This window comes from Macaca mulatta, chromosome 2 (genome assembly GCF_049350105.2).
Source record: "Macaca mulatta isolate MMU2019108-1 chromosome 2, T2T-MMU8v2.0, whole genome shotgun sequence".
Taxonomy (NCBI): domain Eukaryota; kingdom Metazoa; phylum Chordata; class Mammalia; order Primates; family Cercopithecidae; genus Macaca; species Macaca mulatta.
In genome coordinates this window covers 27,281,645-27,353,733 of record NC_133407.1, presented here as the reverse complement: position 1 = coordinate 27,353,733, position 72,089 = coordinate 27,281,645, and the positions used below count along the sequence as shown (strand labels likewise).

The following is a 72,089-nucleotide window of genomic DNA, read 5'->3' as shown; positions in this document are numbered from 1 at the left end:
TGTTGAATTTGCCTCTATAGAAAAGGATTTTTGCCTGAAACTGTGTGTGTGTGTGTGTGTGTGTGTGTGTGTGTAGTATAATCTTTGTATGATTTTTAAGCTGTAAATAGTGTCAGTGGTATCCAGGATTTTCTTTGCGGTTTAGGAGGTGTTTATTAGTGGAGGCTTTGGTGAAGTTTTGCTGAGGACTAGGAAGCCAGGTGGGCCAGTCTCCAGGCCCCAGTGGCGGTGGCAGTAGGCTAAGTATGTCTGTCTTTGAGCCCCAGTGTGGCATACACTGGCACCATAATTAACAAGTCCATGGTGGCTGTTTTTGGGTTTCCAGGTGGCTTGTTCAGACGCTGGCAGTGGCAATGGTAGGCCAGGATTATGGGCAGGCTCTTGTGTTCCTGGACAGCAGGCATGATGTGGATGATGGCAGAAGCAATAGTCGGGTGTACCCCCTGGTCTTTGCTGGTGGTGGTGTTGGCTATGACGGGTTGAGTAGACCAGTCCCCTAGCCCTCTAGGAGTGCATGAAGATGGGTGCTAACTATGTTAATATCAGCAGGTAGTGTTGTCCTGACCACAGACTCTGGGAGAAGTGTTCAGGTGCCAACAGTGGTCGACTGGTAGGAGCAATCGCCAGATCCCTGGATCATATGCTTGAATAAAGGGGGGTTGGGGCATGTAGGACTGGGCCAGTGGACTTGTTTCAGTCCCCATGGTCATGTGTTCAGGCACTTGCTGTGATAGGCAATGACAGCATTATCCTCAATTTTCCAGCATAATGCTCATGTATGTTCACTGGCGGTTGCACTGTGAACCAACCAATGCGAAGGGCAGGGACCCTCTCAGCAGGAGCAGGATAATCAGGTAGCTGTGGGATGTGAAGTTTCCCCATACCTTGATCTCACAGTGGCCTGCAATAGCAACAATGGGATTTGTCTCTGGGATGTATGAAAGTGCCCAGTCTCGCCTCTCTGTCCTTGGGCCTGTGGTGGTAGTGGCAGTGGCAGTTCTGGTTGGTCCCAGGGCAAAATAGATCTTCAGAGGCTGGGGTCTCAGAATGGCACAAGTTGTGGTCCTCTCAATGGGGAGGGTGGAGCCACTCTCAGTGGAAGCAGCATAGTTGGGAGTATAGTTTGCTTGAATCTTGGTCCCTCAGCAGCCCTCAGCTGCAGAGGGGTGATTGTCCTTGGGGTGCATGAAAGTGCCTGGCTTCCCTCCTCATCATTAGCACCAGTGGTAGCAGCAGTGGTGGCATCAGTTTCAGGGTAGGATGCAGTCCTTTGGGGGCTTGGCTCTCAGAATGGTGCCATGCTGAAGCTGCTCATGGCTCAAATACCTGTGGGACTCAGCATGAGTTCCTTCCCTGAAGCAATGCCTCTGTGCATCTCTAGGCAGCTCTCTATGTTATCCTTGAGGCCCCTGTAGGTTGAGGGACTCTCCTGTAGCTAGAATTGTAAAAGTCCATGACAGGAATGTGGGGCCCTGGGGGCTGCTCACTTACCCTTTACTCATGTCTGGGAGTTTCTCCTGACTCCCAACTATTCTCGGCCAAGCAGGATGCCTGCCATGTGATATTGTTTGCTGTGTCCCCACCCAAATCTCATCTTGAATTGTAACTCCTACAGTTCCCATATGTCATGGGGAGAACCCGGTGGCAGATAATTGAATCATAAGGGTGGGTCTTTCCCATGCTGTTCTCATGATAGTGAATAAGTTTTATGAGATGTGATGGTTTTAAAAATGGGAGTTTCCTTGCACAAGCTATCTCTCTCTTTGCCTGCTGCCATCCATGTAAGACTCCTCCTTGCCTTCTGCCATTTTGAGCCTGTGAAGCCTCTGCAGACACATGGAACTGTAAGTCCACTAAACCTCTTTCTTTTGTAAATTGCCCAGTCTCAGCAGCGTGAAAACTGACTAATACAGTAAATTGGTACCAGTAGAGTGGGCTGCTGCTAAAAAGATACCTGAAAATGTGGAAGCAAATTTGGAACTGGGTAACAGGCAGAAGTTGGAACAGTCTGGAGGGCTCAGAAGAAGATAGGAAAATGTGGGAAAGTTTGGAACTTCCTAGAGACTTGTGAATGACTTTGACTAAAATGCTGATAATGATATGGACAATGAAATCCAGGCTGAGGTGGTCTCAGATGGAGATGAGGAGCTTGTTGGGAACTGAAGCAAAGGTGACTCATGTTATGTTTTTGGACAGAGACTAGTGGCATTTTGCCCCTGCCCTAGAGATTTGAGGAACCTTGAACTTGAGAGATGATTTAGGGTATCTGGTGGAAGAAATTTCTAAGCAGCAAAGCATTCAAGGGGTGACTTTGTTGCCATTAAAGGCATTCAGTTTTAAAAGGGAAATAGAGCATATAAGTTTGGAAATTTTGCGGCCTGACAATGCAATAGAAAAGAAAATCCCATTTACTGAGGGGAAATTCAAGCTGGCCACAGAAATTTGCATAAGTAACAAGGAGATGAATGTTAATCACCAAGACAATGGGGGAAATGTCTCCAGGGCATCTTAGAGACCTTTGCAGCAGCCCTGCCCATCCCAGGCCCTGCAGTTTAGGAGAAAAAAGTGGTTTTGTGGGCTGGACCCAGGGTCTTTCTGCTGTGTGCAGTCTAGGGACTTGGTACCCTGTGTCACAGCCCCTCCAGCCATTAGTAAAAGGGGCCAAGGTACAGTTCAGGCTGTTGCTTCAGAGGATCAAAGCCTCAAGTCTTGGAAGCTTCCACATGGTGTTGAGCCTGTGAGTGCACAGAAGTCAAGAATTGAGTTTTCAGAATCTCTCCCTAGATTTCAGAGGATGTATGGAAACGCCTGGATGCCCAGGTGGAAGTTTGCTGTGGGTTTGGGGCCCTCATGGTGAACCTCTGCTAGGGTAGTGTGGAAGGGAAATGTGGGGTTGGAGCCCCTGCACAGAGTTCCTACTGGTGTACTACCTAGTGGAGCTGTGAGAAGAGGACCACCATCCTCCAGACCCCAGAATGGTAGATCCATTGACAGCTTGTGCCATGTGCCTGGAAAAGCTGCAGACACTTAATGCCAGCCCATGAAAGCAGCCAGGAGGCGGGGGCTGTACCCTGCAGAGCCACAGGGCTGGAGATGCCCAAGGCTGTGGGAGCCCACCTCTTGCATCAGTGTGACCTGGATGTGAGACATGGAGTCAAAAGAGATCATTTTGGAGCTTTAAGACTTGACTGCCCTGCTGGATTTTGAACTTGCATGGCGCCTGTAGCCCCTTCGTTTTGGCCAATTTCTCCCATTAGGAATGGCTGTATTTACCCAATTCCTGTAACCCCATCATATCTAGGAAGTAATTAACTTGCTTATGATTTTACAGGCTCATAGGCAGAAGGGACTTGCCTTGTCTCCGATGAGATTTTAAACTGTGGACTTTTGAGTTAATGCTGAAATGAGTTAAGACTTTGTGGGACTGTTGGGAAGCCATGATTGGTTTTGAGATTTGGGAGGGGCCACGGGTGGAATGATATGGTGTGACTGCATCCCCACCCAAATCTCATCTTGAATTGTAACTCCCACAATTCCCATGCGTCATAGGAGGAACCCAGTGGTAGGTAATTGAATCATAGGGGTGGGTCTTTCCTGTTCTGTTCTCATGATAGTGAACAAGTCTCATAAGATATGATGGTTTTAAAAATGGAAGTTTCCCTGCATAAGCTCTCTCTCTCTCTTTGCCTGCTGCCATCCACGTAAGATGTGACTTGCTCCTCTTTGCCTTCCTCCATGTTAAACCTGTGAAGCTTCCCCAGTACATTAAACCTCTTTCTTTTGTAAATTGCCCAGTAAAATTGGGTATGTCTTTATTAGCAGCATGAAAACAGAATAATACACCATCCTTCCCTCTCCTTAGCTGCCAGAGCTTCCCATCACTTCTCTGTTGAATTCCATTGTTCTCTCTTCAATAATCTATTCAAAATGTCATGAGTGTGGTCCTTGACTGGACTTCTTTTCTGTCTTCAGCCAATTTCATTGTAATAAAATAACAAAATAGCTCCTTTTAATAAGTTTTCCTCAAATTTTATACAGAAACAAAACATGGGTCTTGGAGTACATGACTTGGATTTCCACATTTAGTTTAAGGCTAGATATATGTTTAGACTACCTTAAGATAAAGTGTATTTATAGACTAGGACCAAGGCAAACTCATGTTATCTTTACTATTGACATGGATAACAATATTAACAAGTTTCACATTTCAATGGATTTCAAATTTTATTATGTAAAATATGGGCATTGTAATATCAGCTTCATAAATGTTTTGTGATTAATTATGAAGTATGAGGTATTTTACATGGCAATTTTGATTTTTTTGGTGAATATATATACATTTTATACTATCAATCCTGATTCAGTATATTTTAAAACGCACAAACTTACCTCTGAATTCCTTTTGTAAGCAAGTCAGATTTTCTTTATCATTTTTCAATAGAATGCATCTGCCTTCATAAATCATATATAAAGTTGATAAAAGCAAAGAGCACAGCCTTAAGAAAATCTAACAGGTCAGTAGCTATTTATAATTTGACAATTTATGAGAACAAATGTCTCCATTACATAAATAATTCCCTTGCATTTCATTTGCTTACACACCATTATTTCTAAAAGTTTGTCACAAAAAGAATGGTGATCAATTTATCTTCTTAGCTGGCACAGTGGGAAAATGTGAGCACCACTGCATTCCTTCAGTCAGCTTGCTAGGAAGATAATATTAATCTTTTATTTTATAAAGATATACCTGAATTTTAGCCACAGGCCAATGATCCACAGAGACATAAAAAGCCCTATGAGTAATTCAGCCCTGAGCTTTTTCTGTGTACTCCAGTGATCATTTGGCTGGTTCCACCTGAGTCACTGAATGGAAATGGGAACTGTCCTTAAATATTATTCAGCCCTTTATTGTCTCTCATCAGCATAAGAGTACGAGCAATAAAATTGCTTCGGGGCATGTTTGCCAGCTTGTGTAGAAGTGAAAAGAGCCTTCCATGTACTAAGGATTAGACAACTTGTGTTCGAATCAAGACCTCCCATTGGGTATTCTTGTGCCAATCAATCATAAAGCATTCTGAAAATCACTTATAAAATAAGAAATACAGATTAGATATGCCCAATGATTTATAAAGGACATTAAAAGCCATTTCATTTATAAATAATAAAATCATTTATTATATAAGAAGGCTGGACCACATGCTTGAATGTGTTTTGTCAATTTGGGTAAGAATGGAAACTATATTTCTCAAACTCCCCTTCCCTGTGTGGGTCCAGAATAGTTTGGGTCAAGAAAGAAACTTGTGTAAGATTTGGATGGCAGAAATAAATGTGGAATCATTACTCTTGGAAGAAACTTTATAGTCAGACACTAGGATAGCAGACCAGAAGGGCCCAATAGTCCACTGAACTCCAGTTTATCTTAACTCTCCTCCCTTTCTGAGATCATAGTTGCTGGTATGTCAACCAGCAGTAACCCTGCGCCTACAACTATGCACCTGACTACAAGTGCCTTAGAAGTACTAGTCATACATAGGCACCAGCTTCTTCAGAAGGGGCAGTAACTATGGGCCTCCCCATGAGTACTCTCTTCAGGGGCCTACTTAGAGATCCAGAGGCTCTTGTCTAGAATTTCCTGTAAACTAACTTGTACACACATACCAGTGCTTCATGTCAACGTGGTTACAGCAGTTATTTCTCTGATCTCCTCACTTTCTCTTTTGTTAAATCCTCACATATTCACAATTTGCTGTGACCAAGTATCTCAGTCCAGAATATAAGTTCTCAGGGAATATAGCAACTACAGATGCACAGATGTGACTCAGAGCATCTGGGAACACCTGGAAAGTATGCGTTTGTATTGAGCATTTTTCTAGGTAGAAGGGGTACATAATTTTTAACATATTTATAAAGAATTCAGTAAGTCCAGGCTGAGTGCAGTGGCTCATGCCTATATTCCCAGCACTTTGGGAGGCCGAGGTGGGAGGATCACTTGATGCCAGGAGTTTGAGACCAGACTGGCCAACATAGCAAAACCCCGACTCTACTAAAAGTACAAAAATTAGCCAGGTGTGGTGGTGCACAGCTGTAATCCCAGCAACTTAGAAGTCTGAGACACGAGAATCACTTGAACTTGGGAGAAGAAGTTTGCAGTGAGTCGAGATCGTGCCGCTGCACTCCAGTCTAGGGGACAGAGCGAGATCAGTCTCAAAACAACAACAACAAAAGAATTCAATAAAATTCAGTGAGTCCAAACAGATTAAAATCAACGCTTAAGGCTGTACTGCTTAATATGGTCATCACTGGCCACATGTGACTACTTACATTTAATTAATTTAAAACTAATAAAATAAAAATTTCAGTTTCTTTGTCACATTAGTCACATTTCAAGTGCTTGGTAGCCACACATGGTTAGTTAGCTATCATATGGGACAGTGTAGACAATGTTTTCATCATTGCAGAAATTTCTGTTGGTTAGTGTGCTTCCAGGATAAATAACATTGTATGGAAATGCAGAAGTTCCATTGCTTTCTATATACGATACTAAGTGAGCTAAGCACCTTTCTTATTATTTCCCTACTTCCTCCAATTTCTCCACCAAACACAAAACCCTATTCAAGTAGAACATCAAATTCATTGAACAGCTTAGTACAACATCTATTTTTCTTTTATAAAGGTCAGTGCTTTTGGTACAGCATGATTGCATGCAGAGTTGAAAAACAGATCCAATTCACCTACAGAGCCACATAAATATTTTAAGACTGTGTTTTATAAACTGTAAACTTTATTATAGGCTTTGGTTCCAGAGCAGGTGAAGTCTATATATCATCAAGTCCCACCACTCGTGGCTATTGTTTTAGTAGCCTGCTTCTTCACTTCTGCCATACACTACCCAGCAGACTGGATTAACAGCTCTCCCAGGTCCCCTTCCACCTTCCAGGAGAAATACTGATTGAACCAGAAGCAAATTCTTCCTATTCTGACATATATGTATACAAGAAAAGCCTAGGATTTACCAACAGCACAATCGGCTACAAACACGAAACCAATCACGTTCCTCAGGGAAAGCACTAAGTAGTTTATCATCCTTTCAGGCCAGAAAGGTTTTGAAGGGTGAACACAGACCTCTACAGCTGCAACTGACTTCTTTGCATTTTAAGGAGCAACATAATAGCATCCCCGATTAGGAACTAATTAGAGAAATAAGCAGCAGTTCTAGAATTTTGGCAGCTATCCCACACAACCTGAAAGCAACAACAACAAAAACTCTTCAAATTCACCTGCATAAGGAAAGACTGGAGTGGGAGTCAATATCGGCTTTGTCATAAAGGGAATATAGTTATTTACCTTAAAATTATCTAGAATTTATCCTATGCAGGCCATTTAGAAGTAGGTTCTCTGCTTCTACAGTAACTCAAAAAATAATATAGGGGACTGACAGTAAATTGCTCCTTAAATTGAAATATATGTAGTACCAAAGTCTGGAATGTTTTTAGTCTTCCACCATTGAATATGATGTTAAGTGTGGGCTTTTCATATATGGCCTTTATTATGTTGAGTTAATTTCCTGTTTTTACTTACTTTCTTGACAGCTTTAACCATGAAAAAATACTGAATTGTTTTAAACACTTTTTATGCATCAATTAAGATTATGTGATTTTTTTTTGTCCTTCATTGTATTAACATGATACATTACATTGATTTTTGTATGTTGAAACTTCCTTGCATCTGAGGGATAAATCCCACTTGGTCAGAGTGTATGATCCTTTTAACGTGATGTTGAATTTTTTTGCTAGCATTTTGTTGAGGATTTTTGCATTAATATTCATTGGGGATATTATTCTGTAGTTTGTTTTTTTTTTTTTTTTTTTTTTTTTTGTAGTATCTTTAGCTTTGGTATCAGGATAATGCTTCCCTCATACATTGAGTTTGGAGGTGTTTCCTATTCCTCAAGCTTTGGAAGAGTTTGAGGAGGATTAGCATTAATTCTTCTTTAAATGTTTGGTAGAATAGCACCAGTGAAGCCATTTGGTCCTGGGCTTTTATTTGTTGGGATGATTTTGATTACTGTTTAATCTCCTCACTAGTTATAGGTTTGTTCAGATTTTTTGTTTCTTCATAATTCTCTTGGTAGGTTGTGTATTTTTAGGAATGTATCAATTTCTTCTAGTTATACAATTTGTTAATGCATAATTGTTCATAGTAATCTCTTACAATCCTTTTGATTTCTGTGGCATCAGATGTAATGTCTCCTTTTTCATTTCTAATTTTAGTTATTTGAGTTGTCCTCTTTGTTTTTTTCTCAGTTAATCTAAGGGTTTGTAAATATCGTTGCTCCTTTTTAAAAAAGAACTCTTGAGATTTTTAAGTTTGTTTCTGTTTTTTATTTTCTATTTCATTTATTTCTGTTCTAACCTTTATTATTTCCTTCCTTTTGCTAATTGTTGGTTTAGTTTTCTCTTGTTGTAGTTCCTTGTGGTATAAAACTGAGTTGCTGATTTGCAACCTTTCTTCTGTTTTAAGGTAAGCATTTGCTACCATAAACTTCCTTTTTTTGGGGGGGTACAGGTTGGGTATCCCTTATCCAAAATGCTTAGGACCAGAAGTGTTTCAAATTTTGGGTTTTTTTCAGATTTTGGAATATCTGTATTATGCTTACCAGTTGAGCATCTCTAATCTGACATTCTGAAATATGAAATATTCCAAAGAGCATTTCTTGTGAGTGTCATGCCAGCATTCAAAACGTTCTGATTTTAGCACATTTTAAATTTTGGATTTGCAGATTAGGGATGCTCAACTTGTCCTACTTTTGCTGCATTCCATATATTTTGTTATGTTGTGTTTTTTTCATTTTTCTCAAGATAGTTTCTAATTTCTCTTGTGATTTTTCTTTGACCAATTGTTTGGATAAGAGCATGTTGTTTAATTTCCACATCTATGTGGATTTTTTGTTCGTTTGTTTTACTCCTGTTATAACTTTTTAGTTTCATTCCATTGTGGTCAGAGTAGCTACCTTGTATGATTTTAATCTTCTAAAATTTCAGATTTGTTTTGTGACCTAATATAATCTATCCTGAAGAAAGTTTAATCTGTGCTTCAGAAGAATGTGTTTACTCCTTTTGTTGGTTGCAGTATTCTGTGTGTGTGTGTCTGCGTATGCGTGTGTATGTATGTTCCAATTTGTATATAGTGTTATCTAAGTCTTCTGTTTCCTCATAGATTTTCTATCTAGTTGTTCTATCTATTATTAAAAGTCAGATATTGAAGTCTCCTACTGTTATTGTGTTGCTGTCTATTTCTCCCTTCAGTTTTGTCAATGTTTGCTTCATATATTTGGGAGCTCTTATGTTAGGTACATCATATGCATTTGTAATTACGTCTTCTTAATGAATTGACCACTTTATGATTATATAATGTCTTTATTTGTCTCTTGTGACAATTTTTGACTTCAAGTATATTTTTTCTAATATAGGTATAACTGCCCCTGATTTCTTTTGTTACATAAAATATAGTTTTATTCTATATCTTTCAGTCCACGTATGCTCTTATATCTAAAGTGAGTCTCTTGTAGACAGAATATAGTTACAACTGGTTTCCTTATCCATTCAGTCAATCTATGTCTTTTGATTGGGGAGTTTAATCCATTTACATTTAGAACTTACTATTGTCATATATTTTGTATGTCTCATAGATATTTTGTTTCTCTTTTTTTCTGTTATTGCTTTCCTCTGTGTTTCATTTTTTTTTGGGGGGGGGGGCAACATGTTTGATTCCTTTCACTTTTTTGTGTATATCTTCCATATATATTTTGCCTTTGGTCACCATGAGGATTACATAAAACATCTTAAAGTTACATCAATCTATTTTAAACTGACAACAACTTAAATCCAATCATATGCGAAAACTCTATTTCTTTACATTTCTTCTCCCCCCAACATTATGTTACTGATGTCAAATATTGCACCTTTTTATATTGTGTATCAATGCACATAGATTTAGTTATATTTTGTGCTTTTCTCTTTTTTAAATATTTCCAACTTTTAAGTTCAGGGGTACATGTGCAGGAGGTACAGGTATATTGTATAGGTAAACATGTGCCATGGTGGTTTGCTACACAGATCAGCCCATCAGCCAGGTATTAAGCCCAGCATCCACTGACTATTCTTCCTGATGCTCTCTCCTCTACCCCCTAGTCTCTGACAGGTCACAGTGTGTGCTGCTCCCTCAGCCATGTGTCCGTATATTCTCATCACTTAGCTCCATTTGGTTTTCTGTTCCAGCATTAATTTACTAAGGATAATGGACTCCAGTTCCATCCATGACCCTGCAAAGGACATAATCTTGTTCCTGTTTGTGGCTGCATAATAATCCATGGTGTATATGTATCACTTTTTAAAATCTAGTCTATCATTAATGGGCATTTTAGCTTGATTCCATGTCTTTGCTATTGTGAATAGTCCTGCAGTGAACATACATATGCATGTGTCTTTAGAGTAGAACTATTTATATTCCTTGGCATATATACCCAGTAATGGGATTATTGGGTCAAATGGTATTTCTGCCTCTAGGTCTTTGAGGAATTTCCACACTGTCTTCCACAATGGTTGAACTAATTTACACTCCCACCAACAGTGTAAAAGTTTTCCTTTCTCTCCACAACCTTGCCGTTTTTTATTTGCTTGTTTGTTTGTTTTTACTTTTTATAGTAGCCATTCTGACTGGTGTGAGATGGTATATCATTGTGGTTTTGATTTACATTTCTCTAATTATCATTGATGTTGAGCTTTTTTTTCATATGATTGTTGGCCACATGTATATCTTCTTTTGAGAAGTGTCTGTTCATGAGAACACATGGACACAGGGAGGGAAACATCACACACCAGGGCCTGTTGCAGGGGTGGGGGCTTAGGGGTGGTATAGCATTAGGAGAAATACCTAATGTAGATGATGGGTTGATGGGTGCAGCAAACCACCATGGCACATGTATACCTATGTAACAAACCTGCACATTCTGCACATGTACCCCAGAACTTAAAGTATAATAAAAAAAAGAAGTGGGCCAGGCACTGTGGCTCATGCCTGTAATCCCAGCACTTTGGGAGGCTGAGGTGGGTGGATCACCTGAGGTCAGGAGTGTGAAACCAGCCTGGCCAACATGGTGAAACCCTGTCTCTACTAAAAATACAAAAATTAACCAGGCGTGGTGGCAGGCGCCTGTAATCCCCGCTACTCAGGAGGCTGAGGCAGGAGAATCGCTTGAACCCAGGAGGCAGAGGTTGTAGTGAGCCGAGATCGTGCCATTGCACTCTAGCTTGAGGGACAAAAGTAAGACTTTGTCCCCCCCCAAAAAAAAGAAAGAAAAAAGAAGTGTCTGTGTCTGTTCATATACTTTGCCCACTTTTTTAATGGGTTTATTATTTTTTTTTTTTATTTTATTTTTTTTTTTTAATTTAAGTTCTTTGTAGATGCTGAGTATTAGACTTCTGCCAGCACATAGACTGCAAATTTTTCTGGGGGTTGTCTGTTTTCTCTGTTGATAGTTTTGTTGGTTTGGTTGGTTTTTTTTTTTTTTTTTTTTGGTTTTTTTTTTTTTTGCTGTGCAGAAGCTCTTTAGTTTAATTAGATCCCATTTGTCAATTTTTGCTTTTGTTGCCATTGCTTTTGGCATCTTTTTCATAAAATCTTTGCCCTTGCCTATGCCCTGAATGGTATTGCCTAGGTTTTCTTCTAGGGTTTTTATTGTTTGGCGTTTTACATTTAAGTCTTTAATCCATCTTGGGTTGATTTTTGCACAGTGTAAGGAAGGAGTGCAGTTTTCATTTTCTGTATATGGCTAGCCAGTTCTCCCAGCACCATTTTTATTTTATTTTATTTTATTTTGAGATGGAGTCTTGCTCTGTTGCCCAGACTGGAGTGCAATGGTGCTGTCTAGGCTCACCACAACATCTGCCTCCCAGGTTCAAGAGATTTTCCTTCCTCAACCTCTTGAGTAGCTAGGATTATAAACTACTTGGGATTATAAGTACTGGGATTATAAGCACACGCCATCATGCCCAGCTAATTCTTGTATTTTAATAGAGAGAGGGTTTCACCATGCTGACCAGGCTGGTCTTGAACTCCTGACCTCATGATCCACCCACCTCAGCCTCCCAAAGTGCTGGGATTACAGGCGTGAGCTACTGGCACAAGCCAACCAGCACCATTTGTAAAATAATAAATCCTTTCCGATTGCTTATATGTGTCAAGTTTGTCAAAGAGCAGATGGTTGTAGGTGTGCAGTCTTATTTTTGGGTTCTGTATTCCGTTCCATCAGTCTATGTGTCTGTTCTTATACTAGTACCATGCTGTTTTGGTTACTGTGGCCCTATCATATAGTTTGAAGTCAGATGCCATGATGTCTCCAGCTCTTTTTCCTTTTTCTTAGGATTGCCTTGGCTATTCAGGCTCTCTTTGGTTCTATATGAATTTAAAAATAATTTCTAATTCTGTGAAGAATGTTAATAATTTAATGGGAATAGCACTGAATCTATAAATTGCTTTGGGCAGTATGACCATTTTCATGATATTGATTCTTTCTATCCATGAGCATGGAATATTTTTTCATTTGTTTGTGTCATCTCTGATTTATTTGAGCAGTGGTTTGTAGTTCTTCTTGAAGAGGTCCTTCAATGCTCTTGTTAGCTGTATTCCTAGGTATTTTATTCTCTTTGTAGTAATTGTGAATGGGAGTTCATTCATAATTTGGCTCTCTGCTTGCCTGTTGTTGCTGTATAGGAATGCTAGCGATTTTTGCACATTGATTTTGTATCCTGAGACTTTGCTGAAGTTGCTTAAGGACCTTTTGGGCTGAGAGGATGGGCTTTTCTAGATATAGATTCATGTCATCTGCAAACAAAGATAGTTTGACTTTCTCTCTTCCTACTTAACTACCCTTTATTTCTTTCTCTTGCCTGGCTGTGATGGCCAGAACATCCAACACTATGTTAAAGAGGATAACCTTGTCTTGTGCTGGTTTTCAAGGGGAATGCTTTCAGCTTTTACATTCTATACTATAATTTAAATAATTAAGTCACCACTAAAAGACTATAGGATTCTGTATTTGTCTATATATTTACCTTTACCAGAGAGGTATACATTTTTCTATATTTTTGTGTTGTTGTATAGCATCTTTTCATTTAAACATGAAGGACTCCCTTAAACATTTTTAGGGAAAGTCCAGGGGTGATGAACTCCCTCAGCTTTTCTTTAGGAAAGTTTTATTTTTATTTTTTAATGACAGTTTTAATAAATATAGTATTTTTGATTGGCAGGTTTTACTTTCAGCACTTTCTGATGTAAATATATCATCTAATAAATATGTAAATATATCATCCCACTTTCTTCTAATCTGCAAGGCTCTTGCTGAGAATCCTCTGATAGTCTTATAGGAGCTCCCTTGTATAAGGAGCCTCTTTTCTCTTACTGTTTTAAAGATTCTGTCTTTTTCTATGACTGTCGACAATTTGATTATTATGTGTTTCAGTGTAGGTTTCTTTGTATCTCTTAGTTGGACTTTGTTGAGTTTCTTTAATTTGTATATCCATTTTCTTTCTTACATTTGAGAAGTTTTTGCCTATTGTTTCTTCAAATCAATCTTTGTTCCTTTCTCTCTCCTCCTGGAATTCCCATAATGCATATTTGTTCTGTTTGATGGTGCTCCATAAGTCTATTAGGTTCTTTTTCCTTTATAAAATTATTTTTGACTTTTCGTCCCTCTGACTTGATAATTTCAAATGACCTGTCTTCAAGATGGATGATTATTCTGCTTAATGAAGTCTTCTGTCAAATCCTTTTAGTATATGTTTTAATTAATTTATTATATTCTCCAGCTCCAGAATGTCTATTCACTTACTTTTGTAGTTTCTATTCATTTGTTGATTTCTCATTTTATTTGTGAACAATTTTCCAGATGTATATTGTCCATCTTTATTCTCTTTTAGCTCATTGAGCATCTTTAAAATGGTTATTTTGAATTCTTTGTTAGGAAATTTATAGTCTTTATGTCTTTAGGGTTCTTTTTTGAAGATGTAATTTGCCCCTTTGATTGCACTATGTTTTTCTGTTTCTTTGTATGCCTTCTTATATTTAGTTGAGATTTGGGCATTTGAAAAAATTAGCCACCTCTCTCAGTCATTAAGGAATGGGTTTGTAAGGAGAAGGCATTCACCAACCAGCCTGGCTACAGGTTCTGAAGACTTTTCTAGGGACACATTTTCTCTAGGATTGTGAGTATAGCCTTCCCAGTTAAAAAAGGTTTGTCTCAGTCTCTTCTAAACACCCTGTAATCTCTTGCTCCTCCTGGTGTCTCTCTGCAGTATTGTAGTCTCTCTGGTGCCATTATAAGACACAGTGCTCACCTTTGTGTTCAGCAATCCCCAACTTGGCATCCAAGGTACAGCACTGTTTCGTTCAGTGCTCTAAGTCAAGCAATACAGGAAACAATCTTTCAGGATGCCCCCTGAAAAACCAGAATGTTTAGCACATGTTCCACTCTTCTTTTTCACTTCCAAGAGAGAAGCTAGGACTTAGGAGTTTTGTCTAGATTGTACTATGCTGTAATGGGGGTGGGGCTGTAGATGAAAGAGGGTAGCTTAAGCAAATGCAACAAACTTTCATGCCCATTTCTTTGCAGTTCTTCATGGCTTTGTGCTCTTCTCTGCGGTTGCAACCTCTTAACTGGTTTCTGGAGTTTTCATAAAGGCAATTTGGTCTATATATTAAGTCAGTGTCTCCACAGGGTAACATGGGCTTAGGGCTTCCTTTCAGCCATCTTGCTGTCATCACTTGAAAGCAAGTAATACATTAATGTATTTTCTTCCTTAAAGAAAGGAAGCTGTATAAGGAAAGGCAGCTGTATAAGAAAGTATGTATACTTGCATAGGAATCCCTTAGTTAAAATCAAAACTCCAAACTCAAAAAATGGAAGGAGGGTAAAAGCTTCTAATAAAATGTCAGAATATGTTTTTGTGTGGCTGTCTGCTCAACTAGACTAAATGCTGTGTAGAAACAGAGATAAGCCCTTATTCACCTTTGTGGTTGTGATGACATTCATTGTTTAATGCTTCCAGCAATGACTACTTTCATTGAATGCATGTTAGCCCATATATTTATTGCTAGGTACAAATGGTAAGCAAACACAACCCGGTTCCTGCCTGTATGGAGTTTCTAGTCTAGTAAAGAATACAAGCATATGAACAAACACCTAAAATCTAGTGTGACAACACTCAGAAAGGCTTAATTGCAGAGTACTAGGGGAAAATGAAAGTGGGACTCGTACCATAAATAAGAAAAACATTACATAACAAATGCCTATCTTTGCTAAATTGAATGGAAGAAAGACTATACTTGTACCAATGTTCCAAAGGTGGTCAGCAACCCCATAACATAACCCAGAACAGCTAAAATAGTCTGTGAACTTGTGAAGCCTCAGTGAAAGCAACCAGCAAAAATTGATACTTCTTCCATTGTTCTCATTAGATGGGGCTCCCTACTTAGCTCGCCAACTCCCCAAATCTTTATCATTTTTGAGTCAGCTCTTGATTACTCAACTAGGCATTTTTGACACCAGTCTAGAACTTGAGGAGTTAATCAATAGTGTGGAGGCTGTAGGACGTGTGGAATGGATGGCTTTAGGGTACAAGAGGTGGTCAGCACTCAATTTGTCTTGTGCCTCCAGTTTCATTTCAAAAGCTCTCTATTTTAGCTCTGACATTTTACGTGTGAAGAGCAGAGTCAGCAAGTTCCCTTAGTGAATACTTTAAAATAATGCTGCAAGACACTAGGGAGGGAGATGTGGAAGCAAAAGCCAGACAGTGACAGGAAAATAGACAGAATTCTTAGTCAAGGGAAAAGGAACAGCATCCAGTATTCTGATATGGATGGCCACTGTTCAGGGACAGTGAGGTTTTTTTTAATGCTTCAGGAAGAAATCTATTATTTGTTTTCCACTCTTTTAACAAATACTTTAGAAACAAATGAAGTGATAAAAAAGGATTCTTTTTAAAATATAATGTGAACACTATTTAGATAGCATATAGTATTTTAAAAGGAGATTTGCTCTTTGATTGTAAGAAAATATGTTCATAAAACTCAGAGAGAAGGACAAGAAATTGATCCCAGAGCAAAATGGAGCTGTCTAGTTTCTTTGCAAGAATATGCAAGTATACATATTTTCTTACACAGCTGCCTTTACTGGTCATTAATGTATTTTCTTCTTTAAGTACACCTTTTTAAACTTTCCTCTCAAATTTACAATTCCACTTAGCCATCTTAAGCTGAATATTTTACAACCCTCAATGTATATCCCATAAAGTATTAGAGCCAAATACATTAGGGTATAGATTCTAGATGAAAGACAAATGTGCTCTCTAGGCTTACAGGAATGCTCCTTTAATGATGGCCTTTCTGGCATTGAGGGAAGTGATACACCTATAGCAGAGCTCTTTGAGTGTGAGGATGATTTTCTAAGGTGACTTCATTCCTGGCATTTTGACAACTTCTACTCTTCTATTGCATCACTAAGGTTTCTTCTACAAAAGTGGAGATAATGAGTTGGTGTATTCTAAGTTCTCATTGCACAAACCTTGAAGAGCCCCCAACAAAGTGGTCTTGTATACATGACAAATTCTAAATATTTATTTAATATTGTACAGCCTTGCTCAACCAGTTCCAATTATTTTTGTTCAAATTGATATCCAACACTGTCTACCTTTGTGAGAATATGATTTGGTGCATGTCATCAGGCAAATTTCTCAGCAATCCTCTGATTCCTACCGATTCTCTAGGGAATATTCAAATCTAGACGTATGACTCCTTGAAGCTTTTCCTGACCTATACAAACTTCAAATACCTTCCTCTCCACGTATCTCCTACAAGTCTTTTATTTATATATATTTGACACTCATTATATAATCTCTCAAATTCCAGTTTTTGAAGGATGTATTCTACTGAATCATCTCAAGTTTAAGCTCCTGAGAAGAAGCAGCCATACCTCATATCATGTTTTTCCTGTCTATACATTTGTTAATGTCTCAGTCCAGTGGTTCTCTATTTGGATGGAATATATGCAACCCACCTTAACAAAAATATAACATGTATCTTCTATGTTAAATAATGGAGTTTCAGAGATGTGTAAAATAAGATCCCTGACCTTGACGTTATAAAGATAAGTAGTGGAAAAAGAAACAAGAGCTTGGTTTCCAACAGCCAAGATCATTTCCAACAGCCAAGATCATTTCCAGCAAAGCACATTGGATTGCAGGGCCCTTGAAAACAGAGACCATACTTTGCTGTGTCTTCAGCACGTAGTACAGTTCAGCCCTGACTTGATTCTTGAGCACTAGGCTAATATATCCAACAGCCTGTGTGACATTTCTACTGCTATGGGCATCTCATACTTAGCTTGGCTCACAGACAACTATTGATTTATTTTATCCCATAGGAAGCCTGCTTCTTCTATTAGCAAATGACAACAGCTTCTGCCAAGCTCCTAAAAACCCAGGAATTACCTTTACATTCATATCATCAGCCAATCACATTAGTTTTAAATTTGAAAAATATGTTCAAGGCCAGGAGCTGTGGCTCACGCCTGTAATCCCAGCACTTTGGGAGGCCAAGGTGGGTGGATCATGAGGTCAGAAGATTGAGACCATCCTGGCTAACATGATGAAACCCCGTCTCGACTAAAAACACAAAAAATTAGCCAGGTGTGGTGGCAGGCACCTGTAGTCCCAGCTACTAGGGAGACTGAGGCAGAATGTTGTGAACCCAGGAGGCGGACCTTGCACTGAGCCGAGATTGCGCCACTGCACTCCAGTCTGGGCGACAGAGCCCGACTCCATCTCAAAAAAAAAAAAAAAAAAAAAGAAAAAGAAAAAAGAAAAGAAAAGAAAAATATGTTCAAATCTCACTATTTCTCTTGCTACAGTTGAAGCCACCAAGTGTTTCTCTGTAGTAACTATAACCGCCTCGTAACTCATCTCCCTACTTCCACATTTACGTCCTTTCCATTTTGTTTTGTTTCACATAAAGCTTATTTTTGCTTCAGGGTCTTTGGCTTTCCTGTTTTCATTTTCCAAAATTCTCTTCTTCTTAAATAGAAATTTTATCTTATTTATCACTAAAGTCCCAACACATAGTAGATTGCCTGGTACAAAGCAATAATTCAATATTTATCAGAAGAGTGAGCACAATTTTAATTGTCGTTTAAATATATGTAGAAATGAATCATAAATGACTTGAGTTTTTGTGCCTAGAAGCTGACATAGTTTAGACCTCAAGAAGGTTATGGCTTAAATATATTTGATTCTATGGGCTATCTGTATAAATAAATGAGTAATCCTCCACTAAGTATTAGATGAGTGACTAAAATGTTTGTCCTGAGTGAGCTCACAAAACCAATGGCTGTCAACCACAATAGTTAAGCCAATAGTTAAGCAGTGATTTTCATCTTTAATACACGTTTTCATGTTAATAAAAGCTCACTCTTAGCCAGACAGGACCTCTTTTAGCCTTTAAGGATTGGAAAAGTTCCCAAGTGAATAAGCATCAGTTTCACGATTTATCTTAACTGACTAAATACATCAGTAATTCCTGGAAGCTGGGATAGGATGAAAACAGGACTGCATTACCTCTCTGGACTACAGGGTTGTGCTGCTTTAATCCTTTTCTGGATCTCAGCTTTTAAAAACAAGGTATCAGAAAATTGGGGATAATAATAGTAACTACTCAAGGAATGGTTGTGTGTTTTTAGAAAAGTAATATACATAAATATATTAGGACAGGGTCTGGTATATACTAAGTCCTCATAAATGATAATATAATAATGATGATTATGCATTAAAGCATTTTTAAGCTGTAATAGTGCTTTCTAGATATAAGGGAGAAGAAATCAAGGCCTTAAAAATACAAATTATGTTTCGCTTCTGGCATAAAGATTACATCCCTCTGTATCTCACACAGTTTTCATTATTTTCACCAGGTATGTACTAGGTACTCAGTTAAATGTTTTTGAAAAAAGTATGTTCAGAATCAGAGAGAAGCAGAGTCAGAAAAATTCAGGAAATTTTTATTTTTTTATTGAAAAAATAATTCACATCATGTTTAAGTTTTCCAGTTTATAACTAAACTTTTGGGAGGGCGCAAATATTCCTTGGGGTAATTGAAGTAAATATAATATTCTCTGCCAAAATACATAATTCAAAGCCTACATTTTGTTCCAGTCAAGTTTAAATTTTATTCATGATCCTTCTCTCAAGAGCAAAGTTAAGGCATAGGTTAGGATTCTGTCAAACATTAGGAAAAGAAGGTTTTATTTCTTCTGAAGTTGACCTTGATTACTTTATATCTCTCATAGTTTTCAGTACTTTAACCAGGTTTATTATAACTTCCCAATAAATACCATTTGAAAAAATGAATAAAAAGGTATTTAGAAATGACACATATAAGCTTCATGTGACTTTACAGACACATGTGCAGATAGTTGTCGAGTCCTTTATTCTCTTGTGACACAGGCCATATGTCATGATTAATATCATCTATGATATGGCCTCTTTACCTTCTTTTGAAGCCCCTGTTTCCGAAAGACTTCCCATTTCTAGGAATTATATCCCAGCCTGGTCATCAAAAGCTTCTGTTTTTCAGGCTCCAATTACAAGCTTCCCAGAGGCTGAAAAGCCTTTTCTATACTCCTTAAGCCTGTGGTGACTTATTTTCAGTCCTTTGTTATGGAGTGTCTCTGACACTATGCCACTCCACCAACCCACACAGACTGGTCACAAGAGGGCCTAGTCGTTTAGGCTTATTACATATGAGAAGCTAAGTCACCTTCAAAGCTGTGAAAATCAGCAATGTTGAGTGCCTGAGTGTTTCTCCAGTGACTGCCAATCTGATGGGGTCTCTGGTTGGCCTTGTGGCTGCTTTCAGTTCTCTCTGACTTCAGCAGACAGCTTTATTGTGGAGGATGTTCTTGACCTAGAGCACCATTCATCAGAGGCACCATTCCTTCTCATTGCTTTAATACTTACTGAAATTGTTACTGAGGAGTTTAGCTTCAAAATGCATTTTAAAACTTTTTTCCTTTCCTTCTTAATCTCAGAATTTAGCCTTGTATTTTTTAGAACTGTTTGTTTCCCTCACCAAGTACTCCTATGCAAAGTGCTCACTTATCTAACTATGTGCTTGCTTAGAAATTCCAGGGGCTAATTTTGAAGCAAAGCAGGAACAGAGACTTAGCTGCAGAATCCTCCCACTTAGGGGGAGTCACAATTAGTCCACCACAATCTGGACAAAAGTCAAGGTGATTCCAACCGGACCTCCAGATGAGAGATTATTCAAGATAGCCATAAGGCCAAGACACACTACCTGCACCCTCCTAAACCACTCCTGCATGTTTCCTTTTTAAACCCTTTCACTCAGCCCAAAAAGTGGGAATGGCCTTTTAAAGGCATGAGGCTGGCTGTTTTCCAACTGCTAGTGTTCGATTAATAAAACTTTTCTTTCGCCACACCTCACCTCTTGTTTTCGGTCTCTGACTGGTGAGCAGCCAGGCTTAAGTTGGTTACGGAATTCCCTGTAAGAATATATCCAACTAAGATCTCAAAGTTGATTTATTTTTATTTTTCTTATATTTAGAGTGGTTGTCAAATCCAGCTATAAAAGCTGAGAGTGCTTGACCAAAAACCTAGGTGGAAAAATTAAACTGTTTCTCCTTTGATCTCTGCTCGATAGAATAAAACTGGGATTTGTACGAAGAAAGTTATACTTTTGGCTGTGAAATAGGTCCCCTGCTCCAAATATGTCTACTAACATTATAACTAGGGATTGATAACTATCCCTTAACCTAGTATTTAGCCAGAACTTTCACTGAAATATTGTGAACGTCTGTCTGTTGCTTTTTGCCTACGCTGACCCCCTTGCATGTTTAACCACTCTGGGATCAAAGACTATGAGGTATCTGGTGGAACCTCCCTACCCTATAGCAAGGTTTTGGAAGAGCCTATTTTCTTTACACAGTGTGCCAAATGATTACACCTACCCCTGAGCCTAAGATAAACACCAGACATACAGCTTCCTTATTTAAGCTTCACTTGGTATGGTTAGCCAGCTTTATTCTGCTCTAGATTATACTGTCCTCTCCAATTTCCCCTTGGGACTGTATCTGAGCTCACACATGAGATCTTCTCTTCCTTGCCTTTTTTTTTTTCTACCAGTTCTTTCCACTGCCTTGGGTCTATGCCACACATTGCTATCTTCTGTATCAATATAGATAATTAACTCTTTCATAAGACCTTGACATGAGAGAAACACTACAAACAAGATGCCCAGAACTGCTAAGAACGTGACCATGAATTGCACTCAAGTTAGTTCTCACATGTCTTCTGCAGCTATTTTGGCTTCTGGCCCCTGCATATGCTCCACTCCAACCTCTAAGAAACAGACCCCAACATTTTGCATGGCTTGTTCAACACAATGTAAAAACAGAGTAAAACTGGGAATTATATCTCACTGCTAAAAATGCAGGTTCATGGTTTGAGTGACCCAGAAATGATATTAATAATGCTAAGCAATCTTAAAGTAATTCAATTTTCCTGACCTCAGGAAAGGAGGAGGATTTTGTTTCCTTTGTTTGGCCTACATAAATTATTTATGCAAAACCAAGGTCTTTAAGGAAAGAGAATGTAGCCAAAGAAAATGTTTTGTGTTTCCTCCCTCATGTAGCCCTCCACCTTGCTCGGAAGGCAGTTGCTAATTAGGTTAACGCTGCTTTCTCCCAAGGAGCCAAATATTAGATCTGAGAGTAAATTAGTTAGAACCCCAAATATTAGATCTGAGAGTAAATTCTCTTCCTCCATATCTCCCACAATAAACTTCCCATTATTAAAAAAAAGTACAATTTTATTTCATAGTTTGTTGTGTTCTGGGCACTGAATCTATCTGATTAGAATAAAACCAGTGGAAAAAGGGGAGAATGAAAAAGGAAGGTTGTTTTATTTTTTTTAAATCCTTTCAATCAAGTGAGGAATTTTTAGCCAGTTTTATTCCCATGGTTTCCAAGTTGTTCTGAATGAAAACCAACCTTCTAGCTAACTCTTACGGGTGCAGTATCTATCAAATAAAAGTGCTCATGAAACAGTTGGTTGGAGGTCAAGTGAAAAGAACACATCAAGTTTCCCACAGATTTCTTCCCCAGTAGATAATGGCTGTGAATTCACTAAGAAGCGACAAGCATGTAAGGGGACCCCTCAAACAGTATCTGCCCAAGGAGTTCACAAGACTTCCCCCTTTAGCCGAGGGCTTCCTGTTGTGAGTATGAAAGATTTTTGATCATGTCATTTCAATTTGTCCCACACAACATGTCTCAAAGAGAAAAAGAGAAGTATTTACCTCATGAGCACTAGTTGTTAGCCCAGATCTTTTTTCTTTCATTCTTTCCGTCTTTATTTTTTTTTTTCAGTAGCTATGTCTCCTGAAACTTTATTCCTGCTATGACCAAAGTGCCTTCTGTTATCACAACAGGATACAAAATAACAGCTAAAGAAAGAGAGAAAAAAATAACAATGCATTGCTTTGTAAGAACTCATACTCTCAAGTCTCCTATTACTTCTGCACACAGGTTTGCACATTCAGATTTATCTCCTCTAGACTGTACATGCTTAGAGGCCTAAATAGGTTGCCCGTATGTCAGAGTAGGCTGAATAGGTGAAGCTACTAGGCAGAATCATAGAAGTGTTTTGTAGGCCTGCCAACAAAGAGAAGGTCTGATGCTTCCTGCAAAGCTGATTTGTCAGCTATCAGATGAGAAGGCTAATTGGTCTCTCTGTCTATGCAAATGATGATTTGTAGTTCTGAATAAATTTAATTTGAAACAACCTGTGAGCCTTGTACTCAGAGAAAAGTTAAACTAATTAAGTTGAGAGACAAGGTTTTTAAACAATAATCACTATCACTAAAGAAATGTTTTGGTTCCCTAGATGTTACATATCTACAAATATACCCTCTCTTTTAAAAATGTAGAAGCTAAAAAGAAAAATTCTGATTGTGCTACTAAAGTTTTAAAATTTCATTCACTCTTCTTCACATTTGGTCCCCACTGCAAATGACTGACTTTGGGATTTACGTAGTCCTTCTATATCTATGTCCTCATCTGTCAAATGGGCTGAAAATGGTGCCTATCTCACTGGGTTGTTAAAAATATTAAATGAAATACTATGGCAGGTACATAGTAAGCTCACATGGCTATAATTAACAAAGCCCTTCATTATTCCATCTGTGTCTATCTCTCCAGTCTCATTTGTCAAAGTTCTGGTTTTGTGTTTTATAATCATATGATTATATACATATATAATCATATATATATGACACCCAGCATGCAATGTTAATAAGGATGGGGGGGCAGAGAAATTCTAGACAGAAAAGGGCGGGTTCCTGGCAAAATCCCACCCTCAAGCCGAAAAGCCTGAAACCACAGCCCAAAGTGAGAAATACCATCCCTGTTTTCCCCCTCGAATATTGCCTTTTCTTAAACTACCCTGATCCACACCACTGTACCCCATCCTGTGCCTATAAAGACCCCCGAGACTCAGCCGGCAGACAGTAGAAGCAGCCGGGCATCAGGACTACGGCTGGACATTGGAGAGAAGTGGCCTGACTTCAGAGGGACAGCTTGAGGTGTAACTTCGGAGAAGAATCTGGCCGGAGATGGTCGGACTTCAGGGGAACATTAACTACCCGCCTCATCCTCTTTTCAGCTCCCCTTCCCATTGAGAGCTGCTTTTATTGGCAATAAAGTCCCCCACATTTACCATCCTTCAATTGGTTCGTGCGACCTCATTTTTCCTGGACAGCAGACAAGAGCTTTGGAACCACAAGTGCAGATGCAAAAGGCTGTCACATTGGCCCTTTGCCCTTGCTGGCAGAGGGCAGCTGCCCCATGCGACAAGGCAAAGGGCCCACTGAGCTGTTAACACCTAAGCCATCCACAAATGGCAGAGCTAAAAGAGCACTGTAACACGCCCTCTGGGGCTGCAGGGGTCACAGGCACCCCCATCTGCCTGCTGCCACGGGGCCTACACAGAGTTTGCTCCTGCCAGCACCGAAGCAGCCGCTGGTTCCAGCACTCATGCACTCCAGCTCCTGCCTCATTTGCTCACGCACTGCCTCTCACAAAGAGTTGACAGCAGTGGGCTCAGTAAATCAGGCACCCCTGTCACGAGTTCCGCGAAGGGGTCAGGGAAATATCCTGCTTCAATTTCAGCCCTCTAGATACATGGACATCTCTACTGTATCTGGAATATGCTTCTTCTGACCTGATTCTCATCCTTTCTACCTTTGAAACTGCTTATTCAAAACTTGGTTCAGCTATTGCTTTTCTTACGGTGCTCCATCTTCCCAAAACACTTAATTATTCCATTTTTGTTTCTTTTAGTACTTGTAACAGATTGTATTTTCCGAAGACAGCTCAAAAATATCTCTCACCATATGCTCTTCTGCATTTGGACATTGCCATTGTCATGACTGTATCGAAAGGTGAAATGTATTGCTCCACTCCCTTGAATCTGGTCAGACCCTGTGACTGTTTTGGCCAATAAATTACAGCAGAAATGATGCTATGATTACCACAGGCACAGGCCTTAACCTGCCTAGCAGTTAAGCTTCCTGCCTCTCACAGCTTTGAATATCCATTTAAAAAGTCCAGGCTACTTTGGGAGGCACAGACACCACATAGAAGGGCTCTGAGGTGTCAGACACATGAGTGAGGAAGCCATTTTTGATATCCAGCCCAGTTGAGTCTTCAGTGACTCCAGTTCCAGCTGTTTTCTGACTGCAACAAATAGAAGGCTCTAAGCAAAAACCACCCAGCTGGACATAGCCAAACCATAAAACCATGAGAGATGATGAGAAATTATTTAAAGCCACTGAGATTTGAGGTTGTTTCTTATGCAGCAATAGATAACCAGGATAATATGTATCTGGTTTCAAAGAACCTTTACTATTGCTTGTGTACATTCCTTTTATTGGTTTCATTTCTTTGTATGTTTATCCCCTTTGCTAGACTATGAACATCTTAAAAATTGAGGGTTTGTTTAATAAGCATTTGTAATGTAACTACTGGGATCATTATAGGCTCTAAATATTTGTTGAAATGTACATGTACAGGGTAAAATTGTTTCTTAAACTTTGTGAGAAGATAAAATTAAAATCATTACTTATACTACTATATAGAACATATTTTTTGAGTATCCTGTTCCTCTCCCCCAACTTTTCTACCAACACCAAGGAGGATGAGAAGATAAGATGTTACTCATATACCAAAATGCATCCAATACATTGGATACATTTTGTCCTGGGAGCACCTGGGGACACCAGGGGACAGTAAATTCTTACTGGAACAAAGATTGTTTTCATCCTTGACAAAGATATGAAAAGCTACACTCTGAACCCTTATCAGTTGCCTCCAGGGAGGGGATAGAAATTGCTGGTGGAGAGGAGTCCAGAGGTGAGTAAGGACATTAACTTTGTACTCTGTGTACTTCTGTAATGCTTCAGGGTTTTTTAAATGTGCATATTGTACTTTTAAATTTATTTATTCATTTTATTTTATTTTTTATTTTTGAGACAGAGTCTCGCTCTGTCACCCAGGCTGGAGTGCAGTGGTGCAATCTCAGCTCACTGCAACCTTTGCCTCCCAAGTTCAAACGATTCTCCTGCCTCAGCCTCCCAAGTAGCTGTGACTACAGGCACCCGCCACCATGCCCAGCTAATTTTTTGTATTTTTAGTAGAGATGGGGTTTCACCATGTTAGCCAGGATGGTCTTGATCTCCTGACCTCGTGATCTGCCCCCCTTGGCCTCCCAAAGTGCTGGGATTACAGGCGTGAGCCACTGTTCCCAGCCTAAATTTAAATTTTAAAAGATTTTAAAAATAAAATAAAAGAAAACAGAAGATAGAAATAATCACAGATTGACTGCACACCCTATGATAATACGGGGCAGTAGATCTGCTGATGGTTCATTAGTTATGCACTTGGACTTCAGCGTTATGCAGACATGGATTGAATTCTGAGTGTGCCTGGGTGACTGGGTCCAAGCACTTCACCTCTCTAAGCCCTAGTTTACTCATCTAAACAGCAGGCATAAAAAAGTCTAGAACTGTTGTGCAGACCAAGAGGTAATACATACAAAAAGTTTGGCACAGTGCCTGACATATAGTAAGTGCTCAATTATTGGAGTAAAGTAAGAAAATATGAAGAGAATTGGAAGTAGCAGCCATTGAGGAAGAAAAGGAGTCAGTGCTGGGTGTGGTGGCTCACACCTGTAATCCCAATGACACAGGAGGATCTCTTGAGGCTAGTAGTTTGTGACCAGCCTGGGCAGTGTAGACCCTGTTTCTTAAAAATAAATAAATAAATAAATAGAGAAGTCAGTGACAATGGCCACCTTTGCTAGTATGAATGGTGGGATTCTTTATTTCATTCATTTTTTATGTTATAGTATCACCTTAGTCCACACCCTCATTACCACACACTTGAATTACTGAAATACACTCTATGTTGTGTCCCTATCTCTAGTCTCTTTCTTTCCTTGAATCCTCCCTGAATAGGTTAATCTGGTCTCATTCCCCACTGGTGTCTAATTAGAACTGGCATAGCTTTTCAATGTCTGCCCATTAATGTTCATGCTCTCTATCACTCAAATTTCTTATGAACAAGACTCTAGATAACTTTAGCTCAGAAAAATTCTTCCTCACCCAAAAATCTGGCATGGAAACACTATGTAGACGTTCAATCCACTACTTTCTATTAGTATTTTAAGAAAGGACAGAATAACACATATTCATAAATTTGAAGTGCTCCATATTTAGGTATTTGTGTGTTCCCCAAATATAAATGACCCAAACACTCAGCCAATGAGTTGCCCATATGTAGTTAAGCCATTGTTTTAGATGCGAGTCATGTGCATTTGGTGCAGGATGGAGCATCATATGTCAAAGCATATGCCTGCTGCTGAAGCCAAATGCGGATAACATATGCTTGGAGGTAAAATATTTGTAAGTCTTATTGCTTATCAAAAATTAATGAGAGCAACTGTGTGTGTTTACACTATTTGGGGTTTATAACCAGATCAGCAGGGTTAATTGTAGAAACTGCTTTTGCAAAACAGTCAAGTGTAGCTTGTTCAAGCTGCGGGCCTTTCTTTCTACACTTCAGCTCTGAAATACACATATACACCTACCCTTCCTATACACAGGCAGGCACACCAACATGCATATTTACTATAGGGGTGGCCACATGTCGGAAGCCCTATTAATGGATCCTTTAGCTCAGAGTTGCTTTTCTTCACAATGCAGATAAAATAACAGTGTAGGAGGTTACTCATTAAAAGTTCACTTCTGGAAATATTTACATTTCCACTGAGGGGGGGAAATCTGTATGTAAAATTCAAACAGAAGCCATAAAAAATCCACACTATGCATAGTTACATAAAGCTTCTTTGTTTATAAAGTTCATTGATTTACATGATCCAGTGTAACTTTAATATGGTGACAGATATTTTTGTTTTTGTTTTATGGCTGAATAAATTGAGCTTCTGCTTGGCAAAGTCACTTTTATAGTTGGTTTTGCTGAAGCCAGACCTTGAGCCTTTACCTGCTGCCCCACCTCTAGGGTAGTTTCAACTCCATATAGCTATTCAGCATCATTAAAGAGTGATGTCATATTAGTCATCAGCTGATGCTCTGATTAAGTGCTTAATTGGTGGTGAGAGCTGGGGAAGTTGTCTCCGATATCATTACCACTAAACCTACTATTTGTAGATTTCAGAATACTTGGGATAAGGAGGTTTGGCTGCACCATCAGAGCATGCAGTGATGTCACTGGTCCGTGGTAAACCAGCAATATAAGTAAACTTTTCTTTAAAGATGGTAACATTTTCCCTTTCCAAACAAACCCATCAGAAACCTGAGTGCCAGATCTAAATCAACAGTGACCGCACAGCTGCTACATAGTGTAGCTCTCTCTGAAACCTCTACATTTAATCATTATTCTAATAGTGATAATTATTTTTCAATATTGACTATACTACTCTCTCCTTTTGAGTCCATGTACACTGCCTTTATTTGGGCCTCCATTACCTCTCCCTGGCACTCTAACTAAAGCCCTCTAAGTAGTTTCCTTGCCTTCAGTCTCTCCTTTCCCAATTCTACCTTATAACTCTTCCATGATAATTACTTTCCTAGTGTAAATCTTGATCGTGTCAGCTACCAAACTCCAACTGTTCTCAAGAGTCTTCTGAGCATAGAAAATTAGTTATTTATTTTTCTAATTATAGGATCAGGGTTAAGTAGCTTTTTTTTTCTTTTTTTTTTTTTTTTTTTTGCATTTTATCTATGCTTGCTCTGATGCAAGATTGCTTTACATGCATATGATATGTTTTAGGTCTCAACTATTTAAATCAGGTACCATGTAGGCCGTAACACATAAAAACACAGTATGACACTATTGGTGGTTACAATCAGTCTAGAACAGCACTGTGAAAGCTACACCTGCAATGTTAAATTTTCTAGTAACTATGAATTCTATAGACAGAATTTGTATGATCCCCCAAATTCCTATGTTGAAATGTTACTCTCCAGTGTAATGGTATTAGAAAGCGGTGTTTTGGGGAGGTGATGAGTCATGAGGGCAGAGCTCTCATGAATGACATGTGAAATCTTAAAAAGGAGACCCCAAAGAGCTCCCTCAACCATTCTTCCATGCAAGGACAGAAGGAGAGGACAGTTGTCTGTGAATTGGGAAGGAGGCCCTCACTAACCACTAAATCTGCCAGGATTTGGATCTTGAACTTTCCAGGCTCCAGAACTATAAGAAATTAACTTTTGTTGTTACCCAGTTTATGGTAATTTGTGATAGCAGCTCAAATATACTAAGATACTGCATTAAACAAAAGTAAAAGGAAAGATATTAAATTCACTTTAATACTATTTTATTGGACCTAATGTATCTAATATATTTTCATTTCAACATATAATCCTATACAATTATTGAGACATTTACTTTATTCATGCTAAGTCTTTGGAATCCAGTAAATTTACTTTATACTTACAGCACATTTCAATTTAGATTAATCACAATTCACGACATATGATTACAACCTACTGTGTTCGTTATTGCAAGGCTGGAACGCTTTGTCCTATCTGCCTTCCCTTTCTCTCCTCCCTTTCATGACTGAACTTCCAGAAAGCATCTGTCCTTGCTTTCTGGACTTAATCACCATTCAATCTCCTGAACCCCCAGCAGTCTGATTTTTATCCCACTTTTACACTGAAATAGTTCCTGTCAAAATGCTCAGCAACTTCCTTGTCACATACAATGCCAATCCTCTTTTCAGCAGGAGCTCTAAATAAGTTTAGGTCCAACCAAGAACACACGCCAGATGTTTCAGATGGAAGAGAAGGAAACTATTTACATAAATGGAAGAATTAAAATAACCTCAAGTCTATTGGAGTGCTAATTTTAAATGAGGGAAAAGAACAACACGAATTATTAAGAAAAGTTATCCAGGGCATGATCATGCAGTATCTTGTGAGTCATTTTTAGGAATTTGGGGTGTTTGAAAGGCCAAAGAAACAAGAGCAGAAATCAAATTAGCACAGGAATTAACTCCAGGAAACTTTTACTATGTCTATGATAGGACAAATAAGGCAATAGGTAGCTTCACCACCACTCAGGAGTGCACTTACAGCTGACACTGGTGGAAAAAAAATGCTGCTGCTGGTGAAACCTCTGTTTGGAAATTTCTGACACTGGGGGAGCCCATAGTGCCTGGTGGACATTGTCACTGCTGCTGGAAGATCACCAAAAAGAATGACAGTAAAAGATGAGTAGCTTGTCCCTTCTTTACATCTTTTAATTTCCAGCCAGCACCTCTCATTGACCAAACGAAATTCACAAAGGAATCTGGAAAATGTAGTTGTGATTGGTCTAATCCTCTGCAGTACACAGATGAGCTCAGAAGAAAGGAAATAAGTTGAGTACAAAGAGATAAATGTCAAGCTGAACATCCTAGTGACATTTGGTACAAAAACGCTTTTTCCTCCAACATCTCTGATCACTCACTTCAATCTCCTTACTAGAATACTTTCTCTTGTTAATTAGTAAATATTACTAAGATTATTACATATATATTACATATTAATATTATTTAAAGTCTTGTACTCTAACCTCTTCTATTGTACTCAGTGGGTGATTTCATACAGTCCATCTTGATCCCCCTGTCTCCAATTATGTTTTTTATAATGATGATTCCCCAATCTTGAATTCTCCTCTCTTCCCTGAGATTTGAATCTAAGCCAAAGAAACTGCCCACTGGAAAACTGCACTTGGATATACCATATGCAGATAAAATTCAGAATTTTGGAAATACAAGTCATCCTCTCCCTTCTCAATAATATACTTCATCCTCCATCAGTTATTCCATCTTGACCAATGAATGACATCATAATCCAGGCAGAAACCCAATAAAAGTTTTCTTTAATTCCTACATCTAATCAAAAAGTCGTATCTACCCTCCATTTACTAATGATTTTTCAAAATTGCCTCCTCTTAGCCAGCCACAATGGTATGTGCCTGTAGTCCCAGCTACTCGGGAGGCTGAGGCAGGAAGATTGCTTGAGCCTGGGAATTTGAATGTAGCCCGGGCAACATAGCAAAATTTTGTCTTTAATAAAATTTTAAAATATTTCTTCCTCTTTCCAGAAAACACTGATGTTTTTCTACTTCAAGTCATTATCTCCTTTGTAGTAACAATTAGGTTACTACCTCAGTAATAACAACTTGTAGTAACAATTAGGTTCCTGTATCAGTCTCCTAATTGCTCTCGCTATGTTCAATACATTTTTCACACTGAAATTTGAGTGATTACCCTAATATCCAGACCTAAACACATCATTTTTTTTGCCTACAACCCCTACTAGGCCCTGTAACATTTCTCTCTCCTTATATTACCAACCCCATTTTATGCCATTCCCTGCCCTCTTTAGAGGTGAACACATTGAGAAAATGGAATTAATTTCATTTCCTGCTTTCTCTCCTCTCTTGACCTTGGTGCATGCTGGTCCTTTCTTTTGCATGGCACACACTCCTCCTCCTTTTCTTTGCTTCAGTCCTCACCTTGCACCTTACCTGAATACGCCTACTAATTTTTTAGATCTCAGGATATCTTTTTCTTCATCCAAGAAGACATCCTTGACTCCTGGTACTTCAAAAATCTTGATATATCATAATAGAAAGCATTTTCTGCCTTAGGTACCTACTCTCATCATCCCATTCTAAAATGTCAGCTCTTGGAGGGAGGGAGAAACTGTCAGTTCTTTTCCCTGGCATAATACTTGGCACATACTAGGCATTTGATAAATATTTTTAAATCAATGAATGAATAAATGGTTGAATGAAGACATGTAGCTAGATGAAAACATGGAAAATTTCCCAGCATTCATTAATGCCTTTGCCTTTTACACCCTGATATATTGCTTTAACACAGATTGTTCATCATATTTTAGTCCATTCTATCTTCTTGGATATAACATATGAATTACAAAAGGGTATATTCACTTTAACTTATTCTCTCAGTATTCCTTTCTCCAGAGATCAACTGAGAAATTATATAAAAGGTCAGTCGGGGAGGGGGTTATGAATTTGTTGAAAACTGTGTCTCCCTATGTGTAGTTCTTGATATCATTAAGAGTTTATTTATATTTGCAGTTCCCAATTGCCCAGGACCTAGTTGTGCCCCATAACTGTTTGGTGAATGAAATAACAAATGAATACGTAATCAGAAAATTTGTCTTCTAATAAATAATACTTGGATGTAAATTTTGCTCAAGAATCACTTTCTTAAAGGAAATAAGACCAATATCAACCTGAGAAAGCAGGTCATTGGGTTTGGGAATTGTTGCAATTGCTCCATGAAAGCATGAGAGCACTGAGCTTGTGCAATTGCCCTGAAAAACCAATGATTCTTTGCAAATGTTCATGAGTTCACCAAACTATTAAGTTCTCGCAGCTTGGATGCTTAAACCAAACAATTAAATTAATCAGGAAAAAAAAAAAAAGAATCTGTGAAAGCACTCTACTTCCAACATGTATTCCACTTTTTAAACTTGATTTGGGAGTATCACAAGATACAAGTAGGTATTCCTTAAGGCATTTATGGTTTATGGGAAGAGACATCTTCCCATAAACCATAAAATGTGAAATTAGAAAGGGGTCTTGAAATTTCTCCTATTCAATCTACCCCCACAACCCTATGCTTTATATTATAGATAGGCACATTGGAGCCCAGAAAAGCCAGATGACTTTCTCAAAACCACACAATTCTTTTGATTACTGGGACTCCAATTTAAGTTTCCATGAAGAAAATGAGAGCAATAACTATTCAACACTGAGAACTTATTATGTATTTGAAATTAGCTAAGTATTGTAGCATTTGGGTTTGGGAGTTGTAGCATAATTACAAATGTAATTATTCATACAAAGGCTGACTTCAACATAAATTTCTGCCAAGATTTATTGGCATACACTAGGTGGATGCTGAGCACTACTTTTAGTTATGAGGTTGAGGTGAGCAGAATAAACTAAAAATAGTGTGTAAAACAAACTGTGAGAGTTACCTTGTCTCCTTATCTCTAGATTTTCAAATTACAGTGATACATTTCATGGTGATTCTATTTAGCCTTTTCCCTGATTGCCTACTGAGGAAACAAACAAACAAAGCACACATGCACACACAAAACTCACCTTGAAACTAGGTGATTGCTTTGGGAAAAAAAAAAAATCTGAAACAACGTGAATGAGCTGACCTAGGATAGTAAATTTGCAGGTGGTTATACTGCAAAACAGTGCCCAGTGAAGAGGCTGTGTGTATTCCAGCTCTTCCTATTTCTGTCCAATTTTTCTATAAGGACTGCTGTGCATGGTATCTGCAGTTAACCTACACAGGTCTCCACCAGATGCTAAAGTGTCAGTTGGACAGCCACAGAGCTGCAGTGAAGGCAGGAATAAATGTTTATTAGCATCCCCATTTACTGCCATCCAAAATATTCACATGAAAACACCCACCATACTCCCAACCCACCCCTCCATCTGCATGCTGGCTGGCAAAGAAAAAACGCAAACTGAAAACTCTCTTTGAGGCCCTGTTTGCATCCAGCTTTCTGAGTAAAGATGCTGGTTCTTGTGCTATGGTCTGAATGCTTGTGTCCCCGCAAATGCCTATGCTGAAACCTAATGCAGAAGGTAATGTTATTAAGAGGTTGGGCATTTGGAGAGTTGATTAGGTCATGAGAGCTGAGCCCTCCTGAATGGGACTAGTGCCATTATAAAAGAGGTCCAAAGGAGCTCCTTTGCCCCTTTCACCATGTGATGACACAGACAGAAGTCCCAAATATGAACCAGGAAACTGATTCTTACCAAACACCAAATCTACTAGCACCTTGATCTTGGATTTCTCAGCCTACAGAAACTATGAGAAATAAATTTCTATTGTTTTTAAGCTGCCCATTTTATGGTTGTTTTTTTTTTATAGCAACCAGAATGAACTCAGACATCCTGGGAGGGACATCTCAATTCCAGGGAAGTGTCAAACAATGCTGTGCAATGTAGCCAGGCTGCTATGGCAGAGTCATGCAGCCCTGAACTCTCCTAAGAAGGTGAATGTGTCCCGTAATGAAGTGCAGCTGATGGGTCCAGGGCAGTCGAGCAGCTACCGTGAGTGTTTCCCAGCCTGCAGTCACACAGAACCCCCATCTAGTGCAGGCTGGATGTTTTTCATTCATCCATTCTAATTGTGATAGATCGGAAGAAGATGCAAAGCACTCTCTCTCTTGTCAGAAAAGCCTTGATGGTCATCAGTGTTTCCACTGCCCAAGGCTACAACGGTTTCAAGAAAATGGAAACCGTGAACAATTTCTACTGAGGACAAGTATGGGGGCTTATCCTTGGCACAGGAGCTTGTACATTTGTGTAAAATATTCAGATCTCAAACACTCTTCATTTTCTAATAAATAGAAATAGTTCATGGATCAGATATCTTTTATTAGCCAACATCTGAGTGAGTAATTATAGAGGATAATAACCAAAATGATGTGTGTTGTCCATTTGAAAGAGATAATATCTTCTAGCAAAAATAGGCCACTACGTAATATTTGGCCACATTGATTGAATAATTGGACACACTTCTACTGGTTCACAAAAGGCCTCTCAAAGGATTTTTAAATGTTCGAAATATACAAATTCGTCTTCATCAAGAAAACCTTGAGTAAGTCGGTTTGGCCTAATAGTCACCTTGGCTGTAAACTATACAGACTTGGAAAACGTATTCTGTGTCCTGACGTGAGTCCATGATTGTCCTCTGGAGCTTCTGGAATCTCAGGAAAAGATCCAATCACACAGGCCTGGTGGCAGAGACTGTAAAAATAGATGATCTTCTGCCATTCTCCCTAAGCGACCCTAAACAATATATTTTGTAATGATCATTTTTAGTTATGAGATTGGTGAGTTGAAATGATTACTTTGATGCCATTTAATTCAATAAATGTTTATTTAAAAATTAATTTCTTTCATCATACATAGAGTATTTAGGACAGAATCTTTTTCAACTTCCTAGATAATTTAAAATGCATTTGAAATAGTTACAAAACAATATGAGATGGTCATGGTGAAGACAGGAAGAGCACAAAGCCAGATGAACAAAATAACAGAGAAATGGCCAGAGCCATTGGAAGGGTTTTATTTAGAAAGAGAATAGGGCTAGCATGTGGAAAAATGAAGGCACTTTCAACAAGCAGAGACGGGAAGCAAGAGAGTTAATAAATGAAATAGTGTATTGTCAAATAAAATTGGGCCTAGAGTGAGCAGAGAACAGTAATCTACAGAGAACTTTGTCAGTAAGTCATGGAAACAGAGTTGGGTAGGTAATGTGGGCCTGTTCACAGGAAGGAAGAATAGATTCTAAAGTAGCTGAATGCCGAAAGCTATTATTTGGGAATAATCACTCTAAAATTCCTTTGAAATTGCTTTTCAAAGACTTTCTCTCATGTAGATTATAGCATATTGAGATAAAATATGACTATATCCTGCCACTTTACTGAAAATTGTTTCTATTCCAGTTCTAGTTCTTTCTTGAAGCCATTTCAGGCATAAGAGGTATGAGAAGTCATATTTGATTTAGAGCCAGATGAAAACCTCCAGAATTACCAGTTATTCCACTGAAGTAATGCACTGTTTCCAGAGGACTCCCATTTGAAGGAAAACATGCTTCTTTCTTCATTTAGTGCACACTTATTGGATGCCTTCTCTGAGCCTTGTACTGAACCACAAGAGCTAAAGCATAAACCCACCAGGAGCTAACAATACCTAACACACGTTGATTTTTTTCAGAGTGCATTGATCACAGTAGATCATAGTCAAACATTATCTTCATAGAACAGAACTTGATGCCTATAGGTGTGATTTCTGAGTGATTGATAAAGGTCTCCTGCTAAGGTGCTACTAGCCAGGAAGGAATCGGAGGATTGGTGGGTACTGTGGGTACAGCACAGGACCTAGGCTAATTGGGACAGTAGAAAAAGGCACCTAAAGAAAACTGTTTCTGATTTTGTGTTTGGTCTGAGACTGAGCCTATTCCCTGTATTGTAAAGGAATGGTACATTATTTCCTATATCTGGTCCAAGATCCAACTGCAGAGGGTATATACATACATCCTGAACATTCCAGAGGGACTTAGATCTGACAGTAGGATCAGTAAATGTTACATTTTTAGAGATTTGAACATCCTAAAATTGCACACAGCTGGCAGTAAACTTGGGAGAACAGCTTCTGTGTGTGGTCAGGACAGTTTACCCTTCCCTGGTATAACAAAAATTAGTCAAAGGAAGTATGGGTAAAAGGAAAGGGAAAACTTTCCTTTCCTCTAGGTTTTCATTGCCAAAGAGGAAGTATCAAAATAATTTCAGTTGGCTGATGAATGGTGAAGTATTCCAGGCAGGGAGCTGCACAGCTCAAAGAGAATTAATTTTATAGTTTTCTGCCAATTTTTCATTTCCCACCTCTCCCCCATAGAAATATGGTGTCTTAGTCACACACTGGATGAATAAAATGAGCACATAGCCTACTGTTCAGAGCTGGAGTTGTGGTCATCTTCTGCCCTGGAAGATAGTCAAGGACTAATTAGGCATGTGTCTCTTCCCTTCAAGTTTTGACAACCTGGGAGTTTAGTGGCAGCATAAGTGGAGGCCTGCTGACAGGGCTGTTTGGTAGAAGGGACTGTTTAAGAGGCTGGGAGCCTTAACAGATAGGCATCTGGCATTATTTGTCCTGTCGTTTATTTCCTGGATCTCCTACATTAGTGCTATTATAATCTGGCTGATGATTTGATTCATTGGGGAAACTTTTCTTTTTTAAAATGTGTGTGGTCTCAACCTCCATTCTGAACTTTAGTGAACAGGAATTTCTCGGGATGGGTATCAATAATCTACATTTTCAAAATATGCTTTTTGAGTGTTTCTAAAGACCATCCACGTTTTGCATCCATAATTTGTGATGACCATAAGGTTTTAACTGAAAAATGAGTGTGTTGGGGGAGAACTTACTCAATGTAAAGCCATGGAAGAAGAAATGCTTCTCCGTTGCTTTATGCATACCTGGAAGATTCTGGAGCAAAGACAGTCTTTTTTTTTTTTTATGAAAATGTATTAAGGTAATAGAACTTTAACATTAAACAGAATTGAGTAAGCCCAATTATTATCTTAAAGTCAGAATGGTTTCAACGTGCAGACAGAGGCACAGTGCCTTTCTTTTTGTATTTTCCTTGGGACTAATTTAATGAGTTCCATACATTACTCTGCATTAAAAACGTATGCATAAAATTGTGTTTGCTACACTTCATAGGGTTTTGCACAATATTTACAAAGTGAACTTAACTATATCTAATTATAATCTAGAGTGGGTTTTAGAACCTAATCCTTACATAAAATGCTACTCGACATTTTGACCTCCAAAACATTTTATTTCAGACGTCTTCACAGGTGAAGATATATTCCTCTTTACTGAACACATTAAAAAACACTCTCCAAAATCATGTTGACTGATGTTTTGTTTGCATAGCCACTAAATAATTGAACTCATATTCTATAGATGATGACTACTTGACCGAGAATTTTAAAAATTGATGATACCTTTGTGTAAATTTGTACAGATATCATGGGAGTAGGCAATGCATAGTTCTAAGCATATGTTCTTTTTTTGTCCATTTTTACACAAAAGGACACAGCCAACACCAGTAGTTAGTATATGGGGCAACCTTTTGAGAATAATGAAAGCAACAAAGAGTATTTTTTAAGTAAGTCTAGAGCTCAGTTTTCTCACCTTTAAAGTGACAGACTGGCCCAGGTGATACTTCCTTAGATATGCGAGCCTAGCTTCATCACTCTGTGCTTCTGCTAGTCTCAGAGATGACTGAGTCAGAAAAGAAGATTAAGGGCTAACTACCATTTACCAGGATGAGAGTTTCACCATAACTGTGGTTGTTCTGTTTAAAAAGCACTACAGCCAGACATGGTGACATGTGCCTGTAATCACATCCTCTCAGGAGGCTGAGGCAGGAGGATTGCGTGAGCCCAGGACAATAGTGAGACCCTATCTCAAAAAAATAAACAAAAAATTTGAAAAGCATTATTGCATTAATTCCAGTGCAAATATTATATGTTAAGTGACTTCTCCTGCCTTAGCCAGTAACCCTCATCATAGCTTATCATCCTCCAGCCCTGCAACCCAAGGATTCAGTAGTACACACAGCCAGGATTATAATTAATAATGGAAAACCAGTGCATATTCAGGTGTCAAGAGTGTCTACACAAGGAGGACTGAAACTCACATGTTGAGAAATCAGTGCTTATTTAGCAGAAACTGGAGTCTTCTGGCTCTGGGCAGTTTCAAGGCCAGGCAGCAGCTACCTCCCAATTCCTGGCAGAAAGCACAGGAATCCCAGAATTTTGAAGTCTTCTGCAGAGGAGACTATTTCTTCATGTTCTCCTTGCTAGATATGAGTTATTAAAGGTAAAGGAGAAGAGAAAACAAGTTAGGAAAGTATGGCCAATGAGATATATTTAGTTGTTCTTGACAATAAATGATGAGATCTTGAATAAGAATGGGATAAGTCTGATGTGATAATATCACTGTAGGTTTTAAAAATGATGAATCTAATACTCGCTGTTACATAGGCTGAAGCCAAAGAGAGAAGATGTGAGATAGGAAATAGGAAAATATGTTTCAAATACTGGAAAGAAGAAAAAGAATCATATAGCAGTCACTAAGATAAAAAGAGAGAAAGAACATCCAAGGTCCTTCCTACTTTTCCAATTATTGCAACTAAACACAAATATGCAGTTTTGCCTTTTATTATCTGTTCACTAATGTGTTCTTTTTACTTCCTTATAAACACTGCCCGTGTATTTCATCCCCCGCTCATTTCACGGTATCTTTGTTTTTACTTTCTTGTCTTCCAAGACTGAAGTCAGCAACTGTCAGTATGAATGTCTCTATTACAGAGCCCCATGCACTAGGAATGACCCCTGGTGCCCAGAAACCATGTCTACATTGCTTCACCCTGCTCCTTTGGTCACTGCCAAAGAAACTAGAGAGTAGACATTTGTCCAATTGGAACACTCAGATTTTTGTGGCAAATTTATAGCTAGACATTGTCAATAACACTAAGGAGGCTTATAGTTATCTTCTACTTGGTGTCTATTCCATAGAACATATTCTTAATGAGGCATTGTTATTACCAGATAGATTCTGTAACAAATGCCAAAATGTATGTGATGGAGGAGAGAGGTATCAGTAAGCAAGATTATGTGATGGGAGGGCTACAACCAGAAGTGGTTTTGATTCTATATTATGCAGATATTTAAAATTTTGTCTTGGAAAAAATATGGAAATTTTTTAAACTTCTGCTTTATTTCTGTATTAAAATATGAGTTTAATCTTGGAGTTCTTATATCACTGTTTCTACTTTTTGAATGGGGATTAAGGAATCTATACTTAATCAAATATTTTTATATATATTATGTGCATAAAATTATATTGAGGTTTCAATGTAAAATAGTGTCCTTAATAAGAAGCACTACATGTTCCATTTCCTTTCAAGTTCATAGATTTCACGAAAGGAAAGTTGTGTTTTGATTCCAGCATCCACTCCTATTAAAGACATGAAAAGCTTCCTGGAATATTATCTGCTAGTTCCTCAGTTAGGAAAATAAAACCCTTCACCTCCTTATGTTTAACAAAACCAAGCAGTTTCAAAATAAGTTCTCTAGTTCCCGTCATAGAAACCATTTATTTAATTCGGGTTTGCCATGTCATAACTTCTGCTTGTTAGTCCATGATTTTTACCCTGTGTTTCAGAGAAGAAACTAATCCACTAGGTCTTTTAATGAGTTTCCAGAATTACCTGAGATGGAGATAATTCTCTGAGGTTAAATAACTGATATAGTGATTGACCTTCGTCTTTTTCTCAAATTCAAATATAATTAATTCCTCAGCTACCTACGCCTAGGTTGCTCTAAAGAGATTCATATACTTCTGACCTTGGTCCAGACTTTATCTCTTTTGCATTAATTGACTAAGAATGTTGTCCACTTGGGGAACACTATCACCCCAAGTGAAGTTGATTAGTATATGCTTACATTGCAAACTTTTAAAAAAACAGATTGGAATGAATTCAAGGTTATACACATGAAGGAAACTACCTTTACTATCTATATAGTTTATATACAGTATGTTTTATTACATTTTTGAGTGCACAATTTAATTGTTTGAAAGACTCTACTAGAGTTTTTGTTTATATTTTATCCACAGTTACAATTGTCAAGATTTCTGTGTTTCCTTTTAAGTAGCTTGATTATGGCTCTGTGTACTAAAAAGTAGACATAAATTATAGAAGTGTTTTTACTAAAAATGAGAAAATTATTTTTCCATAATTGTCACAAATAGAGAACTCAATTAAAATAAATAGACATTAAACAGAAACTGTTAAAGAAAAATGCATTGAAAGAAAATTGCTTGTGTTTATGTGTTTGAATTCTAGTTTTAAAAAGAAAAATAAAAGAAATATAATCACAATATGGGAAATTTACAAAGCAGTGATATGATGAATTATATTGATTTTCAAATCTTGAACTAGCCTAGAATACCCAGGATAAATACTACTTGGTTGTGGTACATAATTCCTTATATACATTGTTGAATTAAACTTGCTAATATTTGGTTGAGGACTTTTACATCTATGTTCATGGGAGGTGTTGTTCTGTAATATTCTTTCACTATAATGTTTTTGTCTGGCATACTGTTAGGGTGATGCTGACCTTATAGAATGAGTTACAAGCAGGTCCTCTGCTTCTATATTCTGAGAGATATTGTAGATAATTGTTATAATTTCTTCCTTAAATGTTTGGTAGAGTTCACCAGTAAGCCCTCTGATTTGGGTGCTTTCTGTGTTAGAAGGCTATTAATTATTGATTAGACTTTTTTAGTAGATATGGGTCAATTCAGTGAGTTTTGGCAGATTGTGTCTTTTAAGGAATTTGTCTATTTCATGTAAGTTACCAAATTAATATATAAAAGTTGTTCATGATATTCCTTATTTATCCTTTTAATGTTCATGGGATCTGTAGTGATGTTTCCTCTTTCATTTCTGATATTAGTCATTTGCTTTCTCTTCTTTTTTTTATTAGTCAGCATGTTTAATAGCTTATCAATTTTATTGTTTATTTTAAAGAGCCAGCTTTTACTTCCACTAATTATTCCTACTGATTTCCTGTTTTCAAAATTACTTTTATTTATTTTATTCTACTTACCTTGTATTTCATTGACTCAATTTTTCTAGTTTCCTAAGATGGAAACTTAGATGATTGATTTTAGATCTTTCTTCTTTTTGTTTTTTAAATTATATTTTAAGTCCTGGGATACATGTGCAGAATGTGCAAGTCTGTTACATAGGTATACACATGCCATGGTGATTTGCGCTACCCACCAACCTGTCATATACATTAAGTATTTCTCCTAATGCTATCCCTCCCCTAGTTTGCCACTGCCGCCTCCCCCCCACCCCACCACAGGCTCCACTGTGAGATGTTCCCCTCCCTGTGTCCATGTGTTCTCATTGTTCTACTCCTACTTATGAGGGAAAACATGTGATGTTTGGTTTTCTGTTCCCATGCTAGTTTGCTGAAAATGATGGTTTCCAGCTTCATCCATCTCCCTGCGAATAACATAAACTCATCCTTTTTTATGGCTGCATAGTATTCCATGGTATATATGTGCCACATTTTCTTTATCCAGTCTATCATTGATGGACATTTGGGTTGGTTCCAAGTCTTTGCTATTGTGAATAGTGCTGCAGTAAATATATGTGTGCATGTGTCTTTATAGCACAGTGATTTATAATCCTTTGGGTATATACTCAGTAATGGGATTGTTGTGTCAAATGGTATTTCTGGTTCTAGATCCTTGAGGAATCACCACACTATCTTCCACAATGGTTGAACTAATTTACACTCCCACCAACAGTGTAAAAGCATTCCAATTTCTCCACATCCTCTCCAGCATCTGTTGTTCCCTGACTTTTTAATGATTGCCATTCTAACTGGTGTGAGATGGTATCTCATTGTGGTTTTGATTTGCATTTCTCTAATGACCAGTGATGGTAAGCTTTTTTTTCATATGTTTGTTGGCTGCATAAATGTCTTCTTTTGAGAAGTGTCTGTTCATATCCTTCACCCACTTGTAGATGGGGTTGTTTTTTTCTTGTAAATTTGTTTAAGTTCCTTGTAGATTCTGGATATTAGCCCTTTGTCAGATAGATAGATTCCAAAAATTTTCTCCCATTCTGTAGGTTGCCTGTTCATGCTGATGATAGTTTCTTTTGCTGTGCAGAAACTCTTTAGCTTAATTAGATCCCATTTGTCTATTTTGGGTTTTGTTGCCATTGCTTTTGGCGTTTTACTCATGAAGTCTTTGCCCATGCCTGTGTCCTGAATGGTATTGCCTAGGTTTTCTCCCAGGGTTTTTATGATTTTAGGTTTAAGTCTTTAATCCATCTTGAGTTAATTTTTGTATAAGGTGTAAAGAAAGGGTCAAGTTTCAGTTTTCTGCATATTGCTAGCCAGTTTTCCCAACACCATTTATTAAATAGGGAATCCTTTCCTCATTGCTTGTTTTTATCAGCTTTGTCAAACATCAGATGGTTGTAGATGTGTTGCATTATTTCTGAGGCCTCTGTTCTGTTACATTGGTCTATATATCTGTTTTGGTACCAGTACCATGCTGGTTTTTTTTTTTTTTTTTTTTTTTTTACTATAGCCTTGTAGTATAGTTTGAAGTCAGGCAGCATGATGCCTCCAGCTTTGTTCTTTTTGCTTAGAATTGTCTTGGCTATACAGGCTCTTTTTTGTTTCTATACGAAATTTAAAGTTTTTTTTTTTTCTAATTCTGTGAAGAAAACCAATGTTAGCTTCATGGGCATAGCATTAAATCTATAAATTACTTTGGGCAGTACAGCCATTTTCATGATATTGATTCTTCCTATCCATGAGCATGGAATGATCTTCCATTTGTTTGTGTCCTCTCTTATTTCCTTGAGCAGTGGTTTGTAGTTCTCCTTGAAGACATACTTCACATCCCTTGTAAGTTGTATTCCTAGGTATTTTATTCTCTTTGTAGCAATTGTGAATGGGAGTTCACTCATGATTTGGTTCTCTGTTTGTCTATTATTGGTGTATGGGAATGCTTGCGATTTTTGCACATTGATTTTGTATCCTGAGACTTTCAATAGTCCCACCTAATCTGCAGAGGATGCATTCCAAAACCTTGAGAGGATGCCTGAAACCATGAAAAGTGCCAAATGCTACATAGGCTGAGTGTCCCTAATCTAAAAATCAAAAATCCCGAATGCTCCAAAATATGAAATCTTTTGAGCACTGACATGAAAGGAAATGACTATTGGAGCATTTTGGATTTTGGATATTCAGACTAGGGATGCTCAACCAGTATCTATTCTGCAAATATTCTTAAAAAAAATTGAAATCCAAAAAACTTCTGGTCCTAAGTGTTTCAGATAAGAGATCATCAACCTGTACATAATATGCACAAATTTATTTTTCCTACTTCACAATTTCACAGATAAAAGATTTGTTTTTACTGTAAATTTCAGCAACCTCAGCATACAATTTTTTTTCTTTATTCAGTCAAGAGCTTTCACCTTTTCACTTAAGAGGGTCACTTTTAAGGCTTCTCCGTGGCATATTCAAACTGCCAGCTTTACTACTCTTGTGCTTTGGGGCCATTATTAAGTAAGATAAGGGTTACTTGAACACAAGCCCTGTGGTACCCTGGCAGTTGATATGACAACCAAGACACTATGTGACTAACAGGCAAGTAGTATATACAGCCTGGGTATGCTGGGCAAATAAAAATTCATGTTCCAGGTATGACAGAGCAGGATGGTTCACTACTTCATCCCACTAATCAGAATAGTGTATAATTTAAACCTTATGAATTTTTTATTCCTGAAATTGCTCATTTAATATTTTCCAACCCCGGTTAACTGCATGTAACTGAAGCTGTAGAAAGCAAAACTGCAGATAAGGGAGGAGTACTGTATGAAGTCAATGCTATAAATTCCCCACTAATTACTGCATTCACTGCATTTCCCAAATTTTGATAAATTATGTTTTCATTTGTATTTAGTTCAATTTTTTACAATTTCTCCTGAGATGTCTTCTTTGATCAATGTGTTTTTTAAAAGTGCATTGTTAAATCTTCAAATATTTTGGGATTTTTCAGCTATCCTTCTGTTACTGATTTCTAGCTTAATTTCATTAAGGTCTGACAGAAGACACTGTATAGCTTCTATTCTTTTAAATTTGTTAAGATGTGTTTTATATTCCAAAATGTAATCTTACCTGGTGAATGTTCCATGTGAGCTTGAGAAGATTGTTTATTCTGCTGTTACTGGAAGAAGCACTCTATAGCTATTCATTATATCCAGTTGATTGATGATATTGAGTTCACCTAAGTCCTTACTGCCTTCTGCCCTCTGAATCTGTCCATTTCTGTTAACTGGGTATTGAAGTCTCCAACTATAATAGCAGACTCATCCAATTTTCCTTGTAGTCCTATCAGTTTTTGCCTCATATATTTTGATGTTCTGTTGTTAATCACCTACTCATTGACAATTGCTGTCTTTTTGAAGAATTAATCCTTTTATAATGAAGTAATATTCTTTATCCCTGATAACTTCCTTACTCTGAAGTCTGCCCTCTCTGAAATTAGTATAGCTACTCCTGCTTTTCCTTGATTAGTGTTAGCATCGTACACTTACCTCTATTCATTTACTTATCATTTATATGTCTTTATATATTCAGTGGGTTTTGGTTTTTTTTTTTTTTTTGCAGACATCATATAATTGAGTCTTGTTTTTTGATCCACTCTTAACATTTCTAGAATTGGTACATTTAGAGAATTGGTGTTCACAGTGATTAATGTTATATTAAGATTTATATCTTCCATATTTCTTACTATTTTGTTCCCCTTTTTCTGTTCCTATTTTTGTCTTCTACTCTTTCTATCCCTTTGTGGTTTCAATTAAGCATTATATATGTTACTATTTTGTCTCCTTTCTTAGTATATGAGTTGTACTTTTTTTTTTTTTTTACTTTTTTAGTGTTACTTTAGTTTGCAATATACATTTACAACTAATTCAAGTCGATTTTCAAATAACATTATACCACTTCACAGGAAGTATGACTGTCTTATAATAAAATAATTCTAATTTTTCTCTCCCATCCCTCACAGAATTAGTGTCATTCATTTCAAATATATAAGTTTATATATTCATGTGTTGCTTAATGATGGGGATGTGTTCTGAAAAAATGTGCCATTAGGTGATTTTTCCATTGTGTCAACATCAGAGTGTACTTACATAAACCTAGATGGTAAGGCCTACTACACACAGCTTATATGGCATAACCTATTGCTCCTAGACTACAAACTTATACAGCCATGTTACTATACTGAATACTGTAGGCAATTGTGACACAATGGTATTTGTTTATCTAAACACATAGAAGTATAGGAAAGGTACAGTAAAAATATGGTATTATAATTTTATGCAAACACCATTGTATATGCAGTTTATCCCTGACCAAAACATCATTATGTAGTACATGAATTTATTATATATATATCATATTTATATGTATGTTACATATGTTATATATTTATATATACACACAGAGGAGATGTGTGTGTGTGTGTATCATCTTAGGCTAGAATTTTTATTAAAAAGAAGCCATTGTGTCTATGGAAAAATTAAAATATCTGTAATCATGTCATACAAAAATAGATGATATCCCTAATATAGAGAGAATTCCTGAAAGTCTAGAAGACAAAGATCAGTAAAGCTATAAATAATTAATTAGAATTGACTAAAGACATAATAGACATTTCATAGAAAACAAAATGCCAAATGCTGCTAAACATGAGAGATGTTCAAATTTCTCAAACTCATTAATAATGAAAGAAATGCAAATGAAGCCTGCACTGAATGTGGTTTACAGTTATCAAAATGACCTCAAGGGAATCATGCCTCCAGTTAGTAATGCTCCTCTGAGATCCCCTCCACTTTGACTCTGGGCTGGGTCCTGTGATTTGCCCTGTCACTGGGAAATCAGAAAATGTGATGCAAGGCTACATGCTGGGGTTTGCCTCCTGGAATTCTGCTGCTACCCTGTAAGAATGCCCAGTGTGGCCTTGAAGATGGAAGACTGCATGAAGAGACATGACCAGCTTTCCCAGTTATCCCATCAACCTAATGTAGCCAAATGAGTAAACCTAGGGAAAACCAGCAGAAGAATAGCTCGACCAACACACAGAATGGTGAGAAAAAATAAATTATGGTTATTTTATGTCAGTACTTGGAGAGGGGCTATTGTCATCTAGCAATAGATAATCGATACACTGAGATATCATTTTCACTTACAGAATTAGTAGAAATCCAGGAGTTTCACAGTACACTCTGGTAGTGACTCTATAGAGAAAAACACTCTCATACACTGTTGATGGAAGGGTAAGTTGATAGAATCCCTGTAGAAGGCAACTTGGCAATATCAACTAACATTTCAAAGGCTTATTGTCTTTACCCAACAATCACATTTCTAGTGAATTATTCTACAGATAGATTTACCCAGGTACAAACTTGTGTATATGCAAGTTTATTTGGGCAGATGTAATGTTAAAAGATAAAAATAAACTCAATGTGTATTAATACAAGTCTGGGTAAATATACAATGGAATTATGATCTGTAAAATGATAAAAAATAAGGACTCATTACACACAATGTGGAAAAAACTTAAAGATATATTATTAAGCAATAAAAGCACCGTGTAAAATAAGGTTAATAGTATCCCACATATTGTGTATAAAAAGAAGAAAAATAGAAATCTGTGCTTGTGTGTTTGAATATGCATTCCAAAAACTCTGGAAGGAAAGTACATGTAGGCTTGGGGTGGGGGGTGGGGGCGTGAGGCATTTGGGATCTGGGCTTACAGGGGATGGGGCAAGTGGGAACCTTTACACTGTATTATATTTTAATAATTTGAGGAACACATAAATATTAACATTTAATTTGAAAATTAAAAATAAAAATTACTTTCTTAAAAAACTTAATATTTGCATAGTACAGGGATACATTTATCTAACAAAACCCATGTAGTAGCAAATTAGGTTTTTATTAACATAATGCTGTTATAAATATCACTGCTGTAAATATCCTTATGTAAAAGTTTTCCACTTCACCTTTGATAACTTTCTCAAAGTAAATATCTCAAAGTGGAACTGCTGTGTCAAAGGATATGAAAATTTTAAGTATCTTTATAGAGGTAAATAATGTTTTGTAGGAGGGAGGAAAGGTTAAATCTTTTTAAAATTGTACTATCGAATATTTTTTATTGTCTATTTAAAAATAAGATTATTTGCTTTCATGTTGACTTCCAATCACTTTAAAATAATAAATACAGTAAACTTTTGTCAAATTTATGGCATAGTATTTCCTAAATTTTGTGTTTATCTATATATAACACAAAACAGAAATCCTTAAGTAGCTCATTGTATATATAATGTACATTATACAACATAAGTATAATGTAGAAAGTTTAGGCTTCCAGACAATCAAAACTAAATAGAAACAACATACTTTCACAACTTAGGATAACCACTATAAAGTAATGATTCGTATATTTCCAGATTTTTTCTCATATAAATACATTTTAACATGTCTTTGCAACCTGATTTTGTCAGAAATCATCTCCATTCCTTAAAGAAAATTTTAATTTCATTTAATCAACTGTATTCAAGTATTCCCAATTATTCCAAAAATGTTCTCTACAGTTTGTTAATTAAGACTAGTACTGAATTCAGGCCCATATATCACATCTAGCTTTTATGAACCCTAATTCAATGCAATAAAAAAAGATTGTGTTAGATTAAGACAAATCCTTCATTTATCCATCTTTTAAAACACTGTTAATTTGGCCTTCATTTCTACATGTGATCTTATATCAGAAATAGTCTAGAATTTGATATTTAGAGGTGAGGAGACGCTATAAGAGAACTTAAATGGCTTTGGCTTAGTAGCTGGTTGATAGACAGTGTTGACAGATCATTGCTGTCTGGAAAGCTGTGACCTTGTGATTTAATTTTTTGGTCAAATTGTCATCTGTGATGTCTTGGAACTCAGACAAATTTTGTATCTCTAGTGAAATGGGTTGGAAAACTCAAAATGATGGTATTGGTTACCTAATTTTTGTAGTTTCTATTTTGAAAAATTAAATTGATAAAGAGACAAGAGTTTAACACATGCTAAGGATAAGAGGTGCCTCTGGCGAGGCAATCCAACGAGTATATGAGCCTGTGCCCCTACCCAGTACCTCCCATTAAAAATTATCAAATTAAGAATTTTGTCTCCCCATCCCAAGCAGACTCCATCAGTACTCTGCCACTGCTCACTGTAATCTCTTTACAATTTCAGTTCACATCAACTTCTGAACTGCTTTCTCTTCCTTCAGCCAATACCTGCATCTCTTTTTTGGCAGACTGCACTTGACCTACTGGCACTGCTTTGCCTCAAACTGGGAAAGCCAGAATTACTGGCAAAAATAAATGTCTTTATTTACCCTGGGGCAGCCCCTAAACAATGACCAGTAGATATAGGAGTATAAATACTCCAGCTCCCTCGTGACTTGATTAAAACAACATTAAAAATGTGGTTTATACCACTACATCATCTCCAAAGCTCCCCTGGCTGTTTGAGGCGATGTTACCTTTCACTAGCTTTCTTGACTTTCTTAACACCTTAGTCCACTTTCCTACTCCTTTGTTGCTTTTCCTAGATAACATGTGCTAATGAAGCATTTTCACATGAATACTTATCTGTGGTTCTGCATCCTGGGAATTCCATCAGAGACATCATTGCAAGCTCATTATTTTAATAGGATTCCATTGATCCTTTACTAAGTTGAAAAACAGAGAGATGAACAGATCATTTAGGCTAGGAAATAAAGGAGCAAAATTATCAAGTATAAAGTAAATGTATATTTACATTATATCTTTTACTATTGTTTCTGGCACATAATAATTGACTGAAAGTAAGTAGACCAGAGGTCTACCAGGTTATTAAGAGTATTTTACTGTTGCAGACATCACAAGCATGAGCTTCAAAGCCTGTAGCTGTTTGACACTTAAAGCAAACCCAGAGCTGCACAACCCTCAAAAAGGGAGTTCTTTTCAATGCCCATTTCAGAAGTGGCCATGGAGGACAAAATACAAGGGAGAAACTCCAAGAGGAAAAGCCCTGGACCATAAAAGAAAACAAACCCGAAAGCAAACTAACCATTACTAGATACACTAATCCAGGAACTTATTCATGACAAGACTAAGAATGTTCACAGTATTTTCACAGCAAGATTTAATAAGTTGTTACGAAGAGTAACGACTGTGTATTTCCCATTCCTACCTTCTCCCAAAAAGCAGTTTTTATTGCAGATATTCTGTGCGCACACTCTTCTCTCCACCATTGTATATTGAATGTGATGAGGGTTGAGAGAGAAGCAAAAACAGTTACATTTTAGTTTATAGGTTTGCAAGATAATGAAGGAACACACTCAGAACTAAAGAAAAGTAGTTCATACAACCCAAAGACCTTGGGTCTTGAGCTGAAGGTCATAACTACATAGAATTTTGACTCTTTTAGGGAGGAGTGAGTGGTTCTACCTCTGAAAAAACTGAAAATATATATAAGAAGTGTGGACTATATAAGATACTGCTAATTGTCCATACCTATACATTCTTCTTTAATTTTTCCACCTTTAGTAACAGAACCCCTAAATTTTAGCTACAATGTGGTGGGTTTAGCATGACCACCCAGTTAAAGACATTTCCCAATCTCATTTGCAGACAGGTGTGGCCACGTAAAGGTCAATGGTATCTTAATAGATAGAACAAATTCGATGTTCAGTTTATGACTTGAAAGAGGATAGCTGTATCTTCCCTTGTCTTTTTCTCATCTTCTTGGCAGTTAGTATGTGTTTGTGGTAGTGAGAGCTGAATAGTGTTACCATATCCTACCTGGATTACTTAGGATTGAAATACTGTGGAAAAAAGAAAGAAACATCTGTCTTTTAAACCACCTTTATCTGGGCATTTGATTTGGCTGCTTAGCTAGGACCCTAAGTAATATTCAGATAAGGATTGAATTTGGTTCAATCATATGTGTTTGAACTCCTAGGAACACTCCTTGGTGAGTGCATGATTCACCTTCTTGTATTTAGCAAGGTAAAACATTAATTGTAAATTAACTCCCAGCTGTCTAGGCTTCCCAGATTCAATATTAGCGTGGCTCTGCTTGCTTCTAGCTCTTTTGATTGTAGGAAGACAAAAAGAAAAGATTTTCATTAATTACTTTAGGCAACTAGACAACGCTAACAAAGCATGATAGACTTCTCACTTATCACAATAAATCATTAAGTTTATAATGAAAAAATATTTAACTTTCCAAAACTTGATCTCTATGTTTTCTTTTTCAAACCTTATAACATCTCTATAAGGCATGTACTAATATTATTTCTATTTTACACATGAGGAAACTAAAGCAGAAAGGCTAAGTAACAATTAGTATTAGAATCTAAACAATCCGAACCACTATTCTGGACTTTGAACCACCACTCTCTACCACTCTGAGATATCAAGTGTATTTCAAGGACTTGCCGAAGCTTCATTTATACAAAACGGAGAGATTGATATGTCAGACTAAATACCAGATGTTAAGGTAGCTTATTATGAGATACCTCAAACCTATTTTTGTGGCCTAGGAATATAAATATCTGCACTTGTTGGAGGAAAAACATGCTTATAGGCAAATAAAAGAAATATGTATGAGTTTTAAATTTAAATGCATAAGTTTTTATTTGGGTTTTTTTTTTTTTTAGGATGACTTTAATAGTCATTCTTTTTTTACCTCTATTCTGAAGAGATAATACATAGAATCAGCAGACCTAAATGAAAATAATAGAATTAAGTTTGGTTCTATCAATCTTGAGAAAGTGAATTAACCCTGTAATAAAATTCTCTCGTAAAGTTCAAGTCTCCAGTTTCCTGTAGGGAATGACTCCCACTGCATCACACTGCTGACCATCCCAGTGCAGAGTCCCAGCTTAACCTAGCCAGAGGAAAGTAAAACGATGTATTAGACTGAGTGGGTTACTTAAAGGACACTGATGGTCAATTTTAGAATCAGTGGGACCAACAGGAAGGGAGACAAAGAAGGGTGAATGGACAAAGTACATGCAATTTGATTTAGGTTGGGAGTGAAAACACTATCACTATTCCAAATGGATTATAAAGAATAGCTGAAAAACATTCCAAGCAAAGTTGAAGATAGAAGTATACATTAAAAACAAACGTCTTTGGATTAATAAACTCAACGAAATGTCAAATATATGTATGTTAATTATCTAAGAATCACTCTGATGATGGCCTACTGCTAATTTATTTGTCAAATGACAGAAGTCAGCAGCCTCCAGAAGGAAGCCATCACATGTATAACAGACAGGGAGACTTGGCAGGCAGGCAAGAAGCCTTTGACTGAGTTAATACTAAACTGTTTTCGGAAATGTAAAATCTAAGACTCTCCTGAGTAAGTCCCAAACTCAAGACTTGGCACATTTAGACCCCAAGGACAAAAGTATACAGATTTTTTTTACATATGCATGAATATGATTCTCTATAAACTGACCTAATTTAATGCAAGTTTATATGCACATAATTTTGCTTTCCTCACACATACCTTTCATTTAATAGTAGGAATGTTCTCTCTGCTTCAAGCTTGTGATCTATACCACACAGAATTTTACAAATATATTTATTTTCCTTCTATATAACACTCATTATTTTGGCTCTGAAGACCCTTACCTAAATTAAACACCCTGCAAAGGATGACTTAATTTTCCAAGCTACTTGGGAAAGAAAATGAGGATTTGCAAGTTTCAGAGGATGAGATTTAGACAGGCGAGTGTGTCAGTTATAGTAATATGAATCCAGGGGAATGATTTCCCTTTTCCAGGCCCTTAGAAAAACCCAGATATATCCATGTTCAGCCCTAGTACATGTGACATGGAAGTTGCATAATTGCCTGTTTCACAGGAGATGAGAAAGACTGAGTTAATAAAAGCTCTAATCTGAATATCTTTAGTTAAGATAATGCTACAGAAATTGTTCTTATAACTTGTCCAATCGAGAAGAACTGTTTAGATTGAGACTTCAGGAGCATGTGTTGTTCTGGTGCTGTTTCTGCAGATAATTGATCTGTGTAACCCAGTAAGTGACAATGCTCTCCAGAAAACTCTCTTATCTGCAAAATGTGTGAGAATGACTAGAGTCATTAAATTACTTAGAAAACTAAGATCTGAATTTTAATAACTCAATGTCTTAAAAGGAACAGGATTTTAGAAAAGGAGCTCCTAATCCCCAAAGGAAAAATTAAGATACTGAATGTCTGCTAATTTCTACATACACTCTTTTCCAAAGTACTATAGTTGTCTTCCATGTAATTATTTCTTTAATTTAGTTTCTTTGTTTGTTTTATTCTTACGGAAGGCGTATTTACCCTCCATCCTTCAAATTACAATTCTTTTTTCTTACTGGTACCCTTCATTTCACTTTTACTCAATAACTTTTGTCAGGAATTATCTCAAATTTTAATGAGTGTTTTGAAGAAGTGTTTGGAAATTCCTTAGGACTACTGCTGTCAAATAGAACTTCTGAGATGATGGAAATGTTCTTTTTCTGTATTGTCCAATACAATATCCACTAGCCACATGTAGCTATTGAGCACTTGAAATTTGGCTAGTGCAAATAAGAAACTGAATTTCATTTTAGTTTATTTTAATGTAAATAGATACATACACCTAGTGGCTAGTGTTTTGTACACTGTAATGTAGAAGATCAGAAAACCTGCTGCAGAAATTAAGTTAAATGTGAGTTACTGTTTAATCTTACATTTAGATGGAAAGAGCCTGTCCAAAATGTTGGCAGAGATGTTAGGACTGGAGATGTGGTCAGATGAGGATGGTTCATGGAAACTGGAAGTATAATTTTTTTCACATGGCCCAATCAGGGTGTTTGGCGGAAACTGACTGTGTCAGTATTAAGGAGAAATTTACATGAAAGCTACAGAGAATCTTGCAGAATCAAAGGAAAAGCTGAGTAACAAGACCTCAGAAGGACAGCATCCTGTGATGGTTCAAATAAATGGGCAGTGAGAGGAAATAGACAGTCTCTTCTGGAATGGCCCATCGGGATGAGTTCCCTCCAACCATGCTTTCCTGGGACCTCTCTGTCTCAAACTCAAATTCTAGATACAGGTGGTCAAGACTGGATCATGTAGCACTCCTTGTTTAGGGGAAGTCAGATAAAATACCTAGATTACCATTAAAGAAAGAAAGATAAATTCAGGTTTCTTCTGTTACCAGAAGAAGAGGGCAGGGCAACCAATGATAGATGTCAGTTTTTGTGAACTGACAGGTTTAATAAATGCCATGTTCTATATTTATAGATTTGTCCCACCACAAAGACATCTCCATTCTCTTGGCCTTCATACTTAGTATGCTTTAATCTATATAGAATACACACACACACGCATATACACATATACAAATGTGTGTCTGTGCATGTACTATATATCTGTATATATATCTCTGTGTGTATGTGTGTGTATATATGTATACATATATATGTATATATACACACACATATATATATGAGAGAGAGAGCATTTATCATGTTAGGTGCTTTGATATATGCAATTTCACTTAAGTCTTAATGGAAACTTTTTGAGAAAGGGATTAAATCATTTTCCATGTGAAAACTGCATCTTGGCATGTTTACACAACATATTTGGTTTTATATTAGAAGATAGATGCATCTGGTCCCTGCTTGAAGTTACTGCATATAAGTCAATTTTATGCAAAAGCAGCACCACAGAATTAAATCTTCTTAGGCATGAAGGAGATAGTCTATTCAACTCCATTATTTTACAGGTGTGGAACTGAGAGTCTAAAATGGCATTGTCCATTGCAGTGGTCATGAGCTACATGTGGCTACTGAGCACCTGAAATGTGGTTAGTCCAAATAAAGATGTGCTGTAAGTGTAAAATACTCACTGGGTTTTGAAAATTTAATATGAAAAATGTAAAATATCTCATAAATAATTTTTAAATTGATTGTAAGTCAACATGATAATATTTTGTATATTTTGGGTTAACTAAATTATATTTTTAAATTAACTTTACCCATTTTTTAATGGAGCCACTAAAAATCTAAAAAGACATTTGTGACTTGAATTACATTTGATTGGACAGTGATGATCTAAAAGTTAAATGACTTGATCAAATGCTTACAGCTAGACAGTGACAAGGTAGGAATCAACTCATCTCTTGTGATCTTCTCTATTCTAAGACCAATGTTGCAGGCTTGCCTTAGCTAGCTTGATCATTCCTTTATTTGTTTCTCAATCTTTTTAGAATATGTTGCTGCTCTACATGACATCTTTCCATCTCTTTTAAAAATATTACCTCTTGGGAGCCTGAGGTGGGCAGATCATGAGGTCAGGAGTTCGAGACCAACCTGGCCAACTATTTTTAGTCTCTACTAAAAATACAAAAAATTAGCCAGGCATGGTGGCAGGCGCTTGTAGTCTCAGCTACTTGGGAGGCTGAGGCAGGACAATTGCTTGAATCCAGGAAGCGGAGGTTGTAGTGAGTCGAGATATGCCACTGCACTCCAGCCTGGGCAACAGAGCGAGACTCCGTCTCAAAAAAAAGAAAAAATGCACTTCACGATTATATAAATTTGCTTAGCTTTCAATTATCATAATTTTAAAAAACATAGTCCAATAAAAAGCAGTAGGCAAAAATGATGTCAATTCATTTCTTTTTCATATCCAAACAGATAAGCATAGAGGGACATGAAAACTTGAAATATCTGTACACTGGATTTAAATATGGCCTTCCAGAATATTAGTTGTTGCACCATTTCACTCCTTATTTAGAACACTGTTTGAGTGTAGCTGGTTCACACCAGCTAGTCAGGTTTACATCTATTCATAGTAAATTTAAAACAAACTTTCTTCCTTTTTCCCTCTCTATTCCTCTGCATTAGCATTTGAGCATATTAAAAGGTAGTTTTCTTTTCTTGCACATGGCAGTAGATGGATTCCTACCTGAGTCTGACACCAGTCTTCCAGGAGGCCTCTCACAGAGCAGTCAGCAGTTAAGCCAATCTAAGGGCTGGTCTTCCACCTTCTGTGAGAAGTGGGCAGCAGCATGGAGGAGATGAAGGAAAATTCAATGATTCCTCCAACCTGGAAATGGAGGAACTCTTCATTTTAAGTGGTAATAAAGAAACAGAAGATCAGATACCTCCAGTTTTAAATTCACTGACAAACACACAGAAATAGTGAGAATATTGGGTCTGTCTTTTGGGCATGTTTTACTTGGTGTTCTGCAGTCCAGTTCTACTGGCGATGTAGTGAGGAAGGTAACATAAACATTTTCAGTTATTTAAGCAGGAATGTGAAGCTTATATATGTACTATAACCAAACAAATTTACTTCACAGAGAATAATAATTTTTAAAATGTGACATACAAGTTTTAGTAAATACTTAACTTTATATACTTATGATGCCAAGAAGACACGAAACTCTTCTGAAATTCATTGCTGCAAAGAAACGAATCTTCAGACATGAATGCCTAGCATTGCTATCTACCTAGAATCACCAGAGTAATTCAATGATATCTTCAGGCCACAGCAGAATGATAAGATGAGGTTTGAGAGCAGGTTTATCATTATCATCATCAACTTCCACCTGAATCCAGTCAGCCAGGGTTTGTACAGGAAGATTCTCATTCTACATATTTCTTAAATGAGGAAAAAGAATCCCAATCAGTTCAGTTATTCTCACTATAATAAATAAATACCTAAGGAGCATACCAGATCTTGAATGGAAATAAAGCTTTTCTTTTTTTTTTTTTTTTTTTTTTCTGGAGACGGAGTCTCGCTCTGTCGCCCAGGCTTGAGTGCAGTGGCCGGATCTCAGCTCACTGCAAGCTCCGCCTCCCGGGTTTACTCCATTCTCCTTTCTCAGCCTCCCGAGTAGCTGGGACTACAGGCGCCCGCCACCTTGCCCGGCTAGTTTTTTGCATTTTTTAGTAGAGGCGGGGTTTCACCGTGTTAGCCAGGATGGTCTCGATCTCCTGACCTCGTGATCCGCCCGTCTCGGCCTCCCAAAGTGCTGGGATTACAGGCTTGAGCCACAAGCTTTTCTTAAAACAAAGTTGTCTTAGATTTTCTCTTTCTGCTTATAAAGCCAATGCACACATTCTTGGAATTGGTACGAGAAGCAACTGAAATAATATATAGAATTTTGAAAAAGATTACTTGAGATGATATGATAGTAGATACTAGATTATTTTTTTTCATTTTTTCCAACTCCTCAATACAAACTACCTTTTAAAATTCTCTCTATTTGCCCATTACTGATGCCAAGAGCAACTGGAGGTCCCTGGGAAAGAAGACTGATAGAAATTTATCAAATATTAAAATATATTTTATCACTTGAAAGCATTTTTCAGAAAACTTTTCGCAATATATTTCTGAAGTTTTGACTCAATAATGTTTATTAAGAATTATTATGGGCCGGGCACGGTGGCTCACGCCTGTAATCCCAGCACTTTGGGAGGCTGAGATGGGCGGATCACGAGGTCAGGAGATCGAGACCATCCTGGCTAACGCGGTGAAACCCTGTCTCTACTAAAAATACAAAAGGTGTATTTTTAGTACACGAGGTGGCGGGCACCTATAGTCCCAGCTACTCAGGAGGCTGAGGCAGGAGAATGGCGTGAATCCAGGAGGCGGAGTTTGCAGTGAGCCGAGATCGCACCATTGCACTCCAGCCTGGGTGATAGAGCAAGACTCCGTCTCAAAAAAAAAAAACAAAAACAAACAAACAAAAAAAGAATTATTATGTGCCAGGTACTACTTGTATTACTCTCATATGAGGATTCTAACAACTCTGTGTTAACGGATTATTTTTTATTGTGAAACAACTTAACACTAAACCAAGTTAATACTAGATCTGTGATTTTAAATTTTTTTATCTGATTTAAAAGTCTATTCAATTTCTTTCATCTAAAACTGAAAATGTTACTTAAACTCCATTTAAACATAGTTGTATGTTATATATATATAATATAGCAATGTGTTTAACTCCTTAAGTATTTTAATTTATTAATTTTAGAGAATCCTCATTTTTTGTCTCTAAAAAATGCGAAGTAAATAATATTATTCATGCTGCCTATCTGTTTTCAACATTTTCCTTGTTCTAGATTCCTTATTTCTGACATCAACAAAATTTGAAAGGAGAGGGAGAGGGAGAGAAAATATCTCAAAATTTTTATTTCCATTTGGTTTTCACTTTCTCAAGCAAGAAACCTATGGTTATAGTATACAACACTGTGAGCATAGATTGTTTCAAAATTAACCTGTCTCTGAAAAGTAAAGTTATGGAGTCAAGATGTCACAGACTCAGCAACAAATCAACAAGAAGCAATGAGAAGCATCTGAAACAGACAACAGTGCCCTCATCCACTTCTGCTATAAAGGCAGAATAACCTCAAAGGTTAGGTTGTCCTGGGATGTATTGGGGCCTTTCAGCAAAAGGCATGGGCTAAATAACCTTAACTAAGACAACAACCCTGACCAAGAAAACATACTTAAGAGCGAATGTGGTATTTCTTTTAGAAATTTAGAAAAACAAATTTTAACATGGAAATTAAAACTGAGATTGACAATTTAAGACCTGAGATTAAACTGATAAATGGAACCACAGGTTTGAAAAAAGAATTTACTTGCAACTAGAGTAGGATTTACTGAACTAATGGACAGAAGTACCAATGTATTATTAATTATGTCTTGGAATTTCTTATTTTTTTGTTGCTTATTTTGTTCTTTGTTCTGTTTGGACCTTGCAACATAGATTTTTAAGGTAAATTTTACAAATTATTTTTATCACTTGAAATATAAGTATTTGTATTTAAAAGACTAATGAGTAATTTCAAAGTATCTATCTTTGTTTTCCTTAATTTCTTTTTTTTTTTTCTTTTTTTTTTTTGAGATGGAATCTCGCTCTGCCCTCAGGCTGGAGTGCAGTGGTGGATCTCGGCTCACTGCAACCTCCGCCTCCCGGGTTCAAGCAATTCTCCTGCCTCAGCCTCCCGAGTAGCTGGGACTACAGGTGTGCACCACCAAGCCCAGTTAATTTTTGTATTTTTAGTAGGGATGGGTTTTCACCATGTTGGCCAGGACAGTCTCAATCTCTTGACCTCATCATCCACCTGCCTCGGCCTCCCAAAGTCCTGGGATTACAGGCATAAGCCACTGCGCCTGCCCCTTAATTTCTTTTATTTAAATTTTCAATGCATAAACTCCTCCGTGATGTAGCAAATAGTAGCATCAACTAGTTGTTGATGATAATAGGTAATAAAATAATTAGGAAGAGCTTCTCAGTTTGCTTAAAACATCAATGATAGTGATACATTGAGAAAATCAGTTAGTCATGATGTTCACCTCTGACATAAAACTCTTAAGTTGAGGAGAATAGCAAGAGTGAGAGAAAGAATAAAAGTGAAAGGAAAATTAATCAGCTCAATGCTTGAGTAGGCATAGGTAAAACAGAAATTAGGTGTAGTAGGAAGACTTGTTAGCATATATAGGTGATCTGAGCCTGCTGTACATTTAAACAGCAAGAAATATACACTTTCAATCCCAAGTGCTTTTCTCTCTGCTTTCCTGGGTAACAGTCCATTCAAAACAATGAATCAATCAGAGGAAGTGCCTATCGGAGGAAAAGATGAACACATGGCATTTATTCACTGCGGGGCATTTTGAGACTCCAATTGTTCCTACTAGGAGATGCATAAGCATCATTATATGAGTCATTTAAAATGTTCCTAACAGAAAGCTCAAGGTAGAGTTCTAGAAAGATTCATTCTTCTCTGACAAGGGATGGCTGAAGGCATGGCACAAGAATTTCATTAATAGTTTACATTAATTCATAAGCATTACTGATTTGGCACAATCAAATTGAAGTCAGTTGGAGGATATAATGTGCATTGCCAAGATGACATCTTTTCTGTCGTTTCATTATTTAATTTTTCTCTCATTTTGATTTTTTAAATGGTACTATTTTGAAACCTTGCTTCAGAGAATTACCTCTCAAATCATTTAAGCCACTTTCTAAAATACATTTTTGTCTTCATCTGTATTACTGCACCTCAAAATCCATCAGTAAATCTTGCAGGTCAAAAATCACAATTCTTGACACAGTTACTTTTCATCTTTCTTTTTTCACAGTCATCTTATCGGCAACTGCATCACACAGTTTTTCAGTTGGCAGTCTTAATTTGAATGTATATCCATCCATAAAGTAAGGCCACTTACCTGTCCTTTCCGGACTACAAAGAACATTGTTCAAGTATATCTCTTTCATCTTGATAAGACAGACAACTCAATAAGACAGACAATCGTCAATAAGACAGACCTCAATAGGACAGACAACTCAATAAGACAAATCATCATTTCACATGATAAAAAATGAAAGTCGAATGTAAACTTTGGCACTCAGCTTGATGGAACATTTCCAAATTCTATGCTTGCCAAACTTTGTTCCAGATGTGATGTCATGCAGCCTAAGGAGAGCTTGATTTTATTTTTCTTTCTCTTGCGCTTCTTAGAAGAATACTATTGAGCACACATTTTTTATTGAAGCCAAAGCAGAAAGGAGGAGGGGTTTAAGGCAGCCTGGGAAGCCCAAAACAGAAGAATTGCTCTCTAAAAATTTGAAATGTCAAAGCATGAAAACCATAGGCCCTTCAACACATCCACAGACACTTCAGTGCTTGAGGACACATAGGTAAAATATAAATCAGGTGTAGGAGGAAGACTTGTCAGCATATATAGGCAATCTGAGCCTGCAGTACATTTAAAATATTCTGTTGTTAATTTGTTTCTAAAAGATAGAAGTATTTGCAACAGGTTAAAAAATATAAGAGCAGAGATTTTATACTAATTCAGATTTCACAAACTTTTTCTCAATAGCATGAACAACTATTCCAGACTCTGAACATGACAGCCTCAATCCCTTCTAACTAGACAGCCATGCAAGTACATTTTCACACCCACCGTGCTGGGAGTGGAAAAGTCACAAAATATTTAGCTTTGTGAGAAATTTGCAGTTTTAAGAATGTGGTTAAGAATTTCTAAGACAAAAACACATTGACTGAAATCTACAATTTCATCATCTTTGTTCCCTCAAACATCTAGAGCACATTATAGTTTACTTCCCAGAACTACTCATTCTTTATGTTCAGTGTCTTTCTTTTTGAGATCACAGTATAATTATGCATTGAGCATTTCCTGACTCTCCTGTTCATGACCTATAGACCACATAATCTATTGATAAATTCCAGTAAAACCCGTCTCCAAAATTTTACCAGGTAAATGGATTTTGGAAATTTCAAGCTATAGTTTCAAGCTTTCATCTTATCCCTAAAATAAAACAAAACTTGCACTCTTTTCATCCTGCCTGTCAGATTAAATTTCAGAATTTTTTACTGTAAATACCTTGAGTTCTTGTATATTTCTGCCAGGTTCTTTACCAACAGAAAAGGACAACGAATATATCAATGATCTAGTAAGATTCAGAGAGTACATCGTTTAGTACTAAAGGTGTATTCAATAGGCCTAGGATGATAGATGCCATCTAGTCTCTGGTGTGTTCCTTCCGAATGTATCATTGTGTCTAATCACAGCCCAGATGAGCTCAAAATGATTCTGTTTTCTCTATTTGCTGGAAATAATGTATGGCGTTATCCACTTTGAGATTCAGAGGGAGATTGTTGTCTGTGCACAAATGAGGAGTAGCCAGGAGTGACACTCAATACATAAGATTATTCCTATCGATCCATCTCGGAAGGGGAAAGCTTGTGTTCTTGGGTGTCAGAAAGAACACTGGTTCCATTTAATCACAGAAGAGAAATGTGCTTACACACCACACCTGTCCTTAGAACAAATCCACGGCCTTGGAAAATTCAAACACACCGAATTAATCCCCATGCTTATAGTGTTAATGAGGGAAGTTGAGTGGGGGAGAGGAAAAGAACTAACAATTGTCAAGAGACATTAAACTTTAACACACTGTTTTGAGGTCCAGAATTCATGTGTGGAGAAATAACTTTTACATGTTGGATTAATGCTTTTATTTCTAGGTGTCTAAATTGTCAGACCCAAAATATGGTAGTTGAAAGGAAGCAGAGATATTTTTTCTTCTCTTATGGAGGTAGCTTCAGACAGATCAAATTGTAGCAGGCTATTGGTTCAATCTCCTTCAATTATCTCCAAGCCCTATGGAATATGTTATTGAGAGGTGACAACATGCTGGCGGCCCTGTTGCTTTCAGCGCCTCCTCGGCCTCAGCCCCACTCTGGCCGTGCTTGAGGAGCCTGCTTAAGGAGCCCTTCAGCCCACTGCTGCACTGTGGGAGCCCCTCTCCGGGCTGGCTGAGGCCGCAGCCGGCTCCCTATGCTTGCAGGGATGTGTGGAGGGAGAGGCGCGGGTGGGAACCGAGGCTGTGCAAGGCACTCATGGGCCAGTGCAAGTTCCAAGTAAGCATGGGCTTGGTGGGCCCCGCACTTGAAGCGGCAGGCGGCTGCTGCTGGCCCCCGGCAGTGAGGGGCTTAGCTCCCGGGCCAGCATGCGGAGAGTGCGCAGGGTCCCCCAGCAGTGCCAGCCTGCCAGCGCTGCACTCGCATTCTCGCTGGGCCTCAGCTGCCTCCCCGTGGGGCAGGGCTCAGGACCTGCACCTCCCCGTGCCCAAGCCTCCACTGCCGCCCTGGGCTCCTGCATGGCCCTAGCCTCCCTGATGAGCACCACCCCCTGCTCCTTGGCACCAGTCCCGTCAACCGCCCAAGGGCTGAGGAGTGTGGGCACACGGCGCAGGACTGGTAGGCAGCTCCGCCTGCAGCCCTGGTGCAGGATCCACTAGGTGAAGCCAGCTGGGCTCCTGGGTCTAGTGGGGACTTGGGGAACCTTTATGTCTAGCTAAGGGATTGTAAATATACCAATCAGCATCCTGTGTCTAGCTCAAGGTTTGTAAATACACCAATTGGTACTCTGTATCTAGCTAACCTAGTGGGGACTTGGAGAACTTTTCTGTCTAGCACTCTGTGTCTAGCTAGAGGATTGTAAATGCACCAATTCAGCAGGCGTCTAGCTCAGGGTTTGTAAATAGGCCAATCAGTACTCTGTGTCTAGCTCAAGGTTTGTAAATACACCAATCAGTACTCTGTGTCTAGCTCAAGGTTTATAAATACACCAATCAGTACTCTGTATCTAGCTAATGTAGTGGGGACTTGGAGAACACTTCTGTCTAGCATTCTGTGTCTAGCTAAAGGATTGTAAACGCACCAGTCAGCACTCTGTGTCTAGCTCAGGGATTGTAAATGAACCAATCAGCCCTCTTTCAAAATGGACCAATCAGCTCTCTGTAAAACGGACCAATTGGCTCTCTGTACAATAGACCAATCAGCTCTCTGTAAAATAGACCAATCAGCAGACCAATCAGCAGGATGTGGGTGGGGTCAGATAAGGGAATAAAAGCAGGCTGCCCCAGCCAGCAGCGGCAACCCACTGAGTCTTCTTAGGTATTGTGGAGGGTTTGTTCTTTCACTTTTTATAATGAATCTTGCTGCTGCTCACTCTTTGGGTCCATGCTACCTTTATGAGGTGTAACACTCACTGTAACACTAACCGCGAAGGTCTGCAGCTTCACTTCTGAAGCCAGCAAGACTATGAACCCACCGAAAAGAACGAACAACTCCAGATGCGCCCCCTTAAAGAGCTGTAATACTCACCCTGAAGGTCTGTAGCTTCGCTCCCGAAGTCAGCGAGACCAAGAACCCACCAATTCCAGCCACATTATCTCATATTTCTTTCCTTTGTCTTTCCAAATTCCTATAGCGTGGTAAAGCAGGGAGAGATTCTCAGGTGGAGAAACAGTGGCAAGTTCTAATAATACCTAAATTCATAACACTTCTTGTCCAGGCTAATCATTTGGCAATTAGTCATGACCTGCTATGTAACTTCACACATTCTTCTGTTATCTTTAAACTTTTAAAGTTAGTTCACTATCTTTTTTCTTTATTTACTCATCTTTCATAATTATGCATGCATGTGATTATTTATTGCAAATTCAAACTTCCTTTTGTCATTTCTTTCTAATCTTTATCCAAATCAACACAAAGCAAAACTTTCCTTTCACACTGTTATGTCTCCTTTACTCTGCAGTCAGACTTTTTGAAATAATGACAAAAAGTATTTTATACTTATTTCTAATCCCTTCTAATCCTAATTTGTCATCTCTCCTCAGCATCTAGGAATTTGAATTCTGTCTTCACCACACTCTTGAAAATACTCTTGCAACCGTAACCACTGACCTTGTAACTCCTCAGACATCAGATATACCCTGGAAAGGGTGAATACTGTTTATATTTACTCCTGGAATGTTTCTCTTCATTTTTGAATCTATAATATCACTTCCGCCTGGTTTTTCTCCAGAATTTTTACTCAAACTTTGTATATTTTGCTCATTGTTTGTTTATATTTCCTTTCTAGATTTTCCCCTTGGCTTTCAAAGTTTCTATTTTTATACTCTTGGCAAGCACATGAATGCCACTGGTCCCATACTTGTTTTCTACTGACAGTTGTCTTATATGTTTCACATTTACTTCAAATTTCCAAAATTCTCCAAATTCGTTAAATCTGCCATTCCTCATGCATCTTCTCTCAGCTAAAGGCAATAATCTCTACACTATTATTGCAGATACAATTCTCAGAGTTGTGTATAAATCCTACTTCTCCCCCTTAATCTTAACTAAATTCATTGCCTCCTTGAGCGTCTTATGTTTGTAACATCCATCACTTTTACTTCCCAGGGCTCCACCTTCTCTTTGCCTAGACCCAGAATTTTTTTTTCTTTTTTTTGAGACGGTGTCTCACTCTGTCGCCCAGGCTGGAGTGCAGTGGCGCGATCTCGGCTCACTGCAACCTCCGCTTTCCAGGTTCATGCCATTCTCCTGCCTCAGCCTCCCAAGTAGCTGGTACTACAGGCACCTGCCACTACGCCTGGCTAATTTTTTGTATTTTTAGTAGAGACAGGGTTTCACCGCGTTAGCCAGGATGGTCTTGATCTCCTGACCTTGTGATCCGCCCGCCTTGGCCTCCCAAAGTGCTGGGATTACAGGCGTGAGCCACTGTGCCCAGCCGACCCAGAATTATTTTAAAAGCCTCCTAATTTAGTTCCATGTTACTGTCCTCCTCATTGCTATTAACCTTATGTTGTTTCCAGAGATATGGCTGCCATATATATAATTAATACAAAAGATGCCACATCTCACAAGCACCTTTCATACGGCAGACATTACAGATTTTTATTATGGCAAATTTTCAGCAGATAACAGTATGGTCCTTTATTCTACTGAAACTAGTATATTAATACAATTTTTTTTTTCAATGTAAGGAGGGAAAATGACAAGAAAGAAATGTCACTTACTAATTTGCTCATAGGTGCCACATTGAGTGGCTGGGCCTAAATAAAGTTGGATTTCTAGAATATAGATTGACTCTGAGTTATTTTTCTGGTTAAGTTTTCTACCTGTTATGTTTATAGAACATAATCTAAACTCTTTAGCAAGTTGTACAATACTCTGCCCAACTCTATGCATTACGTCTTTCATACACATCCTGGTTTCAGTCCCACTTTGGAGATTTGGTGCCACAACTCTGTGTTTTACCTACTTAGGTTCTCTCCATCTTCTTCCCACTGTTTTCGATCTACTTATCAAAATCCTTCTGATGAGATACTCCCAAGTATCACTGATTAATTTCTTCACTCATGCATTTATATCTAGCATTATAGTGAGTACACAATTGTGCAGAATTTGTTTTAGGTTGGACTTAATATATAGGTTGGATCATATGAAATTGCCGGAAAAATGATCAACTATTGGCAATTTCATATAGCTGAAACTATTGTTTTACCATTTACAGATAAAACTGCTTTTTATAAGTAATTTATTAAACCACAAGTCTGCTTTAATATGACCCCTACACCAAGAATGGTTTTTACACTTCAGATGTTTGTAAAATGACAGGGAAATATGCGGCAGAGACTTTTTGTGGCCCACTAAGCCTAAAATATTTATATCTGGTGCCTATACAGAAAAAGTTTGCAGACTCCTGCACTAAACTATTATTTATTTGGGGTAATAATTTTTAATTATATAAATAATAAAACCTTTGTTTTGCCAACATATAGCACAGTGTTTGGAACTCTTTATGTGCTCAATAAATGCTTTCAAACTGAATTAAATGACTGATCAATTTTCTAAGAAATAACGTAGGGTTAAAATAGTCCTGATATATGTATTTTTTGTTTTCTTCAATAGAGGCTGTTTGAAAAATAGGAAACACAGACATTACTAGTTTGAGCATGCTTTTCAGCTCACCCAAACCCAGAAGTCTGTGATCAAGAACATTACAGTCAAATGATCCAAAGCAGTGGTTTTCTTATGTTGCAAGGAACAAGGTCCCTGGGTCAGAGTTTTCTGTCAGTAATGTGAATAAATCCTGACATGAACTAGGGGTGGTGGTGGGAAAGAGTGTATGTGACATAGGGCTGCTATTAGCTTTAACATTTGTTGACACTGGAAGTCTTAGAAAAAAAATCTTTCCCCAAACTGAAGCATTGCAAAGTGCTTAAGAACCTTGTCCAAGAGCCCAGGCACTTCATCACTGGCTACATTCCCGCTGAAGAAGTGATCCCAAGAAGATTGCTCTTAAATCAAAAAATGTGAAAGTGTACTTGGAAGCCACAGCACAGGAAAGAAAAATTCTGCTTGGAACAGCAGCCTTTCCCTATATTTTGTACTCTCCCTTTTTTCTCCTTTTCTCTCACTTTTTACTTAAATTTTTATTTTTGCTGTATCCTGACAGCTTTGAGATAAAGGATCTTTTTCAGAATCTTCTTGAAAATAGGATCTCCTGAAATAACTTAGTGAATTAGTCCCAACCCTTCACAGTTAATCTCAAAAGGTATTGTTGGTATTTTCCCCATGACGTTTAAGTGCTTTGGAAATGTAGCATTATTGAAACACTCATTTCCTGTTTTAGGTCTGTGCCATATCACAGCTGTGCTCAATTAAGGCCTTTTGAAAAGCAGCAGAAAAGAAAGAAAACAATGCATTTTCCCCTCTGTTCTTTGTAATTCTTTGTAATAAATAAATAAATAAATAAACCCAACACTTTCAATTGGAACACCTCCCTCAGTGCCTTTGGAATTATAGATGTATTAAAATATCATTTCTAAGCACTAGGGAAAAAAGCTCATTTCTAACTAAACAAATAGTGTAAGGAAGTTCTTTATTTTCAACTGTATCCCAGACTTGCTACAATTTCTTATTGAACTTCATAACTGCCAAACTAAGTCATTTTATAAAGCCACAATGAAACGCTTCTTTTTTATGTTGCAAATACAACAGTGACTCAGGGACTAGGAATTCAAGGTAGACTCTTTCTCAAGAAAGTGAAAAATATGCAAAATTAAAGCATAGGTAGAACTCTCCGTCCACATTTAGGTAATTATTCAATATTGAACTGTCAATCTTTTTGCTGTTGTTTGGTCTCTATTTCTCCCTCATACTGGTATACAACCATCAAAGAAATTGGTCTTAAACATGGTTGTGACAATGTTGCTGCCTGATGTGATCAGTGACACCCCAGCAACTAAAAGTGCTGTTATGAACGTTGGATAAGCGTCAAAACCTTCTGCAGAGCTGTTCAAGTGTGTATATGCTCCTCTCCATCCCAAAAGTTTCTAGGTCATTGTGTCTGGGTTGAGGATACACACATCTGCATATCTAAAACACATCCAGAGGATTCTGATGTGCAAATCTCAGGCACACAATCACTGGACCATACAACAAGAGTCAAACCCTTCAGCGTGACGTTTAAAACTTTTCACAGTTGGGCTCATTATACATTTCAAGCCCACTGAGCACATTTTAGGACTGATCTTCATTGACTTCTGAAAAGAATTTGATAGCACTGACTACTTCTGACTTAGAAAATGCTTCCTCTTTGTATTGAGACAACACAGACATTCTTTTCTTTGGGCCTCTCCATCCTCTTCTGTTTTTCTTCTTCTTTTGTGTGTTTTTTTTTTCTTCCAATATCTGAAATGTTATATAGCTACTTTTATCATCATTGTAGGTATTTTCTTTTTGTCACATACTTCTGTAACTTAAATTACCTTGATGGTTAAGATCATGGGCTCTGGACTAAGGGTGCCTGGGTTCAATCCTAGCTCTGCCACTTACTAAGCTCGTTATGCCTTTGTTTACTTATTTACAAAACAGAAAAATTGAATCTACATCAAAGAGTAATTACGAGGATTTAAGGAGTGATAGTGTAAAGCACTTAGAATAATAACTAGTATATAGTAAGTTCTCAGTAAGCATTTGGTGTCCTTATGATTACTGCCTTTATGTCGATGCCTCACCAATCTATTCCTTCAGCTCAAACCTTACTCTTCAATCCTACAGCTACCACATCTAAATCTCTATTTCACATTTCCACTCAGAGATCATGCAAATTCCGAGAATGTAATACTTCTAAAAGCGAACTCCTGTTCTCATCTGTCAGTACCTGTTTGTTCTTTTTTCTGGAATCCACAGCTTAATGAGAAACATCACCACAAATTCAGATGCTTAAGATAGAAAACTAGGCATCAAACCTGATAACTTTCTCTTATCCTCCACATAAAATCCATACCAAGACCTGTTGATTTGAGTGTTCAAATTTTTCCACTTCTCTTGAATGCCACTTGTCAGAAACTTATATAGAACCACCTCAACTTCCATCCCTTTTTAGTATGTCGCCTGTGCCTTTTCAAGTATTGTCCTATTTCTATTCTATATTCTACACTTCAAACATAGTCAACATTTTAAAACATGTCAATGACCACACAAATATATCCAATGGCTTTTCAGTGCCTTCAGAATGGAATTAAATATCCTTCTTGTAGCTAACTATATCTTTCTGGGTCTTCTTTGTTGATATCTCCTACCCTACATCATTCCCAACAATTGTACTCTATATTCAGCTTAGGCTGAAATCTATCCTGTTTCCTAACAACATCTCCTGGGTCTCTGAACTTTCGTATGACTTCTCCTCTTCCTGGAACATTCTATTACCCACCAATTGCCTCAGCCAAGATCTAGCTTCTCCTGATAGCTCTCTTAACATTCCAGGTCCCAATTAGGTGTTACATCTAGGTTTACCTTAGTTTCTGTCATACTTATCCTATTATTATTTTGTAGTTACTATATCCACTCCTAGAATATTACCTCAAGTCAGGAACTCAGTTATTTTTCTATGTATAACAGTTAGCACACTGTTTGGCACATAGAAAACATCCCAGAAATGTGTGATGCATAAATAAATAAATATATGAATATGTAAATTCCTTATCACATGCATTATATTTGATTCATATTAAACTTTGATTTTATCCATACCTATATTGAGAATCCTTATGATTGTCTTTCCTAGTATGTATAAATATAAATAAATTTTAAACTTCTAAAACAAGTGACATTTGGAAAGTGCTACATGTAATACAAATGTGAAGTATAATCATTCCTTGACATAACAAACTTATTATGGAAAACGTATTTGGAATAGCAGAAATTCCAAATCCTGTAAGTATTGGCCCTTTGGGTGTTCATCCAAAGCCTTCCATGACTGTGGGTAACCACAGCATCTTTGACATTAATCTGAGCATCTTCTGAGATTTTTGATTCTTCCTGATTTCTGGTTTCTGGTCCCATTAGCCTGTAAAATCTGGATTTAATTCATTCTAATACCAACAAAGCAAGTACCTTATTTTAGAAAGGAAGTGAATCAAAATACCTGAAATGAACACATGGGAAAGACATTACTTCAGTTTCCAGGGAGGGCCAATGCTTATACAAGATATAATATAAAACCTGGAAGAGGTTTTAAATATCAAGTCCAACCCATTCATTCTGTAGAAGAAAGCAATGATTTAGCCAGAGAGGTTATGTAACTGACCACAAATCACCAGGATACTTATTAGCAGAATTGAATTTGGATTTGTTCAATCCTGAGCACTGTATGCTCACTTGCATGGCTTAGAACTTTTATGTAAAGCTTTGTAAATTCCTTTTAACCTAAGCTAGTGATTGATTACTTAGGAAAATTCACAGATTTCACTGGCTGTGAAAGTATTAAATAAAATACCATTGTGATTATTCTTCAAATGTCCTGTCTACATTTAAAAAGTTTCTCAGACTGGAAGTCAATGTATACTTCCTTAGCTCAGGAAGGAGTGAGAAGGGGCAACCTAGTGGGTGACACAAGGGAGAGGAACAAAAATGCAGCAAAGGTCAAGCAAAGTAAAAAGCTATCAAAGAATAAATAAAGCCAATGATATTTTGGAAAAATTTTAAGATTTAATATGTAAAATATGTTATCCAGTTTTATTCAGCTATCTTTGCAATCCTGATTTCCTGTATTTTTAAGGTATAGAAAAGGGGAGATGACTTGGTTACTATGGGGCAAAATAAATACACTCCTATTATTGCTGTCCTTATAGGATTCTCTTAGGACTATAGCTGTCAATCTAGGTTGATATGGTTTGTCTCTGTGTCCCAAACCAAATCTCATCCTGTAGCACCCATAATTCACATCTGTTATGGGAGGTACCTGATGGGAGATAATTGAATCATGTGGGGGCAGGTCTTTATCATGCTGTTCTTTTTTGTTTAAACTTTTTTAAAATTATACTTTAAATTCTGAGATACATGTGCAGAACATGCAGTTTGTTACGTAGGTATAAACGTGCCATAGTGGTTTGCTGAACCCATCAACCCGTGATTTACATAAGGAATTTCTCCTAAAGCTATCACTCCCCTAGACTCCCACTTTCTGACAGACCCCAGTGTGTGATGTTCCCCTCCCTGTGTCCATGTGTTCTCATTGTTCAACTCTCACTTATGAGTGAGAACATGCAGTGTTTGGTTATCTGTTCCCATGTTAGTTTGCTGAGAATGATGGTTTCCAGCTTCATCCATGTCCCCGCAAAGGACATGAACTCATTCTTTTTTATGGCTGCATAGTATTCCATAGTGTGTATGTGCCACATTTTCTTTATCCAGTCTATCATTGATGGGCATTTGGGTTGGTTCCAAGTCTTTGCTATTGTGAATAGTGCCGCAGTAAACATATGTGTGCATGTGTCTTTATGGTAGAATGATTTTTAATCCTTTGGGTATATACCCAGTAATGGGATGGCTGGGTCAAATGGTATTTCTGGTTCTAGATCCTTGAGGAATTGTCACACTGTCTAGCATAATGGTTGAACTAATTTATGCTCCCGCCAACAGTATAAAAGTGTTCCTATTTCTCCATACCCTCTCCAGCATCTGTTGCTTCCTGACTTTTTAATGATCAACATTCTAACTGGTGTGAGATGGTATCTCATTGTGGTTTTGATTTGCATTTCTCTAATGACCAGTGATGATGAGCTTTTTTTCATATCCTTGTTGGCTGCATAAATGCCTTCTTTTGAGAAGTGTCTGTTCATATCCTTTGCCCATTTTTTGATGGGGTTGTTTGATTTTTTTTTTCCCAAATTTATTTAAGTTCCTTGTAGATTCTGGATATTAGCCCTTTGTCAGATAGATAGATTGCACAAATTTTCTCCCATTCTGTAGGTTGCCTGTTCACTCTGATGGTAGTTTCTTTTGCTGTGCAGAAGCTCTTTAGTTTAATTAGATCCCATTTGTCAATTTTGGCTTTTGTTGCAACTGCTTTTGCTGTTTTAGTCATGAAGCCTTTGCCCATGCCTATGTCCTGAATGGTATTGCCTAGGTTTTCTTCTAGGATTTGTATGATTTTAGGTCTTAATGTTTAAGTATTTAATCCATCATGAGTTAATTTTTGTATAAGATGTAAGGAAGGGGTCCAGTTTCAGTTTTCTGCATATGGCTAGCCAGTTTTCCCAACACCATTTATTGAATGGGGAATCCATTCCCCATTGCTTGTTTTTGTGAGGTTTGTCAAAGATCAGATGGTTGGAGATGTGTGGCATTATTTCTGAGGCCTCTGTTCTATTCCATTGGTCTATATATCTGTTTTGGTACCAGAACTATGCTGTTTTTTTTCTTTTACTGTAGCCTTGTAGCATAGTTTGAAGTCAGGTAGCATAATGCCTCCAGCTTTGTTCTTTTTTCTTAGGACTGTCTTGGCTATACAGGCTTTTTTTTTGTTCCACATGAAATTTAAAGTAGCATTTTCTAATTCTGTGAAGAAAGTCACTGGTAGCTTGATGGGGATACCATTGAATCTATAAATTACTTTGGGCAGTATGGCCATTTTCACAATATTGATTCTTCCTATCCATGAGCATGGAATGATTTTCCATTTGTTTGTGTCCTCTCTTATTTCTTTAAGCAGTGGTTTGTAGTTCTCCTTGAAGAGATCCTCCACATCCCTTGTAAGTTGTATTCCTAGGTATTTTATTTTCTTTGTAGCAATTGTGAATGGGAGTTCACTCTTGATTTAGATCTCTGTTTGTCTATTATTGGTGTGTAGGAGTGCCTGTGATTTTTGCACATGATTTTGTATCCTGAGACTTTGCTAAAGTTGCTCATCAGTTTAAGGAGATTTTGGGTTGAGACGATGGGGTTTTTTAATTATACAATCATATTATCTGCAAGCAGAGACAATTTCACTTCCTCTCTTCCTCTTTGAATACTCTTTATTTCTTTCTCTTGCCTGACTGCCCTGACCAGAACTTCCAATACTATGCTGAATAGGAGTGGTGACAGAGGACATCCTTGTCTTGTGATGGACTTCAAAGAAAATATTTCCAGCTTTTGCCCATTCAGTATGATATTGGCTGGGGTTTGTCATAAGTAGCTCTTATTATTTTAAGATATGCTCCACCGATACTTAGTTTATTTAGTTTTTAGTATGAAGAGGTGTTGAATTCTATCGAAGGCCTTTTCTGCATCTATAGAGATACTCATGTGATTTTTGTCGTTGGTTCTGTTTATGTCATGGATTATGTTTATTGATTTGCATATGTTGAACCAGCTGGCAATCCAGAGATGAAACCAACTTGGTTGTGGTGGATAAGCTTTTTGATGGGCTGCTGGATTCATTTTGCCAGTATTTGAGCATTTTCACACGATGTT

General features: G+C 37.6%; 1 long non-coding RNA gene across 1 annotated transcript; it reads right to left on the bottom strand.

Moving 5' to 3' along the window:
* Window positions 1-19,090: 19,090 nt before the first annotated feature.
* LOC144339505 (uncharacterized) lies at window positions 19,091-48,641 on the bottom strand. Its single transcript, XR_013414513.1, has 3 exons — window positions 46,125-48,641; window positions 37,962-38,123; window positions 19,091-22,566 (listed from the first exon to the last, which is right to left on the bottom strand). It is a non-coding gene; the product is annotated as an uncharacterized LOC144339505 (long non-coding RNA).
* Between the last annotated feature and the right edge of the window lie 23,448 nt (window positions 48,642-72,089).